Genomic DNA, 51297 nt, shown 5'->3' on the forward strand with positions numbered 1-51297 from the left:
CAATTTATAATGATCATGTTAGATATAATTCTTCCTGCAAATATCAGGCCAATTTTGATGCTAGCCCTGTTTGTGTTTGGCCTCCTTTTATGTTTCTTGTTTTTGATTATAATATTGTTAATGGTTCTTTTTTAAATTGTTCACAAAATCGATGTTATTTGAGCCAATGTTGGAATGCTAGTCTGTTTAATGCTGCTGTGGTTATGAGATTGCCAACATTTGTTCCTGTTCCGGTCCAAGTGCAAGAGAAGGACTTGATTGTAAAGTTAAAGCGACCGAGGCGTGACCTTGGGGGTCACTGCTTTGGTTGTCTTGATCTTGTCTTTGATCGCAACAGCTGCTGCTAGTGCTGCTGCCCTGGTGACATCGGTTCAGACTGCTGTGACCGCAAATAGACTATCCGAGGCTGTTTCTCAAGCGATGGACACACAGATACAAGTTAATCATCACCTTTATCGTGGATTTATGGTGTTAAATCAGAGAGTGGACTTACTGCACGAACAGTTGGATCTTGTATATAGTTATGCTCAACTTGCTTGTGTGGGTACGGGTAGTGGATTATGTATTACTTCTTTGACTTATGATAATTGTTCTCATGCTGCCAATTTGTCTAGAAGGTTAGGGAAAATGCTGACGGAATCCTGGTCTTTAGAATTTGAAAATCTTACCAATCAGTTGCGCTACGAAATTATGATTGTTAATACCACGCGGGTGAATATTGCCACTGTGGAAGATTTTGTAAATTGGGTTTCCAGCTCTTTTAATTGGATTAAGGAATGGGCAGGATGTGTATCTTTAATTGTATTGTTGAGCGTGGGTCTAGGCGTTTTGTGTTGGATTGTGTTTGCATTACGCAGACAAATACTGAGGCAGAGGAAGCGCGATCAACTGATAATAAAACAGGCATTAATGGCTATCACTATGGAACAACCCCCCCAGGTATGGTTAAGCATGCTGGACCAGTAGTCAAAGACGGGTAAGTGCGGAGATTGGTCTTGATACCAACCTAAGACAGACCACGATGCTCGAGTATCTTGTGTCCATGACGGGTAAGGATCAAGAGGCATCTCCCCAACCTAAGACAGGCATGGTCCCTTGCTACTGTGGTGGGAATGACAGGAGGTTCTGCAGGCCTCGTGCCCTTCCTACTACCAATAAACAAAAAAGGGGGAGATGTAGGTAGCCAGAAAATCGCCATTACAAGATGGCGCCGATTTCCGCTGTTTGCCTTGTTATTCTGTATCTGTTGATCCGTGAAGTTAAGGAAGTGGCATGCCTAGTCACGCTCCTCCTGCGTGATGATCGGAAGTCTGCCCAAAGTGTGCTATATGATTGGCTTGTTTACAAGAGGAAGCAAAACTGATTGGTGAAGAGAGCCTTATAAGGCGAGGTTAAGAGAAAACGAGGAGAAACGAAAGGAGAAACAAGAGAGAGACGGGAGGAGAGCTTGCCGAATAAAACGTGGCTTGAGAAGAAGTCCTAATTGTTGCGATTTTCCTTGCCGGCCGAGGGGATGGCAACAGAGGACCCACATGAGTCTCATCTAAGAGACCTACAAGAGTGCCAGAAACCAAGGCTCTTCCTCCAATGGAGAGGAGAGGTTCATACCCAGAGCCCTTGCTCAGTGCTTCCTCAGTGATCCCTCCGTCCTGCACCATGATGTGACCCATAAAGGCACCCTAGGCAGAGGTCCTAGGTGCGTGTGGAGGAAGCACCCAGGATGTGAGGCACTACGCTCGTAGAGTTGGGCAGGTGACCGGAAGTGCCTGTGACCATATTTTTTGTCCACATCTACTCCCTTCCCTTTAGAGCACCATTGTGTGACACTGTCAAACACACATTTCTGCCAGTCAAGACAGCCATGAGAGGTTAAGGGGTTACCAAAAAAAAAAAAAAAAAGCTGGAAGTAGAGCTGTGGCTCAAGTTGTAGAGTGCTAACCTTGAGACATAAAGCTCAAGGACAGTGCCAAGGCCATGAGTTCAATCCCCAGGACAGGCATGTCGGCATGAGAGAGAGAGGTGGGGGGAAGGAGAGGGAAAGGGAGTGCAAGAGGAAGACAGACAGGGACAGGGACAGAGACAGGAGCAGGGACAGGGAGAGAGAGAACAAACTTCAAGACTTTGAGGATTGTATCTAGCCCAGTCTCATTTTCAGGGCCTGATTCTGACCTAGAACATCAGTTTGGTCAACAGTGCTCTGCTGCCCTCTGGTGTCATGTTTCTACGTAGCCACACCTGCTTCAATGACAGAGCCAGGATCACAACTCTAAGCCAAGGCTCCCAACAATTTCCAAAATTGCCTGTGATGCTGATACCTCAGGGTCAGTGTTGAGACTGTTTATTTCCTCTTTCAGCATCTAAATTCCTAATTATGCAGAGGCCAGATGGGTGGGAGAGTCGCAAATGTTATTCCTCCTTCAAACTGATAGCAAATGCCTTCTGGCCCAATGGCCTCTGCGCTTCAGGTAGAACTGATCTAGTCCATATCACTGCTGAAGCAATCGGGAAACTCTTCCTAGCCCTTTCTGTTTCCTGGACGTCCAGGAGTGAGTCTGAAAGTCCTAACCATCTACTCACGGGGTTGACATCTTTGATCACATGCCCCTGTACTGAGACTATCCAGTAACCTACCCCGTCAGTCATCTCGTAAGCAAATGAGCAACTCATTATCATATTCCCTCAGAGATTTCAGAGGATGTAGGATCTGTATGTCAGAGAAGAAGCAGAAGAAGGAAAAAATTAAATATATGTCTTATTTTATCAAAGTCTACTCCTCTATGTCATTAGGAATTAGGGTAAGAGTGAGCCAGCTTTGGAAAGCTTAGGAGACCCAAAGGTGAGGCTCACACAGTCTGTGTGTGTTTGGGCTCTGTAGCTAATACGGATGCCTGGAAAACGGAGGCAAGAGGAGGAGAAGTGGACTTACTTTGAAGGCAATGGGAACCACTACAGGCTTCAAATGAGCCTGCAGTCAGTGACTAATAAACATTTTCCTATCTGAATGTGGTCTGTCTCCCCCTGAGACTGAGGACAGGGCCATTTGCAACTTTCTAGTACATAAAAAGATCGGGGTTCTCAATGAATGAATAAATGGATGAATTAATCTGTCCAAGATACAACAGTAGAAAACCAAGTAATCTTTACATTAAGAATAGCTTTTCATGATCCTGGTTGGGGACAATTCAAAGAAGCTCTGAAAGGATGCAGAGAATAATGATTCTTAAACCTCTGGGCTTCCCTCAGCTTCTGCTTATTCAGCAGTGTGTGTTCATGCCACCTGGTGGCCGCAGGGCCATGGCCTAGCTCCACAGCTCCCTCTGCTGCCCAGCAGCTCTGCCAGGCCAGGAGAAAGGAGAGGGGAGCAGGAACAGGAGCTGGAGCAGGAAGAATTGCCTTATTTGGCAGCACATCCACTCACCAGCTCTAAGACACCTCCATGAATGGCACACCAAGGGGTGTCTGTCCTTATGCCAGGCACTTAGAAACTGCTTTTGCTAAGAAGCATAGATGTTTTATCTGGGCTCACAATTAGTTAATTTGTGGGAGAACAGCTTGCCATTTCTCTCTAGAGTTTATTATCTGCTTTTTCTCTGAGCTGCCGTCTCTCTTCTGCACCTTGGAATCTGGGAAAGACAGGCCTAATGGTAAATGTCATTGGGAGAGCTGACACTGTCCCCAAGGAAGAAGAGCAGCAGAGCCTCGAAGGACAGATTACCTTGTAAATAAGCAGAGACCCTTCTCAAGATGACTGCGGAACAGAAGGAATTATTTCATGTGAACCAGATGGCCCCCACCAAGCGATGACAGTGAGTGACAATGACTTCCCTGGAATTCCTGGCAGAACCAGAATCGGGATAAGATCCCACCATGCCACACTGATGGCTACTTAACAATTCAGCCCCTACCCTTTACCCTGACTCTTTCTTGATTTAAACCCCAAGTTCACCTCAAGGTTCCAAAGATGTCCAGAAGTCCTTACTCTGCCTCTTCTCATGCCTGTGCTGTGTGAGTTAAACCTCCTCTCTCAGGCCTTAAGATTCATCTCTTTATTTGGCATCTTGGGGTAAGAAGCCAGACATGACATGCAGAAACTCAGGTTTCATCTGTGAGCCCCAGAGGCTCTCAGAAGCCTTTACCAGTGCTTCCCACAGGCTCCCTCTTGTTCTGAGCAGATAAAGGCAGCGTTGAGACAGTGGTCAGTATTTTATTTTCTCCTTCTCACTCTGCAATGTGAGTTCACAAGAGCTTGCAGCTCTTCCCTGTCTATAATCTCTTAGACGTACAGGTAGCCACACTCCCAGAATCTGGACAATGGGATGTCATCAGACATCTGGGTGGGAATCCAGGAGAAATATTCTCTTCTCCAGGGTCCAAAGACAGATGCCAGTGGCCTGTGACCTTTGCCCTTTCTCTTCCTTCCTGCAGGGAGAGGCAGGATCTGCAGGTGGATGAGGTTGTCTCCAAGGGAAGGAAAACCAGCATCTGATGACCTCGTCCAAGGTGCTGATGCTCCTGCCATCTCTGCTCTGGGAGTCTGTGGCTTGTGCACCCTGAATGTGACCCCCTTGGGTTATGCATCTAAATGAAGCCTGCCCAATCCCCAAACTCAAGGAAGGAGCTGGGATTCAAACCCAAGTCAAATCTCAGCCTGGTTTAATACATGGGCAATGAGACAGCTTGCCTCAGAGGCAAAACCAGAAAGGAAATTAGTCCAGTGTTCTCACTTAGCAGATAAAAAAGCCAAAAAATTGATTGAGGTGAGTTGTCCAGCAAAGTTAATTAATCAGAGTAACTGGTCTCAAGTCCAGTAACTGGTCCCATAGCCCTGCTCCACAATGCTGCTGGTCCAGGCAGGCTTATGGGCGTCATCCTATTCAGGACTGACTATGGGACAAGAAAACCTCCCAGGGCCCTGTGCAAAGCCTCTGCTAGGTAGATTTCTTGTGTGTAGCCTTGCTCCCTTCCCTACAGGTCTGGAGCCTCTGCCAGAACTTGTCTGTTCCTGAATCCATTTTATTGCCAGAGAGTTCCAAATCTGTGAGCATTCAAAGCCCCAAATCCCAGTAGGTACCCATGGTAAGATGTTTTTGTTTTCCTAAAATTTTTATTTCATTTCTGCTAATACCAGGATTTGAATTTGGGGTATCATACTCACTCTATTTGCTTGCTGGGCTTAGCACTCTACCACATGAGCCAGGTCTCCAGTCTAGCTTTTTGCTGGTTATTTTATAAATGGAATTTCTCTTCCCCATGTATAATTGTGATCCTCTGGATCTTAGTGTGAAAGGTGGAATACTATGACCGCAGTTCTCTACTTGTTAGAGGATGGCTATAGGAAAGCCCTCACAATTTACCGAGCTTTTTACCAACACTTAGCACTCCACACACAGATACACGGGACAGGAAACATTTTTATTATTCTGTACACTTATTTTTTCCATGAAGACAACAACTTTTTAACTCAGTCCAAACCAGACACAGAGACTGACATGACATGGAGTTGTCCATGTCACAGAGAGGACGCCACCGAAAGTCTTAGGGAAACAGAAGCAGAGAGACAGAGGGACTCACGAGGGTGAGTGCCAGAAAAGGACTGACTAGTGCCATGCTACTTCTGAGCAGAATCCTGGACTCAAGGCTAGCAGGAAATGGCTAAGCACTGCCCTCCTAGCCATCAAAACAAAAGACTCACTCGCTCCTTTCAAAGACCAAATGTTGTAGACACTGGCTGTGGAACTATTCAAGAAAGAGGAACTACTGGGAGTCCAGAAAAATCAAATTTCTGGAGTCCAGAGATCTGTCATCCCTAAGCTCAACTGATCGTGGGTTAGAGGACGATTTGGGAAAATCACATGGTAGGGGAAGGTGATTTCTTCATGGAGAATGTATTACCACATTATTGTTGTGCTCATAGGTACTGTTTAGAATTCTTGAATCTGGAGGGGAACTTTGATTATTTGATCACATTCCTAATACTACAAAGAGCCTTGTGAAGCTGAAAAGTATGAAGCTACCGCCTCCCCCATCCCAGGTTTGCTAGCCAGTCAGCTTCAGAGCCAGGGCCCTCCAACTCATTGCTGGGCTGTTTCCATTATGCCACATACCCTGTCTGTTCCTCTTTCTAACCAAATAAGGAAACCATATAAAGGGAGTCTGATGGGATTTTTTTTAAACTATGAAATGACTTCTTTGGTAACAAGACTTCAATCTTCCATCTCCAAGGTTGGAAGATAGTAGGGCGGGAGTCTGGCTCCCACCTGGGCAGAACTTCTTTCTATCTGAGAATTAAGGCAGCTTGGAGACTTTTATTAAGCAGAATATCTGGCAAGAAGTGGTGGCTTCTCTCCTCCTGGGCTTATTTGCATCCCATTATAGTAAAGATTTCCCTGGTCTAATTTGCTTCTCATTAGAATAAAGACTTGCCTGGTCTTATTCGCATCTCTTTGGAATGAAGATGTAACAGGTAGATGCTAAGTAAGTAGGTATTGAGTAGTTTTCCATGGGATGGCCTCAAAACAGATAGCTGACATTTCACAGAAAATAGCAATCCTTTTAAAACTTGATAAAATATCCAAAATGTCAAGTATCCTATACAGTACACAGGAACACCCTGGTCCTGCCTATCTCTGCTATTTAAAAAAAAAATCACAAGAAGAATGCAAGCATTACTATCACATGGGGAAAACACACACACTCCCTCTCCATTGCGTGTAGGTGGAGAGATAAGTGTGGGAGGTCATCCTGCACAGTCTTGAGAACTTCCAATGGCTTTCTGAGGGTCCCACCCTACTGGGGGCCTGGGGAGTTAGGAGCCAGCTTCACCTTGAGGCAGCACCATGAGCCTGGGGTGGGTGGGACTGCTCTGCTCAGCTAGCACCGCTTTTCAGATCCAGCCCTGGATGGCGCAGGTGGGAGGGAGGCCGCAGGCTCCCTTTGATCCAGCACCTCCTCTCAGCACAGCTCTCACGTGGAATGGAGACGACATTCACGAATGAAAGGAGAGTAGCACAACCCTTTCTCTCTTTCTTTGTCCCAGCTGCTCTTCCACCTTGCTTAGCAGAATGATCTCCTCACCCCCCCCCCAAATGTACTGTCAAGTGTTCAGTCTATAAGAACAGACCTGGCCAGGCAGGTGGGCGACTTCACTGAGCAAGGGGCATTTCTGAGGGCTCAAAAATGAGAGGTGGGGTGAGGACGGAGGGTCAAACACCATCCCTCAGATGAGACTCAGTGGGAGCACTGGAAACATGGTTTCCTCACTAGGGCAATGGGAAGTAAGAGCCAGTCCTGTGGTCCACAGGCAGCTGAGAGGCAATGACCATGACCAGGAGGAGAGGACATCCAGGAGGAAGAAGAAGAGGGAGAGGGGTAAGGGGGGAGAAAGGGGGAGGGGAAAGGAGAGGGAGGAGAAGGACGGGGTGGGGGCGCCTGAGAAGTGGAAATTATCACTCATGGGAGATGAAAGTTGCTACTGGGGCCCAGACCTGGCCTAACTGTTGTTTCTCTTTGATGAAGCCATCTTATCTTTCACCCATCCTCCAGGTGGGCTTGGGCTCTGAGCTAGCCATTTGATATGGGAAGATCAAAAGCTTTCTGGTTTCCTCTCTTTTCTGTTAGCATAGTGCGAAGACCTGGATTCCACGGGAAGTTCCTGTTCTCAGCTGCCTCCACCTCTTCTCACAGCACCCTCTCTGTGTCTCTCTCCACTCCTCATGAGGGCGCCCTCCCTCCCTCCTTCCTTTCCTCCCTTCCTCTCCTCCTTTCTTTCCCTACCATATGGAAACACTGTCAGAAAGACACAGAAAGAAGTTCTAGATTTCCAGAGATTCAAAATATAAACAGAAATCTCACCTTACCAAATTACAAACCATTTCTCAGGGAACTGAAGCTAACTCAGAGCACACTGATAGGAGAGTTTGGATCAAAAGTGAGCCCACACATTCCTGAAACTCACCAGCCTGTCCCCTCCCTCCAGAACATTCTCCTTTTGACCCGTGGGACCAGGTCAGAGCATGTTTGGTCTCACCTTGTCCTCAGGGTACCATTCTTAGTCCATGAAATAAGACAAGGTGACGTCTCAGGGCTGAGTCCCTATTTCTCAGGACTACCATGTGTGTGGGAATCTCTGGGGCATCTGTACGTGTCCATGAACAACAAATAATCAAGATGGATGATGGGGCTGCCTTTGAACACCCAGCAGCCCCCACCCAGTGGAACTTTACTGGATTTCTGCCTCAATTCCCAGGAAGACCTCAGGAACCGTTTGTGCCCCTGGCAGATTGAAGACGAGCCTTGGCTGTGGCAGATGTGGCTGGTCTCCCAGACTCCCCCACCTGCCTGGTCTGCATGGTGCCTTTCTGAATGTTCCTCACCGAAAAGCATTATTCCCCTATATCTGCTACTTGTGATGATCTTAACAGTCAAAGCCAGGGGAATGTTCTGGAATATACAAAACAAATAGAAACCAACAAGAAAACTGACCAGGAGAGTTTCTGCCCAAGGTCTTCCAAAGCAATCCATAGAGTTCATTTTTAGGGACCAATAAATCCAAACTCACAGACAGGGTGCCAGGTGGTGACTGGTTACCTAAGGGACTTAGGAACAGTACAGTACAGCTGGGGTTTTGTTGGGGTTTGGAGGTCTGATCAAAAGCCCAGCCCCTCTCAGATTTGGGTAACTGAGGATTTCTTCTGTGACCCAAAGTACACAGCAATGTAGTACAGAAAATTCTGCCAGAGCCAGAGCCCTGGGCCTGGGCAGGCAGCCCCTCGCCTTCCCACCAGCACAGGACAGGTGGTTCTGTTTCTTCTCCTTCTCTCCCTCAAGGCTTCCTGGTCCTCCATGCTCAAAGCCCCCAGATGAACAAAAGATGGGAACAAAACCAGAGTCACAAAATCATTGATTACTGGAGAAAGGAGGAAGGATAGGGAAGGATGGCTTCCAGGATAGAAATCCCACCAGTATGTCTCAGCAGGAGCAAGGTGGGTGCCTTTAACCTGGATGTTGGCCTGGTGGGTTCTTCCTCTCCTCCTCCTCTGCCTCCTCCTCTTCCTCAGGGCTGGGTTCAGATGGCTAGCCAGTGCTGCAGCTGCAGAAAATAATGTTGGGTCCTTGAGATGGGGGTCAGAGGCATCAAGGGCCGAGAGAAGGAGGAGGCTGGTTCACTGTTTATCACTCAGGAGGCCAAGAAACTATAAAGGAGACTTTGTGAAAGAGGGGCTCCCCTATTCACCCCCGAGCCTAGACTTCATTTACTGACTTGTTTTGTGTCTCTCCTGGGCTTGAACTCTGGGCCTGGGCACTGTCCCTAAGCTTTTGTGATCAAGACTAGCACTTGAGCCACACTTCTGCTTCTGGCTTTTATTTTTTTTTTATTTTTATTTTTTTGGATAGCTTATTGGAGATTAGAGTCTCACAGATTTCCCAGCCAGGCTGGCCTTGAACAATGATCCTCAGATCTCAGCCTCCTGAGTAGTTAGGAGCCACCAGTGCCCAGCAAGCCTTGGCATTTTTTAAGGGAAAAGAAATTTACCAATGAAAAAGAGATTCTCAGCCTTGGATTGTGGCAACCCGTAAAGGCAGAAGAGAGTTGTAGGAAATGGAGTAGAGGGACCAGAAGGGGCTGGTTAGAGGCAGAGGACCTGTCTTCCTCCTCCATCCCAACACCACAGAACCCTGGACTGCAGCCTACTGACCTTCTGGGATATTTGACTGCGATGTCAGAGGAACATGAAGTACAAGAGAGGAGAGAGGGCAGGCTCCACCCTAAGTCCAACCCCAGGATCCAGGCTGCATTTACCTGGAACTGCCTGATGTCTCTCTGGGCCACCAGGTGGTGCTCATTCTCCGGTGTGATGCCATAGGCCAGTCTCTGAGGGTGGAGGGAAGAAACCCCGCTGTCGCTCTGGGACACCTTGCAAGTGGCCTCACTGACACCTCTTATTTGGCCTCTACTATTTAGAGCCACCTTGGAGTTCTAAAAGACAACTCATTGGTATTGAGGGAGCCAGTCTGTTAACTTGACTCATTTGGCCCACAAATGTTTATTCTGCTGGGCCAGCTCCTCAGCCTCTGGGCTGCAGGAGACTCAGAGGGTGAGGCCTGGGGGAGTTTGCAAGGCATTGGCAGTGAGCAAACACATGCGGGTGCTGTTAAGACCCGAGTAAGTGCTGCAGCGGAGGGGGTGGCTGATCCGGGAATCAGGAAGTTCTCCTGCATTGTGGCTTCAGGCAGGGTCTCTGTGGCTGACCACTAAGGCTGTGAGGAATGGCTCCTTCCCAGAGCAAGCTTAGTGAGCAAGCACCGTCTCCCTGCACAGGGCAAAGGCTCCCTGATGTTGGAACTTCATGGACATGACACACGTGACAAGGAATGCATGTTCTTGTTTTGTCTGTCTGTCTCTTCCTTAGAACCATGGTCTATATGGGCAGGGCTGGTAGTACTGCCTGGCACACAATAGATGCTCAGTAAATACTCACCAAGACAGAGCTTGGATAAAGAACTGACATATTTGCTATACCTTACAAGTAAAGACAAAGGAAAATGATATCATCATTTGCTTATAAAAGAAAGGGCATTTTATCAACCAAATAACAGAAATGGTATAATTTCAGAATAAGGGGAACCATTTCTCAAACACATATGTGTATACATGTGTGTACATACTTGTACGCAGATACGTGTGTTCACATACATGTGTATTATATGTGTATGCATGAGTTTCAATTATATGGATATGTGAGTGCATGTGTATGTGTGCATACATGCATGTGTATATGTTTGCATGTGCATTTGCGTGTGTGTTTGTGTATACTTTGTAAATGCAAAAGAAGAAAACACATTTTGGAAAGTGCTAGTGTAGGCTGAGCAGAGATGATTATGATCAAGAATCAAGTCAGGCCAGGGTGCCTGGATCACAGTGGTTTGGGCAGGTGAAGATGCATCATCTACAGTCCTGGTGGGCATTAGAAGGGGGCTCAGGAGTGAACCCACATAGGTAGTTTCTCCACTCAATCTCAGGGCTCAGGGACTGACCACCTGGGACACATGGACAGCAGAGGAACAGCAGTGGGAAACAGCAGGGTAGTGGGGCTAAGTGCCTCCCACCAGGCTGTACTGTGTTGTAAATCCCCCCTCCAACATACACAGTATTACCCCAGGTCACAGATGTACAAGTTGAGGCTCAGAGGATAAGGAGCCTGGCCAGGGTGGGGGGGTGTCTCTGACTCTCACGTTTTTCTAGTTATCCTCCCTCTGAACAACAGCAATGCTGCCTCTACTCTGCCTCCTGTGCCCTCGCCACAGCTCACCTCCCAGAAGGAACCCCTTATGCTGAAGAACTTGTAGACTGCATAGACGGGAACCAGGACCATGGAGGACAGTGCGATGCCCCACCCTAGCCAGTTGGCCCAGGGTGGGAAGACGTACTCGTCGTAGGTGAGTGGCTTGAAGTTGATGATGCTCACCACCACCACAAACTGGGAGGGAGAAAGATGGAGGGAGAGGAAAAAGGAAGGAGCATAGGGAGAGCAGAGAGAAATGAATGGCAGGTGGGAGTCAAAAGAAATAGGGACATGAAGAGGAGATAAGCCGGCACAACAGCGCCCTCTTCAGGAGCCTGACCATACTGGAGACCCCACTAAAGGGAGGCCCATCCAGTTTCAACAGGCTGAGCCTCCCTGGAATTCCCCCAATCCCACATGACCAGGGCTCTTAGGTACCAGGACCCCTTCCTTAAACAGCAAATAGATCCACTACACATAGCCGCCCAACTCTCCCTCAGGCCATTGGGGCTCCCAACCGCATTGTACTTACCAGGAGGAAGGAAGGGCTGACAAACTTCCAGCACAGTCTCCAATAGAGGCCTGGTTTAAAGCCCATCATCTGCTGGATGTCATTGCTGAATCTATCCACACCTGTACACACAGGCCTGCCTGGTCACAGTGGTCCCGCAGAGCAGGCCTGGCCATCTCATGCCATCCCACCATGTCTGGTCCCACTGGACAGTAGGAAAGGGCCACAGGGCACTGAATACACTGGACTTCAGAGATCTGCAGTCAGGCACTGATGCCAAACAAGGAGAGGACGCCTGGGATGATGCTACCTCTCATGTGTGTTCATGGAAAAAGTAAAATAAAATAAGCCAGGTGCCGGTGGCTCATTCCTGTAATCCTAGCTACTCAGGAGGTGGAGATCTGAGGAAGATCACGGTTCGAAGCCAGCCTGGGCAGGAAAGTCTATGAGGCTCTATCTCCAATTAACCACTAGAAAACTGGAAGTGGCACTGTGTTCAAATTAGTAGAACACCAGCCTTGAGCAACAAAACAAAACAAACAAACAAAAAACCCACAAAACCTCAGGGACAGTTCCCAGGCCCTGTGTTCAAGACCCAGGATGCACAAGCAATAAAAATTAAAAAAAAAGTGAGACCAGGGCTCACATTGATGAAGGGACCTGTGCCAGTCTACATAATCAGCTTCCCTGGTGCTTCCTCCATAGTCTTCAAAGTATCAATATTTGTGTCTACATAGTCCTATACTTGATCTTGCAATTTCTTTCTGAAAGAATTGGACTCATTTTTTAGTATCATATTGTGGGGGTTGGGAGGATAAACAATGACAACATCTGAGAGTCAAAAAAATATTTTCTCGGTTTGGTTTCAGAATAAGATTGCCAGATAAAATACAAGTTTAGTTTGAATTTCAGATAAAAAATATTTAAAAAAATAGTATGCCCTGTTCGATATTTGGAACACAGTTATAATGAAAAACAAAAAGAAAACATTCACTCTTCATCTGAAATTTAATTGAGGCACGCTGGACTTTTGTTTGCTAAGTCTGGGTTCCCTGCACTGGAATATGATCTACAAGGAGATGCAGGATCTCCTTGCCTCAGTCACTGACCAGGCTCTTGGTGGCCTGTCTGTCCAAAGGTGAGCTGAGTATGGGATAGGCTTGTTCCCAGTAAGCGACCTGCTCAATTTGGGAGAGCCATGTGGCTGCCGGGGAGATGGAAAGCTCATCCAGGCAAAAGGGTGCTAGGAGCACAAGGGATGGTAGGACACGTACCATAAAACCAAGAAACTCCAATCGCTTCCATAAGCACAGCAAATAGGATCGATGTGCCAGCTGCAAAGGTGTCCAGGAGAGTCAGCACATAGATTCCACCCTGGGGTATAGAAAGAGCAGGCCTGAGGTTATCTTTGGCTAGAAAGAGCCACCAGCTATGGCATCCATCAAGCTTCCCTGACTTCTAGCTTACCTGTTCTGAGCGCTGATTGAGGACACAGGTGATAGGGCTACAGTGCTCTGAGTATGACCTTATGTCTCTACGATCTAACAGTGACTTCCAGGAGCCACTGGCTCTAAGGGTGGGCATTTCAGCCAGTGAAGAATGAGGCAAGCTTCAATGGGGGTTTAACAGTTAATAGGCTGCCTGGAAATCTTGAGACTTAGAGGTGGGAAGAGACAGTGGAGGGCTCCATACTAAGGATCCAGTCATGCAGTTAGGGATGATGGAGACCTACTGGGTTTTTTTAGAGCTCAGTCCAGCTGGGAACCCCATCTACCCACCCCCACTTCCTCCATTCCAAGGCTGAGAATGGCAGACTTTTCTGAAAATCAGCCCCAGAAGCTCCAGGTGACCCTAGGCCCAGCCCTTGCTCACCTTAGTTATGCAAAATAGGGCCAGCAGGAAGGTGCCAATGGTGACACCAAATGTAAAGAGTTTCCGGTGTCGCTTGAGGACCTGGAAGTCGTCAGCCAGGCCAGTGATGACAGCCTCCATGCCTCCCATCTAGAGAAACCAGGTGGGGTGGAAACAGGAATGAGGGCTTCCCCAGATTCTGTCTTTACCCCCACCTACTCTAGATTTCCTCTGTCTTCTTTGCCCCTTTTTCTCCTGATCTCAACAGAACTCCGAAACCAGATGGGAGAATAAAGGGGTAACTCCTGTCTGCCCAGATCAGCAACAGGTACCTTCTGTGTCTGCTGTGGCTGCTGACAGAGTCTGTGTAAGAACTGAGGATGTGATTGGAGAACGAAACTAGTGTTCAGGTGATGCCTGGGCACACAAATAGGGCTTTCTGGAAACATCTACTGCAGAAAAGCTAGGAATAGGAATATCATAAGCAGTTTTTTTTTTACAAGCACGTTGGGCTGCCTTTCTAATCACCTTGCAAAGTTGTCACCACACACCCTAAAGTGTGAGCCTACGAAGGTCTTTCTGTCCACTGTGAGGACACGAGTGTCTTGTGAGTCATTGCTGGGGCACACAGAGCAAACGCTGTCCCTGCTGCCCTCTTCCCCTCTTGGTACACATGGGCAGTCGATAGCAGGCTCCCTCCCTAGGGATCTCGAAGTAGCCTCAGAAATAATCCTTCTCCACACTGTTTCTGGGAAAGCTACCATGTGGAAGATGGCAATGACCTGGGACTTATTGGTAATTCTGCAAGTATGATATGCCAGAGTGGACAAAGACATAAAAAGTTGTCAGGAAATCCAATCTTGCATAGGGGTACATGAAATGATCTAAGGACCTAACTGGATCTAAGATGTTTTAGCCAGTTGTTGTTGACATACATGAAATAAGAAATGCTTCCTTAGACAGGATTCCATCCATGCCTTCTCTAAATTTTCTTTCTCTCTCTGCAGGAGGAAAGTGTTAGGCTGGCTTATCTGAAGCCCTTGCCTGATTTCCATGGTGTTAACCGATGCTCCCATTGGTTCTTGGCTTTGACCAAGGTCTTGGCTTCTGGGAGAACTCTTTGCTTTTAACTGGGGCCTTTGGAAACAACTACTGGGCAGAAGACCCAATGATAGCAACTCCAGTCATCATGGGACGTGAGAGGGGGTTTTCAGAGCAGGGACACTCACTGAGCTGTCGAGTCCCAGAGCCAGGAGCATGATGAAAAACACGATGGCCCAGAATGTGGATCCTGACAGAGTGGAAATGGCTTCTGGGTACAGGATAAACACCAGGCCAGCTCCTGTAAGAAACATTAAGGGCTTACCATTGGCTGGGACTTTGATCAGAGATGCATGTGGTAAGGGAGCATTTTAGGGCCCACATAGCCCCAGCGCTAAGCCATGATGGCTGGACAGTCATGTTTGGGCTGCACATGGGCTGGAGAGGACAGGGGATGCCAATGGGTACTGCTGTTGGGATCTTTAATGTCCCCCAAAGGCCCTGTCTCAAAGATCTGGTCCCTGGCTTGGTGCAACGGGGAAGGGTAGAACTTTAAGAGGCGTCTGGGGCCTAGAGGGGCATCTTTAGGTCATTGGAGGATCACCCTTGAATGTCACATTGAAACTTTGGTCCATCCTTATTCTCTCTAGCATTCTAGTGCTGAGAAGAGAAGGCCCAGAGCAACAAGGCTAATTGGTCATGGACTGAAACCCCCAAAACTGTGAGTCAATTAAAAAAAAATCTTTCCTTTTTTTAAGCTGATAAACTTGAGCATTTTGTGAAAGCAACAGAAAGCTGACTTATACAACCTACACAAAGAGGCTAACCACAGACAGCCACGTGGAGAGCAGCACACAGCTGTGTGTTTTACGCTGCAGACCCCACTGCCTACAGACCATAAAGGATCCACTGTACCTTTCAGAAGCTCATGGGCCTTGGAGTTCATTATAGGCAGTTCTTCCCAGAGTTCAGCTTCTTTGTGGCCATAAGAATGAAGGAAACCAAGCCAGGTGCAGTGGCTCATGCCTCTAATCCTAGCTACTCAGGAGGCTGAGAGCTGAGGATCAAGGTTCAAAGCCAACCAGGGGACAAAAGGACCTGAGACTCTTATCTCCAATTAGCCTCTAGAAAATGGGAAGTGGGGCTTGGCTCAAGGGCAGGGCAATAGCCTTGAGCTGAAGAGCTCAGGGACAGTGTCCAGGCTGAGTTCAAGCCCCATGACCCACAAAAAAAACAACAATAAAAAGAATGAAGGAAACCATAGAGAAGTACTCAGGTTCCATTGTCAGACTGACCAGGGAATGAATTCTGGCACCATTGCTCACTAGTTGAGTGACCTTACACAATCTGCTCAGCTGATGTCTAATTTCTCATCTTTAAAGTCAGTCTGTTAACACTTGTCTTATAACCTTGGGAAAACTAAATGGATGTATACTGCTGTGATTCCTCACCAGAAGGCATATGGAAGCTTGATCCCCAGTGCAGCAATGATGAGAGATATTAGGTCTTTGAAGAGGTTATTAGATGGTTAGAGAGAGTAATGCTTTTCTTGCAGGAATGAGCTCTTTCTCTGGGGATTGGATTGGTTCTGGGAAAGTGGGTTGTTATAAAGCATGCTTGGTCTCTTCTGCACAGAGTTGTTTGCTATTCCACTTCTCTTTCATGAGCTGAGTGTGGTGCTCACCCAAATTCTAACAGATTTGAATCCTAAGTTCTGGGATCTCCAAACCTTTTAATGTATATATCACTCCATTTCAGGTATTTTTCTATGGCAACATAGCATGAACGGAGACTTATGTTAAGTGCTTACTTAGCACAGGTGCTAGTTTAGAGTAGGCACTCCAAAGTCACCTCTCCTAGCCTGAATGGGGGAGAGTCCATACCCCACCAGGGCCTGTGGTTGTCTGCAACATCTACTGAATTCCTCAAGAGAGAGTACATCAGATGGGCACTGTAGAAATCTTCATGTTTAACCCTCATAGTCCTACAGCCAAGGAAGAGCTGTTTGGTGTGGATTTCGTAGCCCTTTCTCTTTGGTGGGGGCCAAAGTGATCCAGACACCCACCTTCAGTGATCCAGACACCCACCTTCAGTGATCCAAGCACCCACCTTCAGTGGCAACATCTTCAATGTTGACATTGTGCTCATGAGCCATGTAACCAAGGATAGAGAAGATGGCGAACCCAGAGACAAAGCTGGTGACACAGTTGATGGTGCTAGTCAGCAGGGCATCCCTGGGGGATAGAAATGATGCTATAGTTCAAGTCCACTTGACTCCCACCCTTGCCTCTGCCTGTAGACCACTGACCAGCTACAGGATCGACAGGGTGGGCCCAGCCTCCAGTGCTATCTCTGGGCCACATGCACCCGGCAGCCCCCATGCCTGGGTCAGTACCTACTAGTGAAGGAGGCAAGTAAACAGCTTCTAGATAGAAGAGTTTGGTACTAGATTCTGATGTCCAACTCTTGTTGGTGAATTAAATCATCAGCCTCCTTCAACAAACTTTACATAGCTCCGCCTCCTCACATCTGGCATGCAAGAGACCCAACCTTCCACCTAGGCTTATGTTTTATGACACTCAATGTATAGTCTTGGAACAAACCAAGCCAGGCAGGCTCATAAGCACACTATCTCCCTGTTTTGTTAATGCCATTGTTCACCATACAAATGGTTCATTCCAGTACCATTCATTCTCCCACATTCACCTCCCATTTGCTTCCAGGCTCTTGCTTTGGTACTCTAGCGCACAGTGGCCCCATGTCCTCTCACTAAAGTTTAAGTCTGTCCCGCTCAGAGATATTTATCCTATGCTTTCTCAAACCAAAGTCACTGTGATTCTGCCTTAAGCTTTAGATAGAGTGAAAGGATCAGGCTCAAAGTTGTTCCCACCCCTGAAATGCTCACAGGGTTGGGCCTGCTGCAGGCAGCATTAAATACTTCCTGTCAAGGACTAGAAAGACCTCTCACCAGTTTCCTGGAAGGCCAGCTCCCAGGACTAAGAGCTTTCCAGGCCCCAGAAGGATCTTACCTGTAACAGTTGTTGTCAAATTTGTTGTAACTGGCAAACGCAATCAAAACTCCAAATCCAGCCCCCAAGGAAAAAAATATCTGAGTTGCAGCATCAATCCACACCTGAAAGCAGCACACAAAAGCCATCACCAGCTGCTTCCTTCAGAATTCAACACTGTCACTGCTCTAAATCAGGAAATTAGAGCAGAAGCAAAGAGAGACAGTCATGGCTACTCCCCTCCCTCAAAAGACAGGCTGGGCTTTCCTTGGCATCGCCCAGCCTCGAATAATCATAAAGGATCTCACAATGCAGAGTTGCTGCTTGGGTCGTTTGGATATTCTGATGCTCAAAGACAGTTAATGAACTAGAAGTTCTAGGCAAGAATGCTGGTGGGGAAAGAGCAAAGGGTTCTGACCACTCCAAGAGATAAGGAGGTAACTTGGTCAGAAAGGGACAGAGGTCCCTAGTGGACTTCTGCTGTAGTGACCAATGGTGGCCATTTATCTCATTCTGAGTTTCTCTGTTTTGGAAACAGAGGACCTAAGGAGAAGAGCAGCCTGATGTTGGGAGGTAGGGCTGTTCCTTGAGAACAAGTGAAGCATTAACTCTACACGTCTGAATGAATCTCAACAGCAAATAGGAGTCTGTTGTGCTTATAAGGTTGAGCCTCATGCTCAAGGCTTCATGCTCTCATTTGTTTTTCTGGCTCAAAGCTAGAGCTCTACCGCTTGAGGAACCACAGCTTTATTTCTGGCTTTTTGCTGGTTTTATGAGCTTTTCTGCTTGTGCTACCTCTGAATTATGATCTTCGGATCTAAGCCTCCTAAGTATAAGATTCTACTTAGGTTGAGCCATCAGCCATCAACCAGCTCTATTGTCTTTCTAACAATCATTAAGGAAATACATTTTCTCTTGGACGTTGCTCTGTGATAAGGAGGTACTGAACCATGTGGGGGGGGCATTCGGATGTTTCTCTCCTAATTTTCCTTTGCTGCTCCTGTTGGATTACTGTGGGTTCCGATAAAATGTAAAGAAGCCCTTGAGATACATAAGGGAAAAAAGTAATGTTTTCTCATTGAGGGGAACTTGGAAGAAAATGCTCAAGTTCTGAGACCCCTCTACGATGGGCTGTGCTCCCATCCTCATCCCATTGCATTGGACTCTGTTACTATCATCCCTCCTCCAATGCCATGCACTCTCCTTGTGGAGAATGGTCTATGAAGGGCATGAAATAGAGCCACAGAAGCCCACCCACCCTGTCAGCAGAATGGGCTCATCAGAGGCAAAGCTGGATGTATCCCATGGAGAAGCCGACTGCTGCTCCAAGAAGAAAGGGTAGAGATGGTGAAAATTTTTTCCTATCACCCCCCTGGAAACCTCCCCCACCCTGGCCCAAGGCACTGACCGTGGCCTCTTTCAGGCGGTAGAAGTCGATGTGTAGGTAGGCATTGATGCCATCAGAGGCTCCGGGCAGCGTGACCCCGTGGATCAGGAGCACAAACAGCACAAAGTAGGGCAGCGTGGCTGTGATCCACACAACCTGGGCAGTGGACAAACAGGCCACAAAAGCCTCAGTCTGCTTGTGATCTTGGGAGGTGTTGGGGCAGGGGGCCCCTTTCCCAACACCAAGGTCCTTCCCCAACACCAAAGGTCCTTCCCCAACACCAAAGGTCCTTTCCCAGTCAGCCATGCTTCTCCACCCCCCACCAGCGTCCTTTACATTTTTAGTCCAGACTTTAGTCACACTCCAGGGACAGAATGAAGTGAAGAAATAGAGCTGTGCCCTGGAGATGCTCAGAACTCAGTGACCAGAATTATGGAGAGTAGGACTGACATAGAAGCTTCGAAAGCCAAGGGCAAAGGTTCATTTTTCACAAATCCTCCTCAGAAATGCTGCCTCCTTATACCCCATGCTTCAAGTAGATGAATGGATGACCGATATAGTTGAATAGATGGTTTAACAGATGGACAGATAGGGGTGTGTGTGTGTGTGTGTGTGTGTGTGTGTGTGTGTGTGTGTGTGTGTGTGTGCATGGAAAGATGGGTGATGAAACAGGGTTAATGGAGGCCTAAGATAGTCAAAGAATAAATCAAAGTATGAACAAGTGAATGAATGAACAAATAAGCCAATAGATGAATGGATCTGCACATTGGTTGGGGGCAGATGTGGGTTCAGAGGGAATCAGAGGTTTCCTTATTTTATGTTATCCAGTTATTCTTCCTTTGCTCCTTTGTTTTGTGAATGTCTGTGCATGTGGAATTTTGGCCTCTATTTTTTTTTTCAGGGCAGGGCCAGGGTGGAGAAAGTGCCAGTAACCAAGAAGTAGAGAGACGTGCCCTGGAAAGTGGAGCGCTTGCATTTGGGTGGCCTCCTGTCTGTCTTTGTCTGATTCTCCCAAATGGGGACAGATGGGTCTACATCCTGGGCAAAGGCTCCAGAAAGAGCCCTCTCACACCCTTGTGATGAGTCCTAATGGCTTCAGCTTCGGTCCCCCACAGCTCACGTCATCAACAGCTGCAGGCCAGCCATACTGCTCAGCCTAGCAGCTGGGTGTGGTTGGGCTCCTCCCATGGAAACAATGTCCAGTGTTCTGACTTCAGGAGATCTTGGAGCCTGGAGATGGTTCTGCATTCGCCACATGTGATATCCAACCTGGATTCGATTTCCTCAAGGAACACATCAGGACATGACAGGGCAGACTATGACCACAGACAAGCACCCAGAATGCAAGGCTTGTTTCGCCCATGCACATGTGCTCAGAGCTTAGCTATCTGAGTCTAGTTCTCAGAATGGATGGCAGATGTGCACTCTGCTGCCTGTAATCTTGTGTTGTAAGAGAGACTGTCAGATCCTTGGGCAACAGCTCAGCTGTGCTCAATGTGTGCCTTGCATAGACACTGGGAAAAGAGAAGGGAATTTTGACCTCTGTCATTTCCATCCCAAGCTCCTCTGCTCTCAGAATTTCAACCTTCAATGCATCTCTTGCCCATAAGAAGCTAAATGTGGTCCACCTTAAAACACGAGATAAAGAAGACAGTTGTCGTCACTGGTCTTGGCAAGGGCTTCCAGTTCTTGACAAAGGTCACCTTCAACTTCTGTTATTATCCACCTCATGTTTCTGTGAATAGTTTGGTTTCAGAGAACCAAATCCCAACTAATGGTAGATTATGGAAATAAGGAAGATCATGGCTCCATAAAAGGAAGAGCAAGCTACTTAGAAGATGGAAAGATCTCTGCCCTTGAAGGGATGTCACCTTACCCTGAAGCCAGGCTTTGGGCAAAGGATAACCTAGATCAAGAGGAGATCTGTGGACTAATAGCATCACCATCACTGAGGATTTGTCAGAAATATGAATTCCTACCCCACTGTCTCATAATCTCCCCTTCAAATAGGGACCCGAAATATGACTTTCAGTCCTGGGGAACTGTACCTGAGTCTTTTTGTTCTACCACTTGAGCTACAGCTCTACTTCCAACATTTTGGTGGTTAAGTGGAGTTAAGAGTCTCGTGGATTTTCCTATCCTGGCTTTTTCAAACCACAATCCTCAGATCTCAGCCTCTTGAGTAGCTAGGATTATAGGTGTGAGCCACTGATGCCTACCTGGCATCTGGCTTTTAATGTGCCTTTTAGGTGATCCTCAGGTCACCAGAACTGGAGATGCTCAAATTTCTATCACAGAAATTATAATATCCATGCTGTATCACTATGGAACTGTATGTGACCTTTATACACTTAAAAATCTGAGATCTTCTGAACTGGGTTTCTGGATATTTTTGCTAATAATAAAGATGTTGGGCTGGGAGTTTGGCCTAGTGGTTAAAGTGCTTGCCTAGCATGCATGAAGACCCAGGTTCGATTCCTTGGTACCACATATATAGAAAAAAGCCGGAAGTGGTGCTGAGGCTCAAGTGGTAGAGCTCTAGCCTTGAGAAAGTCCAAGGACAATGCTCAGGCCCTGAGCTCAAGCCCAGGACTGGCAAAAATAAATAAATAAATAAATAAATAAAGATGTTGTAATTATTATTGGTTGTAAAACAGTACTTATATGATATGGAGTATGGATTGGTGTTACTTTAGAAAACACTGAGCAATAAATATTTTCACATATGTATGCTTCATTTGTAAATGTAAAAATGTTGTTCATTAGAATTGGGTCCAATTAAGTCACTGAAGCAAGCCCAGGACCCACCTGTATTAACATAGCAGAGTGAAATCTTGGCTACAATTATGACTTGAATGTGAAAGTAACGTAACAACTTTGTCATGTAAGTATTCTAAAAACCAGGTTTCCTTTGAATTGTTCTGGTTTTTTCTCTCCCAAGCCTACCACCTCTGCCACAATCCAGATGTTCCATTTATTCTCATTCAAGAACTCCAAGGCCTGCAGTGAGGTGGACAAAGAGAAGCGGCTAGCTCACACCAGCTGATGGAAGCTAAGGGGAAGGGGTACTTGAGGTTTCTGAAAGTCTAGTTCAGTATGTGAACTAGACATCATCCTATACTCTGAGACGTCATCCTGTATCCTGAGATACTCACTAGGCAACTCAACTGTCACTAAGTGTGTGGTCCAGGGTAACTCCTTTCCTTGGCTCAGCCTCCCCCATGCCTCTACCATCATCCCAAGGGCCATGGAGTCAGTGTCTTCCCGAACACAGGCTTCATTTGCCAGGATGGGAAGGGTGCACATTTGTAATACATTTTGGTCCAGTTCTGTGGCTGTGGAAGCCTGCTAAGAAAAGCTCCACGTCTTGTTCCAGATGAAGAACTAAGCAACACCCTTGATTTTCTTGCAAGCCAGTTTATAAAAGCAATTAAAGATGGGGTCCAGGAATGTCCTCAGTGACGCTAATTCTGGAAAGGCCCTCCTCTGTGGACTGCCTGGGGCCTCTGCCTGCTCGGCTGCCGCAACACTGGGGTACTTACGCAAAATGTGGACTATGGCTTCAATCAAGGCATGCAAGGGAGATTCACATTCCTAACTCTCCATGTTTCCATGCGGGGACCTTCTGGAGTGTGGCACTGCTGTCTTGTCCCCCATGACACTCTACCTCCTCACTTCAGAAGGTACATTTGGCAACAGAATCTTTCCCTACTCAGCTCTGCTTTCCTGCCCTCTCTGTAGCCCCAGTCTCTCAGCAAATCACTTAGTTTCTTCTCTGGCCAAGTTCTGAACTAAATGAGGCAGAATCTATCTTTCCCTTTGGCAACGGCTGTAGGGAATTTAATCTTGGGTTGAAATATTAGAAGTCTGTGGTGGTCCCACACCCAGGCCAGGAGAGCATCCATCTACTGTGGGAGGGAGCTGTTCCCCTTTGGGCCTCTGCAGAGGTCCAAAGAGCCCTATTTTTCAGTGGCCAAGAGAGAAGACCATGAAACAAAGCAGGCCTGAGGCTCCCATACCTCGGTGGCTTTCCTCACTAGTTCCTTCTACTAGAATACCTTTTCCCCTGCGCCTCTCCTTACACAAATACCCTTGTCCCCACAGGCTTTGCCGAACCTCTTGACCCTCCCCCCCCGCAATGGCCATCCACAAATGCAGCATTCTAGGCTTCTCATCATGACATGGGGACCAGACTTATCTTCCATTTCAAGTCGAACTACACGTAAACTGTACCACTATACCAATGGACACAGAACACATGCAGTTCCTATTTTGCTGCGTACATAGACTTGCATTATCTAGCCTATTTCATGACAAAGCAAATTGTGACAATCAACTAAGCTGATGTGATGACAGTTTAAAAAACCAGTTAACGTTTCAGCGATGGCTCAAAACTACCGTAGAGCTTATCGAGGGCATGCAAGGTCCTGGATTCAATTTCCAGTCACCATAATAACTGACACCATACTTATACATATATATATATAATTTATATATACACATATCTAATTAGTTTATATAAAAAATTGCATATAATTAAATAGGTATATGTATTTATACAGCATAATTATATATAATAAAATAATATGAATAATGATACATATTAACTGTCATTATATATATGTATAATTATACACATAATAATTATATATATACCTTGACTGCCTAATGGAAAATTATTTGCCAAAGTAAAATTAAACTTAAAATAAAAAGCAAATAATATAAATATAATAAAAAGCAACAATAGCATGCATAGTTGGTGACCATTGGTGTTTACTTAAAGGAGACATGCATACAGGTCTTTGGATAGATATCCAAGATAGTGGTGACATTGACTGAACCATAACCTTTTAGTCATACATGTAAACACGAAGCATTTAAGGAACAAACTCTGTCTTCTCTCTGCTTGCATCACTGTATTAGCCTCAAACCTAGCACATAGTGGGTGTTCATTAGTAGGTTCATAGGCTGAACTGATTTTCAAAAGATCACATAATGAAGTCCCCCACACTTACTTACTCACCTGTCCTTCAGTCCTTCAACAAATATTTGCTGAAGACTTTCTATGCTATTCAGGCATCAAGATAGAATTGTCCTAGATTGTTTTGTTTTTCTCACATTAGAATTCCTTCTAGCCCTGATCGACATCTTATTTTAGTTTTTCCTTAGAAAAGACTCTATGCCCAACAGGATGATAGGAAAATCTACCTCTAATTCTTAAAAGATTTTATCCCCACTGGTCTGCCACCCCCATCTTTGCTCTCAAAGGCATGAACTCAAGGTACCAGAAAGAACCCTGAGGCAGCCTCCTTTTCCCAAATCAGTGAAGTTTCTCCCAAACTCACACCTATCTGATCACAGTAGATTGTTGCCTTGTGACACCCATCTGACGAACTCACATCTGTGCTTAGTCCCCACCCACATGAGTGTTGGGCTTCACTACAAGACTTGTTTTGGCACCTGGGGCAACAAGCAGCAACTAGAAGAGCTATTTCATATCTGGGCCTGCCTGCTTGGAATATGCTCTGGGAACTCAGCTGCCATGTTGTGAGATTCCTAAGCAACACTGAGAAGCAATGTGGAGACAAGCCAAGGTGTTCTGACAGTTCCAATGGAGCTTCCAGCCAATACCAACTACTTGCAGTGTATACACTGCATCTAGAAGGTTCCAGCCTAGTCAAGGCCCCAGATATGTGGCTCAGGAAATAGAACCCAGAGCAGAAGAACCATGAAACTAATGCCAGCCAGCTCTCAGTATCATGAAAAACAATGAAATGATTTTTGTTGTAAGTCAGTTTACTTTGGAGTGGTCTGTTGAATAATAAGAGCTAGACAAAATACTGGAAAACATTTCTAGCTTCATCCTCCTTGTCTTATAGTCAAATTCTATTCTCTATAGAGCCCAAGTAGGACTGTCCTCTTATGGCTGTCCTTCAGGCTAAGAATTAACATCAGCTATTTTTCATGTAGAACCAGGAGGACTGGCCCTCGCTGGTCTTCTAATGTTGGGTCCTTCTCTCCACAGTGCCTCCACACCTTGGTGCTCTCAGCATTGAGACAGAGAAAACAGAAGCCACAATACACATCTGGATGTCTTCTGGACATTTTCTTTTTACTCAAACATTCAGAGGGGAAGATTTATTGATTTTATAACAAACCACCCAGTGTAGGATGGTTCATTTGCATGAGATGCCCAGTCAGAATTCAAAATCAAAAGTATCTTAACATCCTTAGGCTTTGTCCCAAGGCCTTTGGGAGTGTCCCAGTCTCTAGGCTATTAGGAAAGCACTGGAATGAAAGTATGAAGAGCCTTGATTTAATGTCAATCCCTGTATGTCCTGCTATTGAGGAAACACAGGCTTAGGGAGGGAAGAGCATATTTTCAGATCAGTGGCATTGCTGAGGGTGGAATGCAGGCTTGCTTCTCCTAGTCCCACCTTTTCTTTCCATCGATCATACAGTTATAGCTAGAAACACAGACTTCTTCCCAAGATCAACCTCCCAACTGAAAGAGAAGTAAAAGATCCCCTACCTTTCCTGAGGTCTTTACTCCTTTCCAGAGGCTGAAATACAGGATGATAACAACGACCATCAGACAGAGCAGGAGCTGCCACTGGGGCAGGCCAATGTCATGAATTCCACTGCTCTCATGGAGGTGCAGGACACCACGCCTGGATGGAGGAGAGGGGAGGAGACCAGGAAACACAGTGGCAGGATGCACAACAGCAAGCCAGTCCTTAGATCTCACTGGTGGAGACAGAACTCAGCTACTCTCGGGAACTCTAGAGCACCAGGCACCACCACACAGCATATGGGCCAGATCTGGTCAGCCATGGCCTGCATCCAGGATGGCACTATGAAACAAAGCCCTACTGCAGGCTGGCCTGGGGAGACAATGATTACACAGGAAAGGCCTCTCTTCTACAGCTCACATGCTGGCCCAGCAATCCTAGTAGCAGGAGAGGGGAAATTCCCCCTCCCTGTGGGAGATGATTTTTATTAATGTGATGTAAAGGAACGGCGGAGGGGGGGTGCCCAGGACTGTTTCCCAGTGTTACTGGAGAATTATCCCACCCCAAATGTCTATGCTGCTGGAGTTGAGACTGAGGCACAGAAGTCAACATTTCTTCCCATCAAAGAAGAAGCTACCAAAGAGACTAAAGGGCTATTCTGTGCCCCGGCAAATGTGCCCTAGGTATTTACCACAAAAAGTTGGTAGATATGTTCACCTAAAGATGTGTTTTAGAATGATCAGAGCAACATTGTTTGCAAGGATCTGTGTTCATCAAAGTATTACCAAGAATAAAATGAATAAATAATGTTACACTCAAACAGTGGAGTATGAATTATACAGTCTGGAACTCCACATGATGGAATTTCCCACATGTGATGGTTTAATAAAGAAATCCAACTGAAAGACTACACCCTATAAAGTGCCACACAACAGGTGAGATTGATCCAAGAGATGTGTACAGAGAGGTGAGTGGGGGTTGATTCCTGCCAATCGCACAGTTGGTCTCAGTTGATGACATTCATTCAACTGACCATTCACATCTCTGTAACATTACCCATCAATAAAAATATGGGTTTTTCTTAAAATCAAGTAAAAGAAACATATAGCTTAAACATTCTGGAGCTTTGAGAATACTGACGTCTCTCAGAAGGTGCCATGAAGGTTCAGAAAACAGAATTGCAAGGCAAACGATTGCTTGCTAATTAGAACCTAATTAGAGTCTGTTAGGATTGAGGTCAAAGAAGGCCAAGAAGGAAGAGAGTAGAAGAGGCCCAAGGACAGAGAATGGTTCCCCCTTGTGATTTGACAGTTCCACACTCCAGAGAGAGCAGAGCTGGGACACAGTGGTGTGGCCTGTGAAAATTCTTAGCCCTTTCAATTGCTATGACTCATGCTTCACTTGCTAGCAGGGTTTGCCCTTGGGACAGCCAGGTTGACTGTAAACAGTTGTCTCTCAGTACCATGAGCTATTGCTGCAAGCCACCCATAAAGACCAAAATCTGCAGACTTTCAAATCCCTCACATAAATAAAATGACATTGTGTCTGTATATCCCCTATGTAAATCCTTCCACGTACCTTAAAGCATCCTTCAATTGATTGTTTATAATACCTAATACAAAATGACAAGAAAGGAATGTTTGTACATGGTTGATACAGAGCTCATTTTTTCCCAAGTGTTCGCAACTCCTGGTTGGTGGGATCCCTGAATGCTCAGTAACAGAGGGTGAATGTACAAGGCTCTCCCAGGCCTGGGGGTAGATTGAGCCAGCCTGGACCTTCTCAAGGCTCAGTGCAACAGACTGTTAGATGAGGAACAGGCAAGTGTCATCAACTCTTCATGTAAACCCCACTGTCCCGCTCCTATAATCATGAGTGAAGTCCACCTCAACTAGAGCTAAGATACAAAACTCCATCTCCAGCGATGATTACTTCTCTTAGTAATTCCCCTCACGACGGTGACTTCCTCTCTCCTCCCATTCTTTCATTCTGGCCTAAGCAACCACACATTTCCCACATGGCATTTTTCTTCTGCAGGTATCTGCTTTCATCTTGGAGTCAGTCAGAGTGAAGGTGATGGATACATTCATACTACAGTGTCACAGGCAAAGAGTGGCTTATTTCATCCTTCCATGGTGTGACGCATTAATCCAAGAGACCACATTAATGACAGAATGGTACACATCTATAATAGATAGGCATTTGATTATCTGCCTTGTCTTCTCTATTTCCTCTTTCATCTCTTTCCTTGTATCTTTACCTCTGTCTCTAAAGTGGTAAGGAGAACAAAAGTACTTTGATGCCCCAAACAAAAATAGGGCCCTCATTCTGCACATTAAAAGTATACCAAGTTAATAATATCAAAAATTGTTTAAAAATTATACTATAAAAAAATCTACTTCTTTTGGAGTCTCACCCTTAACTAATTAAGTGACATCTCCCATGGGGTCAGTCCCTGTGCCTGTCTCTCTTGGTCCTATCTCTTGGTCTCTTCTCTATTACCCCCCCCAACCCCAAGCCAGATTCATACTCTATTCCTCTGGAATGATTGCAAACATCCTTTCCTCTCCTCCAACTCTGGCCTTTCTGCCTCTCACCAGCTGCTTTGAAGTTCCTGTCAATGTCAAAGTATTATTTAAACATTAGCACCATTTTTCTTGCCTAAGAGATCCCTGTAAGCCTTTCAGAATCTTTCATAATACACCTGCAGGCAAGGTCATCCCTACCTCACTACACCCCTGTCTTTTGTTCTGGCAACAGCATTAAATGCTCTCCTGTGTCTGGCCTTGAGCTCTTCTGTTCCTAAGCCTAGAACACATGTCCCAGCCCAATTTGTCATCCTAGCAAACTTTCTCATCTTGCCAATCTCAACTCAAAAAGAATCCCCTGACTAGACTGAGGAAGAGGAGGGAAAAGAAGGAAGAAGAAAAGGAAGAGCAGAGAAGAGTAAGAAGAGGAGAGAAGAGAGAAGATAGAAAGGAGAATGAGAGTAGGGAAGAGGGAAAAATATGACTGAGCACATCAAAAGGTAAAAAATGTCTTGGTCTCATCTGATGCTTAATCCTGCTTCTCCCCATGCTTCCATGGGCTAAACATTGATTGGTATTAAATTGCTTTGAAATGAATTTAACTACAAGACTCATGACAAAAGGAACAAAACCATCTGTGCTTATCTTCAACCTTGTAAATATGCCTCTAAAAGCCAAGTGTGGTGATGCACACTTATAAGCCCAGCTATTCAGGATTTGGAGGTAGGAAGATTGCAGTCCAAGGCTGGTCCTAGATTTTGAAAAAGCATGATACTCTTTCTGAAAAATAAGTAAAGCAGAAAAAGAGGTATTACTTAAGTGATAGAGCATCTGTGTAATCAAGAGTAGCAAGGCCTTGAGTTCAGATCTCAGCACCATTTCTGGTTTGCTAGTGTTAACTGGAGATCAGGGTATCATGAACTTTCTTGTCAGGGCTGGCTTCGAACTTCAGTCCTCAAATTCAGCCTTCTGAGTAGCTAAGATGATAGGCGAGTCACCAGCTTATCTAGACAGTTCATCAGTGAAAAGAACCAGCCTCCAGAGCTCATTCTCAAGAAAAGGAATGAGAATCCAGGCTCCTCTGCCCAGCAGGCCCAGGTTGTGGGAGCTGGTAAAAGCAATGGCTTCCTTAGCATTTTGGAACAGCTCACTGAGTGTGAATCACCAGAGAGGGTACTGTCCAGACTTTCCAAAGTCTGTGTCTAAAAGGCCCATTATCTTTCCTGATGTTTAAAGCCCGGATGTTTGGAGGGTGATGTCTCTTCCTCATCATGAGCCAGCATGGGATAAAAAGTTCCTATCACCTGCACACATGCCCCAGAACAGATAAAGTCAGAGCTCTGCGTTTCTTTTAGCCATTGGCGCTCCTGGGCTTCAGGCCCGAGGCCTGGAGAAAACAGCAGTTCTGTTTCCATGAATGATGTGTTCAATCCATCAGCCTAAATGAGTACAAGATGCTAACCAAACTGGCTTGAGGGAAGAGGAAAAATTGTCTAACCTCTGCAGGAACTGGCACTGAAAGTTGGCTTCCCAGGCCAAGTGGAGTTGTTTTAAAACAGAGAATTTAGCTAAAATGGCCATGGATCATAGAAAACCCAGAGGCTGCTCATGCCAATGGCATACAAAGCACAAGGGCAGGACCAAGTTGAGAAAAGAAACGCATGAGAAGGGCTCCTATCTGCAGCAACCCCTGCACTTCTATCCCAAATACAAACCCCTCACCCCCTCGACTCTTTTGAGAGAGAAAAAAGAGTCTTGGGTTAGATGGCTGGAGCTCAGATCCCACTTCTGCTGTGTACTTACAAGTGAGCCTCCACTTGCTAATCTGTAAAATGGGAATCGTATCCACCCCTACTCTGTGAAGGTGAAAAGGGTTTGGATAAGAAGAGGTCCAGGATCTGGTCCAGGATGGCTATGAAGGCTTGAAGGGGACAGCCTTTTCAGGTTGTCCATGAGAATGGCATCATTTCCCACCACATCCTGCTCACAACTGAGCCTGAAAGAAATCTAAGCCCCCAACACAAAGTAGCCAATGTCTGTCTCTATAGCCATCTTGCCTGGCACAGCCTGATATCTCTGCTGGAGCAGACTTGCTGCCCATCAGAGAAGGAATCAGACTAGAGGTGCTGAAGATACCCTTTTCAATTTTCATTTATAAAAATGGGACTTGCTGGGAGCTCAAGAAAAAAAACATGCTTTTTCTTCCAGGAGAGCTAAAGGGAAAAGCATACAACCAATGATATGAATTGGCAGTCACATCTGCCCTTCATCCCTGACCAAACTCCTTGTCCAAACCACGTTCCTAAAACAGGAGGGCCTGAAACCTCAACCCATGAGCAGTCCAACATTTCAGGGATTTTCTGAGGCCATACTCTACAGGAGAAGGGCAAAGGAGACTGTCGATGTTCCATGGCATGAAACAGTGGGGCTGTGGTCGCCCTGACTACCTCAGGCCTCTTGTTGAGACAGGACTTCAATGGCTAAGATAGGGATCTTCAGGGTAAATAGCTGCCAGAATTGTGGGAGTAATGATTCACTAAAAGTCTGCCTGTCCTGGCTGTACGCAGACCAGTGAGATCCGAGTCTCTCTGCCCAGGATCCAGGCAGCAGTGAATTTTTAAAGCTCCTTTGGTGATTTTGCTAGGCCTTGGAGCCAGACTGGCTGGGTTCAAACTCTATTCTAAACTGGATTAACTTGGGACAAGCCACTTTTTTGGTTTTGTGCCTGTTCCCTCATTCACAGGGTAAGAATTTTAGACCGTAATCTTCAGGATTAGAAGAAACACACAATGGCTGGAACACAATTTCACTTGGATAACAATGAATCTTGACTATGACACTATGTCTGATTAACAGCATCCATTTGTAAAGTCTGGAGTTCAGCACAGCACATGGGTTAGAGTCAGCTCCAGGACTGGACCTGTTCCTGGGTTCTAACCATCACTCTATTTTCTATTGGCTCAGACCCCAGATGTTCCCTTAGCTGATAACATCAGCTCCTAGTTCCCCTCCTCAGCAAAGCCTTCCTTCCTGCTCCCAGCTTCCTCTGCTAAGCTAAAGTTCCTTCTCATCTCGTGGTTAGTTTCTTCCACATACCTGGTTTGAGCTCCATAAGGGCAGCTACCATTCCTCAAGTGCTCCTTATTTCTCAAAGGGTAAGCATTGTCTTCCTGTCTATCTGCTGGTGTGCTGGCTCTCATCCCCACACTCTAGCCCCATTCTAGAAGTTTCCTGGCTTTTCTAAGTGCTTGGATCAGACCTGTCCAGGTCTCACTAGGCCCAGGATGAGGCTTCTGTGACTTACTCATAAAACTCTGCTGCCGGGGTGAACTTGTACTTAGAGTACTTGGTGTGGTTGCCCAGCACAGAGGCATTGAGGAGCTTGGGGTCGGTGCAGTTGAGGCTGTTCCAGGCATGGCCACATTCAGTCCAGGGCAAGTTCACCGTGAAGGAGGCGAAGAGGTAGTAGAGAGACCAGGCGATGATGACGTTGTAGTAGAAGCCGACATACAGAGCGATGAGAATTACAGCGTAGCCTACTCCTGGTGGAAACATGGGGGTCAGAGTTCCCTAGGCCCAACTCTAGAGACACTTCCCCTGGGGAGATGGCTCTAACTCTACTCCCCCACCTCCATGCTACTCTTACATCTGTGTGTGTGTGTGTGTGTGTGTGTGTGTGTGCGCGCGCGCGCGAGCGCGCGTGCGCCGATGGGTTAGTACATGGACTGGCACCCAGGGCCTGGGTGCTGTCTCTTAGTTTTCTCTCTCAAGGCTGATGCTCTACCACTTAAGCCACAGTTCTACTTTTGGCTTCCTGGCCGTTCATTAGAGCTAACAGTCTCACAGACTTTCCTTCCCCAGCTGGCTTTTGAATATTGACCCACAGATCTCAGCCTTCTTAGCTGGGATTACCAGTGTGAGCCTCCAGTATCTAGCTTCCATTCATATTCCATTGGCACTAACCATGCCTTTTCCCAAGAGCTGTTATCTTCTCTGCTAGACTATCAGCCAGGCTGAACAGCCAAAAGGCCCTTCATGCAACCCTGAGAGCTTCAGTGTGAACAACCCAGATACCTCTGTGGGAAGACACTTGAAGTGTGTTGTTTCATACTCTCCTTTCTGTGGTGGAACTGGTCCCATTGGACCTATTCTGAGGGGGCTGCCACCTCTTCTTTAAATGATGTTCTTAGGGCCACCTCCCCAAATAACTTAAAATCTTGCCTTATATCTGCTTCTAGGGGACTGGACTAGTATATGATTTGAGTCCTACTTCAACCACCTGTTTCTTGTGACAGCATATTATCTTCTGAATGCAGCAGACCCTTCAAGGGTATTCCTTTTGCCCAGAACAGATGATTTTTTAAAAATCTGCTTAAGGAATTTCCTTAAGTAATTCTTAGCCTAGGAGGTCTGGGCAAGAGTATTGCTCTGCTTCTTTGACACATAAAGTCCTGGCAAATGACACTGCTGTTTCCTCATGGCCACAGTGACTGGCTAACAGATAAAACTTAAGTCCAATGAGACCAATAAAATCTGAGATCTTTCATAAAGCCATGAATAAGTAAATATATATTATATAGTGTACGTGTGTATACATATGTGTGTATATACACATATATACGTAGTTTGTTTATTTGTCTGTTGGCTTGTTTTCCAAGAGCTTGGTAGGCTTTCAGCCTAGAAGGCCGTCTTTGCTAGCCATGTAGAAAAATTCACATGGGACTGGGGCCTCCACAGAAGAAAAGAGACTTAAGAGCCATAGAAGAAATTCCAGACAACAGCATGTGAGCACCTGGATCAAGCTGTACTTGATCCAGCCCCTAGAATTTTCTGTAAATAAGCCCATAAATTACCTTTGGTAGTAAAGACAGCTTGAGTTGGATTCTGGCAATGAAACAGAAAATATGCAAATGCGAATGTCTTGTAAGACTCTTGTATCAGCCTGTTCTTATCTACTTCAGTGATGCTGGTCAACTGAGAAGAGTCTCATAAAATTACACTTGTCCTCAGACACAGCTTTCTTCGTAGGGCTTAGAAGATACTAAGTCTTACTCTATATCCTTCTTCCTGTTGCCTAGGGGCCAAAGAATAACAGTTGTCATAGCTAATTTCTGCAATGTGTTCTAAGTCAGAGCACAAATGGGATCATCTTACATTCAAATTGCAATTCATCCATTGTGGCTGTTGTATTTACGAATTAGGAAACAGATTTCTATCTGAGCATTTCAAGATCTGGTATCAATTTGTTATGTCTGCCATGGGAACAAGAGGAGAATGGAGCTACTTGTTTATATATATATATATATATATATATATATATATATATATATATTCATGGCTTTATGAAAGGTCTCAGACTTTATTAATCTCATTGACTTCTGATATCTCTGTAAATATTTCCTACATATGAAAATAGACTGTCTCTGATTCCTGGTCGATATTGAATGGGAACCTAGGTTTAATGTTGTAGGGGATGATCTAAATGCTCCTGTATAACTCTGACTCTTGTCAGTACCTGTGAACATAAGAGTTGGCCAACCTCAGACTTCACATTCATATCCGATTCTCCAGGGGCATCAAGAATGTCTTTGAGAAACCCCTTTGACTCCCCGCCAGGTCCTTTGCTTTCTTACCTTTGAAGATGGGGCAGATCTTCCACACCGTGGCTGCCCCTTCTCGGTTGTACTGCCCCAGAGCCAGCTCCATGTAGAAGAGTGGCATCCCAGCGATGATGAGAAACAGCGTGTAAGGGATCAGGAAGGCCCCTAGAGGACACAGGCAGGGTGTGACCGGAAAGTGCTTAGACACATACCCACAAGAGCTGCAAGAATTCCCATCCAACCATCTGCTCAACTAGCCACTGCCCAAAGAGTGTTTTGTGGCAGGTATGTGGATTATTCAGTGCCCTTAACCCAGGTGACAGCAGGAATTCTGGGAGTAGCACCATTGTAGCCATAGTAATGAGGTTCTACGGCCAAGTTAGTAAGACTTGGTTTAAGTAAAGCAACGCTAAATAGGGTTTTCTCCATCCGACTACTCTGTAAGGAGGAGCCTAGGTTCAGTCTTTCCGAAGTTGATTCAAATGCAGAAACATTTCCTTTTTTGGGTTGTACCAGTCCTGGGGCTTGAACTCAGAGCCTGGGCATTGTTCCTGAACGGTTGTGCTCAAGGCTTCTGCTCTATCACTTGAGCCTCGGCTCTATTTCCAGTTGTTTGGTGTTCAATCGGATATGAGTCTCATGGCCTTTCTTGCCGGGGATGGCTTTGAAGAAAATCCTCTGAGTAGGCATGGTTATAGGCATGAGCCACTGGCACCTGGTAAACCTTTCCTTGTATGAGGCAAGAATACTGACAGCAGAGAGGGAGAGAGAGCACCCACAGTCATATACAACTGGCTTTCCTAATGTTACTTGTACAGATTCTACTGGAAGGTCTCATGTGACTTTCCTGAACACACTCTCTGGGGTGTCACAATAGCCACAGGCATATTATTCACTCATGGTCATTTTGTCCCCTGGATAAGGGGCAGGGGGCAGGGCACTGCTAGGAAGAGAAGAGAGTCAGCTGTTCCTGGGACACTAGTTAAATGACAGAAGTGGAAGCAGGATTCACATTCAGGTCTCTCAATCTGTGGGGCTCACCCTGTCACAGACAGCTGAAGGCATTGTCTGGGGCCAAAGAGATAAGAGGTCTGAGCCCCTGATGAGGAAAGATCCCCCATCACATGGCTGAACCTCAAGAGGGAGCCCAGGCAATGGGCAGTAGTATGGAATCCCTGGGAGAACCCTGCTGAATTAAACACACTCTGAATGGCACTACTAGTTCTCTCTGTTCCCTGGCAGCCCAGGGTGAGGTTAATGGACTCTGTTTCTACGAGGTGACTCATGGAGTGCCTGCCACCTTGGCCCAGGCTGTCAAGTATAACCAAAGCAAAGGCCAATTCCTTTTGCTGACTCAGCCTAAGCAGAACCAAACTCCTGCCATTGACGTTTAGCTGAGATGCTGTATCCTTGGAAACCAAACAGTCTGCCCCACCCACACCAGGGAAGTAGAGAAACAGGGAACTAGGCAAAGACGCTAGCACTAGTGATTGTATCAACAGATGCCAGCAGTTCACACCTGCTGAGACCCTGCTGTGGTTTAGGCAGTGACTCATTAGATCATCACAGAGGGTCTACAAAACCAAGAGGTGGAAACTGAGGCTCCAAGCCAGGAAAGAGAGGAAAAGGAACACAGTCTCTGGGATTAAACTCACCTAGGGACTCAATGTCCACGTTTCTCCTTAGAAAGCCCATGGCTTGCAAGGGTAAATCCTCAATGCTACAAGATTTAGACCCTGCTGTACAATGGTGCCAGATGCAGAGGAAATGATTCAGATGTATCCCGAGGTACCAGATAGAGCTTTAGGCACTGGGCATCTGGGAACTCACTTATACTTCCCAGAAGCCTGCAGAGGAAGCAACGGTGATGGCCACTCTTTGAAAGAGAAAACCAAGCTTAGAGAGCTAAGTGATCTGCCCCAGTTCATCCATCTGGGAAATGATGGATGTGGACTTTGAGTCTAGATCTATGTGGCTCCAAAACTCCAGACCAGTTCCTGAATACCCAAAGATTCCAGAATATTCCAGGCAATATGAAGAATGAGTCTGCATGGGTATGTGGGAGAAGTGGATTTTCCGGGAACTTTGGGACTGGCTTAGCGATCTGGTCTGTGGGTGGAGGCTGGTCCTGCACTCCAAACCCTGCTCCCGGCTGGAATTCTGTAGATGCCACAAGTTGGGGTCTCATTTCCCCCCATAGAACACTAATCTGCACCTATCCACATATGCAACACTGGTAGTGGTGGAGGCAGGGAGTGGGTTAGGTGAAATTGGCAAGCACCATTTCATGAGTACTTATCATAGGATGAGCCACGGGTAGAGTTTTACAGAAGTATCCTTTCAGAATCACTCTTGAGAGACAATGACCACCAATCACATTTTATAGTTGAGGAAACTGAGGCTTTGAAAAGTCCAGATGCTTGTTCATCTAGCCTGCTGTGCACATTGGATCTCTGCCTCATGGCTACCTGTTTCTTCCCTTGGAACCTGGAGCTGAACTGAGGGTCAGGAGCAGGAGTAATGATTTAAGATATTCTGCCAGGCACTGGAGGCTCACACTTACTCAGGAGGCTTGAGATCTGAGAATTGCAGCTTGAAGCCAAACCAGGCAGGAAAGTGGCCATGAGACTGTTATCTCCAGTAAATCACCAAAAAGCCAGAAGTGGTGTTGTGGCTCAAGTGGTAGAGGGCTATCCTTGAACAACGATGATGACAACAACAACAGCAAAAACCTCAGGGGCAGTGCTCAAGCCCTGAGTTCAAGCCCCAAGATTGGTACCAAAATCAAAATAAAATAAAATAAAATAAACAGAATTCTATAGGCCTAAAGTCACTATCTGAGAATGGAGAAAGAATTAAATCAAGAATGAAGAATTCCATCAAGAGTCTTGACTCAGACCTTAATTTTAAAGTTTTCCACTGGCAACTCTTAAACCACCATGGAGGCATCTGCAGAAATGGAGGAAGCTGAGTCACTAGGAAGGGGGTTGGAAATGGTGGAGAAGAGCTGCGAACACCTCTTCCTAAGTAGTCTTCATTCAGTGTCTTAGAAACTAAGGCTGGTTGCAAACTGCCTGGATGTCACTGCCAACTGCCACATTCTAGTGGCCCGCTATGTTTCACACGTGGCAGCCTCACACTGGCCTTGAGAGTCTTAAAGGCCACAGGCCTAGAATCCCATCTTGGTTATGGAATTCTCTGATTGTATAGGTGTGGGGCTGACAGACCTTAAAACCATACCAGAGCATGAGGTGCACATCTTTTGGCTATCCCACAAATATATGCAGCCACATAAGTGTATAGCTGTGCATACTTGTATAATGGTATATGCCATTATACATTTGCCCTCCAACACATTCACACAACCCCAGGAGGAAAGGAGATACCTACTCTGAAATAAATCCTGGCAAATGGCCTGAATGAATGAAGAATGAATGAATTTTGAAAGAATACAAAAGCATTTGTCTTTCCCATGCACCTTATACATCTAGCCAGACATCTCACCCATAAAGGAGAGCCCTACTCCCCCATGGGAAGTTTTAGAATTTTTTGTGCAAATGCCAAGTTCTCAGAAAGAACGTCCCAGTGGTCACTAAAGCCACTGAAGTGGTCACCTGGACAAGTGGGAAATGACCTTAGGAAAAGGGAAGAGGCAGACAGGGCTTCAGAGAAGCTCAGGGCGGGTGGAGAACTGGGACAGGGTAGAGGGAATTTGGTCATGGAAAGATGAGAAGAAGAGGAAGGTCCCCTGAGACTAGTCTAAGAACAGGATTCCTCAAACTGTGAATTCTGGTCATACTCTGATAGATCTAAGGAGTGAAGTTACACACAGCTGGTCAGCTCTGAGCTGTCATTCGCTGCCTAATGGCTTTCATAAAGAGCCCAAGAAAACCTAAATTCATGCCTAAAATAGCAAGGCTTGCCCTCCCATCCTCTTCTAGCACCCCAGGGATAGGGTATAAGAATGAATGTAAGAGAAAGTAGAATGTTTCTAAGAGGCAGGGTTGCCCTCAGCGGGCCTGCCCTACAATTGCAGAGCTGGGACAAGAGCATATAAGCAGGCCTATCATCTTCATGTGGACATAACTCCAAATGCCAAGTCAAGCCACAACTAGTCATGAAAACATGTTCTGTCTTCCTTATCTGACCATAACGGTTCTGCAATAAAGTTCAAGGTTTGAATTTTCAGTTCTTGGAGCACTAGGCTAGAGTCTGATGGCCCAGAGGGAGACAGACCTTGACCTCTCTCATTCCCCCTGCCCCCAGCTTCATTAGCAGCATGAGAGGCTACTGACATGGAATATTATGCAAGAAGGAACCAAGCAGGGGGCTCATGTACACAGGAAGGGAGCTTTAGCTGACTGTGCAGGGGAATCCAGAGCTGAGTAGCTGGAACATGGTGTGGGTGGGAGGCAGAGATATGGGCCAGCAGGCCTTCCTGTCTCTGGCTCATAAGAGAAGAGGAGCAGAACATCCCATTGCCTAGAGCTAAGAATGGACCTGACCCCCAGTCATATTACTCACAGCCATGAGTCCTAGCATAAACGCACCTGCTTCACACATAAGGACAGTAATATCTGTATTGCTGGTAACTGGGATAATTCAGGATAACAAAGGTGGAGTGGGCATTTGGTAGGTGGTCTATGAATGGGAATGGTGTTCAACCATTACACACAAAGGCTGTCGAGAAGCACTGTTGTCCACTGAAGACAGTTGGGGCTCCTACCTTCTCCCTTTTGGGTCCAATTGTGTATGCTGACCCCAAGCAAAACAAAGGCTACCTCAAGCCATGGCCAACTCCATCCCCAATAGGTGATTTTTCTACTGCTACTGAGAATTTCACGACCCCTTCTCTCCCCAAGATGAAGGACCCGCTCCTCCAGTATCTGGAAAGCTCAGCTTTCAGCTAGCAGATTTGCTCATCACCTCTGCCCAAGTGTCGCCTCACACAAGGCCACATTCCTTTATGGCAGCTGGCATCCAGTGACTAATCACACTGAAACAAAATCCCAGTACTCTCAACCCTACTCCAGACAAGTTTGTGGAAGCCCCTCAGCTTCAGGTAAGCCAGTGGAGTTGACTGAGACTTGGATGAAATGGCACAGATCCCGGCCTCTTCCTGCAGCCTATGTTGCTTCCTCTTTTTCCTAAGTTGTCCCATCTTTAGCCTTCAACCACCACTGTCTTCCTTCTGCCCTTCAGTCTATGGAGGATTAAACAAAAGAGGTAAAGCAATATTTTTTCTGCCTTTAGCACCTTATGCCCAGTCCCCCTTGGAGTGTTTGCTAATCAAAAAGCTAGCATCCACTGTTCATTTCTGCAGGGAAAGGCTCCCTTGTCACAATAAACCAAACCCAGAGTATTCAAGATTGGCCCCATCATGTGAAGTTACTGGGGTAGGACAACCTCATTCTCCACAAGATGGACCTTCTCCTTGAGACCTGTGCTCACCCCTGCTTACTATCTTGGGGTCCCTTGATACTCATCTCATGTGGGTGGGGTATGAACTTTACTGACCAGCCAGGATCATCAACATAAGACAGTTGTATTGCACAATTTCCTGGTACTACAATAGAAACTCTATTCAGAATATTGCAAACTGGCTGGGCGAAGGAGACATTACTTATTTGCCCCCACCCTTACCCAGAGGACCCTCTTCCCTTCTCTGTGAGACCTGAGGATATCCCATAGGAGCGAGGGAAGCACCCATTTCCCAGATGGATTAAACTCAGCTCCATTTTGAGAAGCATGAAGGCAGGTTCTCCTTATGTAGCAATGTTCCCCCCCCCTGCTGTCACATCTGTGTTTAATTTTTACTAATAAAGCTGTGACTTTAAAGGTCCTTGAAGATTCTGGCTTCCTCCCATCTTTCCCATCTCTGCTTGGAATCCTTGGAAGCATATTCAGAGTAGGATCGTACTTCCCTCACTTGGAATAGAATACCTTCAATAATAGAATCTAAAATAACAATGACTTTTAGGATATATGTGTAATAAACTAGGAGCTCCTTAAGGCAAGGATTGTCTTTTTGCTCTGTTTTCCTGCAATAGGGTAGGCATTTAGTAAGTGATGTTTGGTGAAAGAAACATATCTTGGCAGTGAGTTACGTGGAAGAGGCAGCAAATGAAAGCCCCAAGGCCTTTTTCCACTTGTCCTGTGGCTTAATTCTTAGTTAGGCCCTTGGGATTTAGGATCATAGGGCTGGATGTAACATTTTTTTCCCTATTAAATCTCTCATCTGGTTGGAAACAGTTTCTTTGGGTCCTTTTAGCCAGCTCAGAATAGCAACCCAAATCTTGCTAGTGACCTGACATCAAGTTCCCAGATGAGTGCCTGAATCCTGCAAAGGGTGTGTGCAAACCGGACAGCTGGAGTATCATGCCAGCTGGCTGGCTGACACAGTGCACATTTGAGCAGAACAATCCATATAGTTCCACAAGCTTCAGATACACATAGCCCTGTGGCCAGGCTGGACAAAAAGATACTGAATGGCAAAACCCAAACACTCTATACCAGCTACCACATTATACCAGTTTTGAGAGTTCTAAGTAGTCTAGCCAAGCAATTTTAGCAAGGCTTGTGGGTACCTACAACTCTGAGCTTAGTTGAAGGAGGAGGGAAATTGGCAGCTGGAGGCTAAGAGCCACAACATGTCCTGGGACCCCATCTTCAGCACCCATTGAAAGATCTACAGTGAGACGAGGTAAGGCAGTTGGGATGTCCAACAAAGACAATTCCTGACTTCTGGCTCACTCTACTAGGCTCAGGCCAAAGAGGGGCTTCATTCCAGCCTGATTTCCTTCACTAGTCTCTTCTCAGGGTAAATTTCATGACCCCATCCTACACCTGGGTCCAGCATGCAGTCAATATCATTGAACAATAATAAATAATAGCCTCGTGTGACACATTTCCAGTACTTAATCTGACTGGGAGGAGGGTACTGTGATCTCTCTCTCTCTCTCTCTCTCTCTCTCTCTCTCTCTCTCTCTCTCTCTCTCTCTCTCTCTCTCTCTCTCTCTCTCTCTCTCTCTCTGAACATGAGGGTCAGGTCAGCATGATGTGTGACTTATCTGAGGCTACATTTCTAGTGAACATTCAAACCTAGATCTGTCCAAACTTAAAAACCTTAGAGTCACCACAAGCAACAGTGCAGAGACAGCATGGTATATACCAGATGGATTCAGCCATGAGCGGGTGTTAATTCATTGCTGCCTCTTGCCTGGCAGGAGCCAGATGTGAGCATCCAATCCAGCTGCCTGCTCCTTTCCCAGAGATCAGTGATTATGGGTCCAAAGGGGAAAAATATCTAGAACTTGGGGAACAGCTGTGTAGCCTGGTACTGAGTCTGACTTTTCCTTGAGACTATAATGTTCCAGATGGTTCTGAATAAAGCCTTGGTGTTTCTGAGTAGCTTTCTCGTCCTAGAGCCACCCACAGCCTGCCATCATCCCAGTAGCTAGTGTTGGGAAGATGTTAAGACAGGTTGCTATTTATCAGTAATTCATTCAGAAAATATTAGCCAAGGGCCTCAACTGCTGGCATCTTCATCATTTCAAACCACCAGTCTGGGCCAGTGCAGACAGACAGGCTTGGAGCACTTCTGTCTTAATTCTGGCACCAGGAGTGCACAAACCAAAAAAACAACAAAATACCAGGGCATCAGAATCTTGGGGGTCATTCAAGTTCATGCCCCTTATCAGGGACTCAGGATGGTCACAGAGGGAGTGGCAGATCTGGCATTTGAACTGGAGTCTTAGGGAGCTATCTCCACAATTGCAGAAATATCCACCTGCTTATCCTTCACCCACCTATGGAGCTGAATTCAGAATGGCTGGATGAGAGTTGAGCTAGAAGGTTCAGTCAGGAAGCCTCTGAAGAGGCTTGACCCAGGACAAGAGGAAGCAGCAAGCTGAGCATCCCTTAGAAGTGTAAGGAGGAAGTTAGAAAAGGGGCTTCAAGATGGCAGGGGAGGGCTCCAGTATTATCCCATGCCAAGCGTGAAAATCCTAATCAGAAATGGAAATTCACTGGTGTAACATCTCCTCCCCTTAGCCTAGCATTCAGGACCTCCATAGCCCTGCCCCAGCTTGTCTCTCCACGCTTATCTCTCCTGATTTGCCATTCTGCCAGCCAGTACTTCTCTCCTGAGATAATTGTACACATGTGCCTACTCCAGGTACATGCTAGGACACTTCTTGTCTAGACCCACTGAGAAACAAACAGCCAGTAGCCCACCACTCCTGAGTCTTCCCTAAGCTGACCCTCCCTAAGCCTTTCCAGTCCTTGTCCTCTCTCCCTCCCATCCAGTCATCATCCCAATGGCAGCCCCTTCGCACAGCCGGATTCCAGGGCCGAAATGTCAATGGGCATTACTACATCCAGTCTCCACCATCCTCTAAGCTGAATCTCATTATTTACATGTGACGGATGAGGAAACTGATTCCTGGAAGGTTGCCCAGATTCACACAGTGAGAAGATGGAGCCCACAGCCAAGACTCCCCCTGCTGTCTGTGCTGCCAGCTCCACCCTCCTGAGTTTCACTTGGTCCTGTTGTGGTATCTAGATATGGCAGCTAACTACTGAGAGCTGGAATCACTTGATGAATGTACTTGCTTGGTACAAGTCTGTGGAGTATATCCTTAAATCTTAAACCTTCTCTCGAGTATTGGACAGTCAGGGATTCAAAAACTACAGACTCTGCCCTCTGTGGGTTTGGAAGACAGACTCACAAAAGATAAATTACTAAGCTTGGGATGGGTCACTAATTCAACTATTATACCTAGGAAAGGAACCTTCTAGCCAACTTCACCTAAAAGTTGGAACTGGTGACAGAGTTGCTCAATTCGTCCCCAGGAACCCAGCTTATTGTGCACAGCAGACACTCTGCTTGCATGAACGGCAATGGCCAAGTGAACAATGTGAGCTCTAGAACGCACGTCAAATTGACCATCTGGGATGCTCTTAGATTCAACCAACACTCAGAGCAATGGGAAGGAGTAGTAACAGCATGACAATGAGGACTTGGGGTAAGTAGTGCTCCTGGTAGGTGGAAGTGGTAGCCCACACATCTGGGTTACCCCATTGGGCCTCATCCTGAGAGGATCTGGAGAGATACTGAGGATTAATGGTAGAGCTTTCACTCTCTAGGGACAGTCACTGAGGACATGCTGGATGCTGGATGGTGTGTCCTAAGGTCTCCCAATCTGTCTTAGAGTCATCATCACCCTGCCTGCTAAACATATATTCCTTCCCCCTTTGGGGCTCCTGTGCCAGGATGCACAACCCTCTCCAGAATCACTTGGGAAGGTGCAGATTGCCAGTGTGGAAATGTTTCATCTCTGGATTACACTTCTTCCCCTTCCTCGCTCTGCCCACCAGCATTCTAATGCTAAACATGGCGATGGGCCCACAAGGTAGCTAGGACCCCAGGTGAGCAGTGTTCACATATCTCTCCTGAAGCCCGGGACTGCTGTCCTATATCTCCTGTTTGATAGACTCACAAGGTGCCCAGAGGAGATCATGGACCCCAAAGCCTCATCTGTCAACTCCAATGTGGTTAACTTCCTTAGTGACAGAGGAAAATGCTTCCCTACCCAGCCGCCTCTGTATATAGAAGAGCTCAGAACCATCTGCGCTCCGCGATGATCACCTTCTGTGAACATGAAGCATCACTCTCTCACCCCAAGCCAAATGTCTACATGACACGTGGAAACAGAGCTGTGAACTCCAGACAGAGAAGGCTGTGAACGTTCCTCCATCCCACTGAAAACTGTTGACCTGCTTCCCATTGACCTCCCTCAAGTCCTGAGTCAGAGCCACTGTGTGGCAGGGTATCCCAGCAGATAGAGAGCTTTCCAGACCTAGGCCAAAGTCTTTCTTCTCAAGGTATTTTCTCTGAGCTCACCACAGGATATCTCTGAGCTTATCCCAATAGAGGTGATGGAACTGGGATGGTTTGGGTGCCCCGGGAGCAAAGCCTCTGAGGGAAAAAACTAAGAACTTAGGGTGCATCATCCTGACTCCTGATGGGCTTCTTCCCAGAGGCTATGTGTTATCTGAAGGCTCTCATTCCAGGCTAGGAGGGTAAGCTGAGTGCCCAGTAGGAAGGAGGAGAGACAGCCGAGTGTCTGTGTGTCTTCTCCTGGTCTTTCTCACCCATTCCACCCTGTGATACAGGTTCTGAGGATCTGGAGGCCACCGGTCAATAGCACAGGCCCCCCCACCTCAAAGGCCAGACCAGATCTTGGCACCTACTGCTAGATGCCACGAAGGCCATGGGTATTAGCCACCATGGCAAACAAACCCTGATATGACAGGGTATTCTCTCCAGCACCTGCCTCTCGACTCTCACTGATCCAGAATCTCTGTCCTGAAGAGACATGGGGCCTGCAGCTGCCCTCAGGGAATCTAAATCCTCTGGTTTGGGGGGTTTTGTTTTTGTTTTCTGGGTCCCTGCCCTATAACCCAGAGTTTGAATGTCTGCTTGTCACACCCCAAACGTTCCTGGTGCTCCTTCAAGAGCTCTCTGGACCTCTACTTTCCCTCCTGCAGATCAGCAGAGTTCCTCATCTAACCAGCTGCTCCACATTCTGTCAGACTCATACCTCCAATCACTGTCCAAGGTCCTGCCTTGATTTCCCTCTTTTGCTGGGGATTTTAATCCTTCTTTTCAGTGAGCCTTGCTCGGTCTTTCTCTGCTCCCCAGACTTGCCCACGAGTCTTCTCCTCCTCCCAAGTGTATTTCTGTGACCCTCCTGGCCACGTTTGGGGAACAGGTAGGTCTCCCTCCTCCAAAGGCTCAGGCACACATCCTCCCTCCCACACCCCGAACGTGCTCACCGCCACCATTTTTGTAGCACAGGTAAGGGAAGCGCCACACATTGGCCAGGTCCACTGCAAAGCCGACCACCGACAGCAGGAAGTCAATCTTCTTGCCCCAGGTCTCCCGGGGTTCTGCGTCACCGCCCTGGGACGCCAGGAGGCACTGGACGCCGTTGCGCTGCTTCACCAGCAGCAGTTCGGCCGTTTTGCACGCCCGTAGGGGCTGCTCGGGGTCCGAGTCCGCCCCGCTGTTCTCGGGCTGCACCTGCGGATTCATCCGTGCCAGAAGCATGGGTGCGGCGGAGCAGAACTTCGGTGGTGCTGGAGATCACGCCGGACCTCTGCTTATACGAAGGGGAAAGAGGCGATCACCGGACATTCCGCCCTCCCCGCCCCAGCCCAGGCCGGCGTGGGACACTGCGCACCGGGCCCATTAAGATCCGCGCGGACTCTGGGTCTCCAGAAAAGGGAACGCGTTTGGTTGGGGGAAAAATGATCATGACCTCGTGCCGCGCGGGACTGAGATGGAAGTCAGAAGTGGAGACTTTCTAGGGCTCCTTGGGGGTCTGGGCGGTTGCCCACCCGCCGCCATCTCCCCGCCCCTAAACGGCACAATTTGGGCACATGGAGATTGAAGTTTCCCAGGGGCCAGGACAAGGCCTGGGGCCAGCTTGTCGTCCCCTCCCCAGATGGGGTCCCGGAAGCCTTCCGGGGACTGTAGCTGGGGAAGCTCAGCGGGGACCTCCGGCGCCGCCCCGAGCCGGGTCCCACGCGCATGGCGCACTCACGTGTCGGACAGCGAGGGGATCCCGGGCGCGGTGCGTGTGCGCTCTGCCAGCCGTCTGGCGCGGGTCGGGGCAGGGCTCCGCCGTGTGGCACTCAGGCGCAGCCAGAGGAGCTCTGGAGCCACGAGGAGGCCGACTGGACACCGGCTGTCTGATTCTGGCCACTGCGGGTGGGGGGCGAGGCTGGTAATGTAGCCTGCGCCCCAGGTAACGCGCCGATTGCATTAACCCAGCGCCCAGCCCGCTCTGTCTGGAGCCTGTTAGCGCTAATGGAGACTGACAGTGTGGCCAGGGATGGGCAGGGCGGGGGCTGCGGGGCTGCGGGAGCCTGGGGGGATCCAGTTCAAATTCTTCTCCTAGGCTTGGGGGACGCTCCTCCTAAAGGCAACAGGCGTTCTGACCTCTGACCAGGGAATGATAGTAGCAACAGACTTCCAGAACTGGAGTCTAAGTCCTGGGACAAGAATGTGGGGAGTAACGCCCCTACCTCTATGGCACCAGAGTTATCTGCCTTTGCCCATTGAAACTACCTGGTCAGAGGTTTTCCATGAACAAATGGGTGGGTACACACAGCTCCTGTCAGCACTGCACACTGTGCCATGGTGGTCCGTAGGCAATTTTTATCTGGCTGGACCAGCATGAGAAAAGAGCATAGCTGGGTATTTTAGTGTACCCCTCTGTCAGCAGCTAACTAAAATGGTATTTGTGGCCCCCCACCCACTCCCCCCGGAGTGAGAGGCCAAAAATCCATACTCATTTACATTCATTCACCCCTTTACTCCTTCCATTGGTGAACAAAATGCTCAAGAACAATTCCCAATGCCATACATGGAGTTTACATCCCATGGGGGAAGACAGGAAGCAGGAAGCATAAGAAACATGGTATATGGCCGATGGGGAGGTGATATGAGCTGGGGGTGGGTGGGTGTGTAAATCATGGGAAGAGAATGCAGATGTGGTTGTGGCTTGAATGGTAGAGATGACGTTGGAAGACATGAGCCACTTGGACCAGATAGTTATTTCCTCACTTAGGCAGGGATTGGACTTTTGTCTGCCAGACAGAAACTGATGGCCTACTGCACTGCTTCCACAGAGCTGGCTAGGCAAAGTGGGGAGGGACAGTCATAGCCACACATCAGGGAGCCCCATGCAGGAGTATGAGGTCTGCTGCAGTGTCAGATTGTCTGGTGGTGAGCATAGGAGTATGGAAGTTCCCTAGAACTAGCTGGTAAGTAAGGGGTGTGTTAGGAGTCCCAGAAGGCTTCAGAAAGCTGATAATATCTAAGTGAGGTGGGGGGTTCATAGGAATTTGACTAAAGCCATGTTGATCTTCCCATGCTTTCAACAATCCAGCCTCAAATCCACCCCAGGACCTTTATGCTTGCTGTTTTCTCAGGTTTTAGTGCTGAGACCTGCATCTAAAATCAAAACTTAAAAATTTCACTCTGTTACACTACCATATTTATTATCAAAATGTCTCTCCCCTTGGGCAAGCTTCATGAGGGGAGAGACATTTTCTGCCCACCTACTGTGGTAGTCTCCTCCCCACCAAACATACCAGGCACAAATCAGTATGTGGAATGAATGAATGAATGAATGAATGATGGTGCATGACCTTTTTTTTTTTTTTTAACCAGTGGGGCCTGCATTTTAGATGTCCTCCAGGCAAGATTCAGAAAAGAGAAGAAAGCCTAGAGGGTGATATGTCTGTCCTGGCCTCTGGGGACTGATGACAGGAGGCCGGAGGTCAGGGAACAAATAGAGCCAAGGTCTCAGGATAGGAGCTAGAAATTGCCAGTGTCCAGAGATGTTCCTCTCCCTTGGATCATGGACCTCTGAGGAAACTGCACATTCACTCGTCTTACCCAGTTGTAGGTCGGGATGCCATGGGAAGTTTGGGATCTCACTGGTTGGAAGTGGAAGAGTGGAAAGGAGAATCCAGGGCTCTTGGCTTCCTGCGTCTCTTTTCACCCACTATGTCTGTCAGGTACCCTATGTTCCTCCAGTTGGTTACAAAGCTCTGAGAATCTCACTCTCTGTGTAGCCTTACTGGCCCCATTAAAGCCCCCAAAGGATCCTTCTAGCCACATCCTCATTACCAACTGCCACAGCTCTTTTGGAAATTCAAGGCTGACCCCCTCCTTCCTCCACTTAAAATTCTAGAGACACCAACACATCGCTGGAGTTTATGTGACCCTAGATTTAGAGTAATTTATACTTCTTTATTCTTCCTTGTCTCTGCCAACTCTTCTTCAATGAGCATTTGATACTTATGCAATCAGAAAAATGTAACCCACAATTTGAAAAAAAATCCTTTTGTCTTTCCCAGACAATAACTAAACACTATCAGCAAGACAAGATTCTGCCTGCCTGCCTGCCTAACTGTATCTCCTGGACTCTGATTCTCTCAGCCCTTTCTCTAAAGTTCTTTCCTGTCAAAATGTGCATTATTCTCTTATAACATGGGAGGTACTAAACTACTACTATTCTTTGAAATTTGGGCTAATACTTTTGTATAATAACAAATTTTAAAATATTCTCTCTTTTTGTCTATTTCAAGAACTTGTATTCATCTTGCAAAAGCATCTCGTGTCACCTCCCCCAGGAAGATTTTCCAGATATCCACCTCTCACAATAAGAGAAAATCCTCTTTCATATGACATTGTACATTTATGTAGCACCATTATATGCAACAGTGCCCAAAGGATCTTGCTCCAAAGATAGCATGACAGAAATGTACACAAAGCAGAGCTGGAACCTCTCATTCTCTGTCTCTGGTTGGAATTATTTTATGTTGGATCCTTCCAGAAGCAGACCCTGAAGCAAAGATCTGAATGTGTGAAGCTTTATTGAGGAGGGGGGTCCCTGGATGCACCCTTTGGGGTTGGGGACAGAAAAGGGAAGGAAACTAAGAGAGGGTGAATTGAGGAGGAGTTCCTGTCACAGACAATAGTGTCATCACCCCTGGATTTAGGCACCACAGAGCAGGTTCCAGTTGAGGAGCATGGAAGCTGAAGTGTTGGTCCGCTGAGGTGCAAACTCCCAAGCATGTCTGATGTGGAGCGAGCAGAGAGAAGCTGGAGAGAGCTGATGGGTGAGGTGTGCATGGGTGGGCCCAGTGGATAATGACAGCTTGGGCAGTGGCTCCTGCAAGGTTGGAAGAAGTCCTTCCCTCACTCCATGAGTGTCCTTCCAGGGCCAATCAGTAAGTCCTAAGAGTAACCCCCTGTAGCTCTGAGACATCTGGGGATACCAGGCAGGGCTGGATTGAAGGGGAAGGCGTCTCCTCCATCTCCGGCCCAGACTCTCTGTTCACAGTTCCAAGAGCCATGGGCCATGTGGCTTCACTCGGTGCCCTGCATCCTGCCCCCTCCAGGTGGCCTGAGGGCAAGTGGTGGGCAGGAGGAGGCTGGAGCATTATCTGAGCGAACATGGTCTCAGGGGAGGCGTCACTTCCACTTACTCAGGCACTTGGTGATACAGGCCATGGGAAGCAAAGAGATAGCTGGTACTGCTAGCCCGGCTCTGGCCATTTCCCCATAGACATCAAGGCCCTGGCACACGGATGCTGGGCTGGGATGCATCTGGAATCTGAGGGGCGGGGGCCTGAGGATTCTATTAGAGTCTTTACTTCCGGTATCCATCTGAAAAGGACAGAAAGAGAAGCCTTCCTATTTCCTCCCCTTCTCTCTTGCTCCCTCCCTCCCTAATTCCTTCTTTCCTCCCTCCTTCCCTTCCTCTTTCTATCAGGGGCATAAAATTTATGTTGCAGATGGCCCTCTCTGGGCTACTGACCACTGATCTAAATTGTGCTGTAGTTATAAAATGGCCTGAAAGCCCCCTTTGATATCAGACCCCCAATCTCCCGCGTGAACTTGAATCTGTTTCTTTCAGTGGACTTTCCACTATCTGCCCCTGGGAGTTTTGGAGCTTCTGTCTTAACAAAGATATGGCTCTTCCCTTACAGTCTTTTCTATGAAATTCCAAAGTCAAGTATCACCCCATCCAGGTTCTGGCATTGAAGGACATCTGAGCACTGTTGCATCTCTGTGTGGCCCATGCTCAGAGGCTGGATGCCTCAGACACAACAGCACTTTGTGACAGATAAAAGGTGTCTGAAAACAGCCTAGTCTAAGACAGCATCCTTGCATCTTCTTCCTGACTTAGACATGAGCCTGCTTCTTCCCTGCCTGGTCCACGGCTGGCAGCAACATTTTAGTTCCGTATCCTAGGCCACCAACTTTGCAGACAGCCCTGACTCCTCTTTCTTGCCCCCATATCCATCTCTGAAGCTGCCTCTGTAGGCTCTTAAGTCACATCACATCTCCGCGCCTCTGAAAGGATTTTCCTGTTCCAGGTCACGTTGCCATGGCCTGCCAGGATTGCTGTGACAGCCTCCAAGTGGCCTCCCTGGTTTCTCCCCTGGCCCTGGGAAATTTGAATCTTTACTGAGCTGCCAAAAAGACTTTCCAGAAACAAGTTCAGATCCTATTACCGTCTTCCTGTGGCTCCTGGCTCCTTCAGGACAATGTTAAATGTGCTGTCATGGCTGATCTCGATGAAGGACCATAGTTCTGTGGACTGCCCAATACAAGCCCAGGACAGTCCTCCAGCCTTTTGTCAGGCAAAGACAGAGGCTCTGGGGAAAAAATAAAAAATGAGGTGGCTTAGCAGAAGGAGTACCAGGTGGTGATCAGAACCTTGGGTCCTACCTTGGGCTCTGCAGTAGAGGACAGCTCTATCATGAAGTAGGTACACCATGGAAATCAATGCAGTGGCCATGTCAGAAGAAAAACTGGAAGGAAAAAGGAGAGGAGACCTTTCCATTCCCCTTTGTGAAGCCTTTTTGTGACCTGAGGGTTCATCGAAAGAACTAAGGGACAAGTCACATTCCTCTCCAAAACAGAGGGACTCACTGTCAGCTGACAGAGTGAATACCAGAGCTCTGGCTATCTGGGAATATGGGAGCAAGATGGAAGCTCAGAAACCTTTAGGCGGAGTTGTATTATTAAAAGGCCAAGTGACTAGCTTCACTGTATCAGCCTTTCTCAACTGAGTATAAAAATTAATCAGACTTAAGAAAGATGATATAAACATAATGGAACATTTCTCAATTTAAATAATAATCAATTATATAGTATCATACTGTCATATAACATTATCATATAGCAATCAAAGATTGTGCCCAGCTGTCCAGAACAAGAAGTAAAATACCTTTAGGCTGTGCTTTCCTCCACAGATTCCTTCACTTTCTTTCCGCTCCTGGAACTAACTACTATCTCAGTCTAAAAACTGGAATTTCTTTCTTTTTCTTTAGAGAATTAGCACTTAAGCATATATATATATATACCTACATAATACATCATTTAGTTTCAATCTGTTGGAGTTTCATGTAAAAGGAATCACTCTATAGATATGATTCTGTGACTTCTTTGGCTCAATAGGATCATTTTTGGGTGTGCTAGTTCTGGAGCTTGAACTCAGGGCCATAGTGCTGTCTGTGAGCTTTCTATGCTCAAAGCTAATTCTTTACCACTTGAGCCACGAGCTCTATTTCTGGCTTCTTGATGATTAATTAGAGATAACCGACTTTTCCTTCAAACCACAGAGCTGTCAGTTCTCAGCCCCCAGATTAGCTAGGATTAGTCATGAGCCACTGGCAGCTGGCTGAATATGATTTTCTTTTTTGTTGTTAGTCATAGGGCTTGAGTTCAGAGCCTGGTCACTGTCCCTCAGATTTCTTTTTTCACCACTTTCTGCTACAGCACCACTTCCTCAATATGCTGTATTTTGAAGTTGATTGATGATGATGGGTTTGGCTACAGTTCACTGATTCCCGGTGTTGTGCAGATTCATTCTGTTAGAATTTACTTATTGAATGTGAGGACATATGGATTTTTTTGCATCGTGTTCAGGTTTGTTTATTGATTTTATATTTCAAACAATGCTACCTATGTTTAAGTCATATTTA

At 46.8% G+C, this 51297-nt stretch overlaps 1 protein-coding gene across 1 annotated transcript; it reads right to left on the reverse strand.

Moving 5' to 3' along the window:
* Positions 1 to 8918: 8918 nt before the first annotated feature.
* On the reverse strand, positions 8919 to 44833 carry Slc6a2 (solute carrier family 6 member 2). Its single transcript, XM_090357038.1, has 14 exons — positions 44560 to 44833; positions 33754 to 33885; positions 31425 to 31662; positions 25613 to 25751; positions 19102 to 19236; positions 17715 to 17818; positions 16795 to 16919; positions 14874 to 14986; positions 13666 to 13794; positions 13068 to 13167; positions 11815 to 11915; positions 11310 to 11477; positions 9800 to 9871; positions 8919 to 9088 (listed from the first exon to the last, which is right to left on the reverse strand). Exons 1-14 carry the CDS (start codon positions 44831 to 44833, stop codon positions 9065 to 9067), a joined length of 1854 nt encoding a protein of 617 aa, XP_090213164.1. The 3' UTR covers positions 8919 to 9064.
* Between the last annotated feature and the right edge of the window lie 6464 nt (positions 44834 to 51297).

The sequence above is a fragment of the Megascapheus bottae genome, chromosome 24 (genome assembly GCF_031878675.1).
Source record: "Megascapheus bottae isolate mThoBot1 chromosome 24, mThoBot2.hap1, whole genome shotgun sequence".
Lineage (NCBI taxonomy): Eukaryota > Metazoa > Chordata > Mammalia > Rodentia > Geomyidae > Megascapheus > Megascapheus bottae.

What these genes read in the sequence shown, in the direction of transcription:
- Slc6a2 (XM_090357038.1), bottom strand. Translation starts at nt 44,833, where the DNA reads ATGCTTCTGGCACGGATGAATCCGCAGGTGCAGCCCGAGAACAGCGGG. An exon ending in GAGTAAAGACCTCAGGAAAG is followed by an intron (nt 19,237 to 25,612) that starts GTAGGGGATCTT and finishes TCCACTGCCCAG; the next exon opens with GTTGTGTGGATCACAGCCAC. An exon ending in TTTGACAACAACTGTTACAG is followed by an intron (nt 16,920 to 17,714) that starts GTAAGATCCTTC and finishes TCTATCCCCCAG; the next exon opens with GGATGCCCTGCTGACTAGCA.